The sequence below is a fragment of the Magnolia sinica genome, chromosome 2 (genome assembly GCF_029962835.1).
Source record: "Magnolia sinica isolate HGM2019 chromosome 2, MsV1, whole genome shotgun sequence".
Lineage (NCBI taxonomy): Eukaryota > Viridiplantae > Streptophyta > Magnoliopsida > Magnoliales > Magnoliaceae > Magnolia > Magnolia sinica.
This window is the reverse complement of record NC_080574.1, coordinates 57,564,601-57,636,689: the sequence shown is the minus strand read 5'-3', so window position 1 is coordinate 57,636,689 and position 72,089 is coordinate 57,564,601. Positions and strand designations below refer to the sequence as shown.

The window sequence follows — 72,089 nt, the reverse complement described above, 5'->3', positions numbered from 1 at the left end:
CAGCATCCGTAGTACCCCATTCTCAGCTTCTAGTGCCCATATGCCAGATTCCGATCCTGGGATCCTACAAGGAGGATTTTTAGTGTGAATTTTTTTTGTAAAGGAGGATAACCATAAGCATAACCAAGTCACAAAACCACAAACATCACTACATATCCACTATATCAAAAACTTTGAGTACAATGCATAAAGGAAAATACAATATCGATATCAAGGGCTCCAAAATCTCAGCTACGTGCTCCTGCCTCAATGCTGCTACGACCTAATGTTACTTGCATGCAACGGTCGTGCGTAATACATGTGTCAAGCACACAAATATCTGAGTAAGTGGAAATACTAGCAAGTTCATGAATACTATCAACCATAACAAGGCTATGTGATGCAAGACATAGTATGTTAAATATCATATGCTGAGGATGCAATGTAATGTGTAAATCCTAACAAGTCCACGAATACTATCAGCCTTATCTAGGCCATATAATACAGAAATATAGTAAACCAAATGTCATATACAAATAATGCAATGCAATATGTAATGCAAAAGAAATGATAAAGCTGGAGTGTGTAGTCGGGATGATAGTACGTGGTATCGCAAGCTGTAGGGTTCATCACAAGGGACTTTTATCTAAACCAGTCTTATACCTAAATTTAGATAGCTAGACTTAATGTGTTAAACTCCTGATCAAAAATTGGTCGTGTGCCCAACCGAAATCCTAGCCATTGCGAAGGTACACATAATGATTTTGTTGCACACCACCAGCCTGAGTGGATAGTGAATGAATGAGTCAAGTGTTGAGTACGTAACTCCTGCTCAGCAAGTCTGCATATGACCGCCACAACGCTTCTGACGTGAGACAAGGTTTCGCCTCACTATATGCATAGTAGCCTACCAACTACTGATAGCTCGCCCAGACCCTTAAGCCTCACCCACATCAGCGTCCACCCACGTGTACCCGCCCACGTGACAGGGCATCATAATATTAGTATCGTACATCTCTAGGATATCACCGGGGTCTAGTACACTCCACATTGGCTGCCATCTCCCTAACTACATAACCTAGCAAGAGGAAAATACCTCACTACCTGTAAGACTCGTATCCTAGTCCGTATTACTCCGTTGACCCTAACGATCCTTCCCATCGAAGTCCAGCAATCTGTGACCTATAATCAATTTTTATGCGCGACCCTAAGTCGTATCCTGTAGATTTAAGTTGGCTTAATCCGAGACTTGTATCTTTGTGACCGCACCGCCGCCGCGGTTCCAACACCGCATCTTGCATACCAATCTGATACCATGATAAGGAGATGTGGGCCCGCATTCAGTTCAAGGAAAAATACTGCGCATTTGCAATCCCAAGAGAATCTCTACATCATGTCACATCAATTAATCCCTCAAATCCATCAATCAATCACCTCATGTCAAGTACAAGAGCACCCATAGTTCCTTTCTCCACAAGTCAAGCAACCACTAAGTCAACCATCCTCTCACCTCACCTATCACTCACCTCACATCCATCACCCATCACTCTCTCTCCTTACAACCCTCTCTCTCTCTCTCATTTCTCTTCACTTTTTCCAAGCAACAAAGACCAAAGAGAGTGGTGGATGTCCATGCATTCTAAAGAGAGAAAGTGAGATGTGTGTGGCTCACTTTCCATCCCAAGATCTCTCATCCTACCTATACATTTCTCATCTTCCACCATCAAAGTGAGACACAAGGAGATCGGCTTTCCAACGGACCAAGAAGTTCGAACGGTGGGTGCTTCTATAGGCTAGATTTTCATGTTTTTGTGATGGACCAAGTGAGGCCTACCGATTGATGGTATGGATCTCACTTTGAACCCTTGAGGTGGCCGATGGCCCACCTTGATTTTCATTACCATTCCACGATGGGGCCATTCTCCATGGACCCCCATCATGATGTTTACTGTCCTAGATCTAAAGATGTCATCTAGACCTTCCATTTTGGTGGAAAAGTAATCTCCACCATTGATTTTGAATTGGTGGGCCCACATATATTAAGACCCACTTGTGTATGACTGATTGTAAAGGAGGGCCCATAGTGTCGAGGTCCCTACATCACACGCGTGTCTCTCTCTCTCTCCCTCTCTCTTTCATTTTTTTTGTTGTATGTGATGATGTGGCCGTGTGGCCCACCCAGATGGACCCCACCATAAGGCATGTATTTTATCCACGTCATCTATAGATGGGGCCCACTTTATGAATGTTGTATCCACACCACCCATCATTTGGTGGCCCACGTGGGTAGCCCACTTGAAATGCACAACCATCCAGCATCCCTAGATGCTGGATGTTGAATGGAAAACACAAATATTAGCTTGGTGTAAAGCATTTGGGGTGGGCCACTTGTGTAGGCCCCACCTTGATGCATGAATGTAATCCATGCCGTTCATCCTATTCTTCAGATTATTTGAGGCGTTGAGCTGAAAAATGAAGCTGATCCGATTTTTTAGTGGGTCATAGCATAGCAAACAATGTTTTTACTGTTGAAATACCCCATGTCATTTCTATACCCCAATACATATTGAATATTGAGCTTGTTTGTCTTGTCTTAAGCTATAGGGACCAGTGGGCGGGGTGGATTCTTCCGATGCCGGCCCCACACATGAAAAACTGCAAAAACACACTTTTTTTCAAAATAATAATAATAATAAATAAGGCAGTGCCTGCTCCGTTGACGTCTGTTGCTAGATAGGCAAGGACCCACGGTCCCAGCCGTGGACCCCACCATGATGTGTTTTTAATATCCACGCCATCCATTTTGTAGGCCCTTAGGGTAGTGAGCCACCCTCCAAATTTCATCCGTATACGTGGCTCAGGTGTCCCACATCATAGGAAAAAATGGTGATTGAATGGCTGTCATTGAAACCCATTTGGGTCTTCACAAAAGTTTTGGGTCAATACGAAATTTGTTTTTCCTTCCATCCAGGTCAGCGTGACCTTATCAACAGGTTGGATGGCATATAACATTATGGTGGGGCCCACGTGGGACCCCAAGATGTATGTGTTCTATCCATACCATCCATAGCAGTGGACGGTGGAACCTAGTATGATGTATGTGTTTTAGTCACACTGTCCACAGCAGTGGACGATGGAAACCACCATGATTTATGTGTTTTATCCACACCGTCCACACCTTAACAGTGGGACCCAACATGATGCATGTGTTGCATCCAAACCGTCCAACCATTTAGTCAGGTTATCTTACAAGCTTGAGACTAAAAATAAGACAGATCTAGGGTCAAGTGGGCCACATTATAGAAAACAATGGGTTTGAACATCCACCATTAAACCCTTGGGCTACCAAATTTGGGACAATATGATATTTATTTTTCCTCTTAATCTAGGTCTTTAAGACCTTATGATCAGATTGGATGGGGCATAAATGATATGGTGGGCCTTGAGAACTTTAATGGTGGAAATCATTATCACCACTTATCTTTGGGTATGGCCCATTTGATATACCTATGGCCCATACGAGGTGGCCCACTTGTCATATTTATAGCCCATTGGTTGCGGCCCACCTCGATGTGTATGAGGCTGTTGTTGAGGCCCACCTTGATATGAATGTAAGGCCCATGTTATGAGGCCCATCTTAATTTATTTTTGGCTGTCCATTGAAGCCCACCTTAGTATATATATGAGCCCATATAATTAGGCTCATCTTGATGTAGTTATGGCCTATCCGTTGAGACCCACCTTGATATACATGAGGCCCATGATATGAGGCCCATTTGATGTTTTGGAGGCCCATAGGTCGAGGCCCAATGGGATGTACACAAGTCCATTCTAATGTGTGATTCTACCATGGTTTGTGTGATGATATTTATGGCGGGCCATGCCTTGGGAGCAATGTTGGTTTGACGTCCACATTGGAAGAATAATGTTGGTTAAATGTCTGCATTATAACTCTCCCTAGGGCCCATTGATAGGCCCGTACTTGTTGTGTGTAGGCCGTCTAGGCCCATCTGCGTTGTAAGGATAGTTCATTACTTTATAACATGCTTAGTATAGCTCCATGATTCATGCTCATATGCATCATATCTATGCTTGATATGATGAATGTTTGATTATAGCATAAGTCGTTGGGCTGAGACATTTACGGGACTCCTTATGAGATGGAGTGCCCCCACATGAGTGTGTCATACGCACAGGATTGCTGCATGACTGGCGGTGTGACTCATGCATTTCGTATTGTGTGTCGTGATCACTGCACGCCCTAGCGACATTAAGGCCGTGGCCTCCACAGGCACATCATGTATGGTCGTATCGGATACCAGAAATATTGGCCTAGCATTGTGGGCACTTAGAATGTCCTTGAGTGAAAATCTCGGAACCTTTTTGGTACCAGGAGATGCTCCAACGTCCAGACTGAGTGGATACACGAGTGCCCGAGTGCCAAATACTAGTAGGTCGCGTCTCCCACTGTGTCGTGGTCGGTTGGAAGGGGGTGTGACCTTATCTGCCCGAGTGAGGGGGCTATAAGCTAGGCTGAGTTTAACCAACTCACAAATGAGTCTGCTATCAACGAGCCGGGTAGGTATTGGCAGACTACTGGTCAGGCGGATAGTGTGGTCTCTTCCACTTGCTTGGCTGTGCAGCTAGGGAGGAGGCAGTCAGTGTAAAGTGTATTAGACCCCGGTGATATTTAGAGAGGAACTGTACTGATATGTATACTTGATAAGGACCGGCATGCTTGCTTTGCATCTCGCATATGACATTTGGCTACATAGGCCTCGCATCGCATGGCCTTGGTATGGCCAATAGCATTCATGCCTTGCATCATATAGCTTTAGTACAGCTAATAACATTCATGGATTTACCCGCATATTTCCGCATTACTCTGATGTTGTACACTTGGCGCTTGCCTTGCGCACACACTTACACCACCCTCTAAGCTTTCTATAAGCTTATGCATGATAGATGCGTGAAAGTGATATTAGGTTGCAGCAACGTAGAGCTTGGAGCATGTAGTTGTCTTCCAGAGCTTTGATCTTATTTTAACTTATGTATTTCCCTTTCAGCATCGTATTCAAATGTTTATATTAGTGGATATGTGATGATGATGTTGCCTTTATGTTTTGGGTATACTTGTGGTTATGCTTCTTATGAGACAAATGTAAGTTGGAAAATCCTCCTTGTAGGATCCCAGGATCGGAATCAAGCATGTGAGTGCCGGGATCCGAGAATAGGGCACTACGGAGGCTGTCAACGCCAGATTCGGAGATTAGGAATTTTGTGAGCTCGTTGTCTGAGTTTGGGGCGTGACACTACCCACTTGGCCAGTAGTCTTCCAATACCTACCTGGCTCATCGATAACGGACCCATTTGTGAGATGTCAAACTCATCCTAGCTTACAGCCCCCTCACTCGGGCCGATAAAGCCACACCCCCTTCACAACCGACCATGACACAATGGGAGATGCCACCTACTGGTATTCGGCACTCGGGCGCTCATGTATCCACTCGGTATAGACATTGGAGCATCCTCGGTACCAAGAGGTTTAGGGAATTTCACCCAAGGACATCAAATGTGCCCAAGTGCTAAAACTAAACATTTTCGGTATCTCATCTGGCCATCCACGATATGCCTGTGGAGGCTACAACCCTGATGTCACTAGGGAGCAAAGTGATCATGTAACAAAAAATGCGAGATGTATGAGTGATACCATCCAGTCATGCGTCAACCTATGCGTACCGCGCAATCATGTGGGGAACTCCATCTCACAAGGAGTCCCCTAAATAACTCAGCCCAACGACAATGCTATGATCAAACATTTCTTATAATAGGCATACAAATGATGTGTAAGAACATGTATCATGATGTAATATTAAGCATGTTCTCAGGGTGTCCTACTAGACTAAGTATACTAACATGATTATCAGATATAGTAGGTGAGGATCGGCCCTAATTGGTATGTCACTCACAGGAATAGGGACTGAACGATATGGCCCACTAGACATAGAAGTCTATATGAAATGGTCCATGTCAGACTATCATAACCTACTCAAGGTATAGTATAACATATATCCTAGGGTGAGGTCCATAAAAAGTATGGTGAATCTAACCCATGTATCAAGGTAGTCTCAACACAGTGGATATACCAAATCTAATACCACATATTCTTCCCTCTACGACAAGGGGTGATGAAGTAATCTCCTCTAGATAGCGGATGGCCTAGATAACACACTATTGTCAAGGGTGGACCTCCCACTCGTCTTAATAAGGAGATGGATGGTGTAGATGATATATACATGTTACGAAGTCCTAACAAAATGGTACAAAGGTAGGATACATTTCTCATGGTGAGTCAAGTGGGTATACCATGAGGTGAGTTCACAAGGTGAGCTAAAAGGGTGAACAATTGGGAATCGCTTATCATGAATAAGTTGAGCTTCCTTATAGGGGCCTAATACATACACAAAGTGGGCTTGGTGGAGCCTATACATCTAGGACGATGTGTCCTTTTAAGCGGATTGGGTAGCTCGCTCAACACGTAAGTGGGCCTTAGGTATGGTCACTAAACTTGGGTAGAACATGTATCTAGGTGGGACACATTGCTATGGAAGGCCTGATACAAATCACAAGGAGGGCTCTAAATCTTGGGGTAATTCTACAAGGTATGGTGGAAAGCATCATTATTAATGGGGCCCAATGTTTTGGGGTAGCTCGACAATACATATGATGTGTATGGACATGAATCATGAGGTTATACTAAGCATGATCTACGGTATTGATGTACTCTCATATATATATATATATATATATATATAGTGGCGGCCTAAATGCTATACTACATCAAGGATGGACCTCATGGGGTGAATCATACAATAGTGGGAGTCAAGATGATGAACCTAAGTATATTAAGTGGGCTTCCTCACCCACTCTATCATATGGTAAGTTGGGCTTTCTTATGGGGCCCAATACAAACAAGGTGAGTCTACAAGTTATGGTGATTCCTACAAGGGTGGTGGAGAGCACTAGCATGAATGGGGGCCCAATAGTTTGGGTTAGCCCTCTAGGGTAAGATGGGTAACACTTATGGGGGCCCAATGATTTGGGATAGCCCAATAAGGTAAGATGGCCATGGGCTTAACAACGGGCCCTAGGGAGATGTACAACGGGGAAATTTAACCACCATTTACAATGTGGATAATTAACCACCATTGCTCCCAATGTGTGACCCAACTGGAACCTAGAATCTAACTACAATGGGGCCCATGACCCTTATACTAGTTAGAAAATGGATAGGCTACATAAATATTATCACATACATCATGGTGGAATCATACATCACAATTGGGCCTCACTCAAGGGCCTCATATACATCACGATGGGACTCACAGAAGGGCCTCACATACATCACAATGGGCCTCACACAAGGGCCTCATATATATCATATTGGGCCTCACACAAGGGCCTCACATAGATCACAATGGGCCTCAACAAGGGTCTCATATACATCATATTGGGCCTCATAACATGGGCATCAGATACATCACATTGGGCCTCACACAAGGGCCTCACATACTGATGGCCAGCGGGGATATACAACGCATACATTATGGTGGATCCCACCATCCCAGGTTGCTGGACAGTGTGGATTAAATACATCACAGTGGGGTCCACAGCCACTGGGTGGTTAAATCAAATACATCATGGTGAAACCCCCCACATGTACAGCAGGTGGTCCCATGTCACGCCCTAGACTCGGCAACCGGACTCACAAAGAACTCGATGGCCGGTTCTAACCGCAACAGCCTCCGTAGTACCCCATTCTCGGCTCCTGAGACAGGTTTCGATTCTAGGATCCTACAAGGAGGATTTTCATAACAGTATAATCATTCTAATACGAGCATATCCAAGATCACAGCAAGTACATCTGAGAATAACAAAGGGCACACATCACAAAATCCACTAAGAATTTGAACTTTTACAAGTTTACATAATGTCCAAAAGGACATACATGAGGTAATAAGGAAAGAGAAAGAAATCAACAACACTGGAGTCCTCACTACTCAACTCTACTCTATGCTCTGCTGCTAAGACGCATGCCTAGAGTCTCTTACACGCATCAATTGTGCATAAGCTTATAGAAGCTAAGAGGGTAGTGTAAGTGTGTGTCAATGGTGCACAGAAGAATAGTAGGAGATGCAAGAAGGGAAACATGCTTAATGAGGATATCACAAGCCTTGCCAAGGCTTATCATGAATATGATGCAATGAGTATTGGACGTCATACCAAGGCAATGCATAAAGGGGCTTACACAGCCAATGCTAATATGATGCAGGTAATATCAGTGCTCATATCCAAACCATATGTCAAGTACATTTCCAATCAAAAGGAAATCATCGGGGTCCATTACAGTGCCGAATGACTGCCGCTCTACAGACCCCACACAGCCAAACAAGCGTAAGAGACCTCACTACCCGCCTGTGGACAGTCAATCACCAACAACGCCTGAAGGTAGCGGACCCATTTATGAGCTGGTCAGACTCAGCCTAGCAATGCCTCCTCACACCATGTAGGTAAGGCCACACCCCTATCCAACCGACTATACGACAGTGGGAGTTGCGGCCTAACGGTATAAGGCCCTCGTGCGCTCATAGTTTCCACTTGGTCACGGCGTTGGAGCATATCCTTGGTACCATGGAAGTTTTAAAATTTTCACCCATGGGCATCCTATGCACCCGGTATTCTCAAGTAATATTTCTGGTGTCCACACATGCAACCATCCATAAATGTTCCTGTGGAGGCAAGGCCCTGATGAAGCAAGGGTGGTATCATCATGAAATGTGATGCCAATGCATGAGTCGCACACACAGATCATGCACAAGTTTCAGGCACTCAATGTGCATAAGGGGAGAAACTTTGTCCCCTCAATGACCACCATACAATGTAATCAATTCATACAGATGATGCATATGGGTCGCAACGATAAGTGTGCTACCTGTGGAATATGAAATCATCTGTCCCAAGGAGGGTTAAGATCTAAGCACATAGACAGGTATTCTAAGAAGAAGAGAAGTCCTCTAGTGGGAGCCCAGTACTTTGGGATGGCCCACAAACTAAGAGAGTCAAAATCCTATGCAGGAACGATCTTAGCCATGCCCAAGGTGGGCCTTCAACACCTATAAGGGCCTCTATGGGCCTACCTTAGGGTCACCAAGGAAGACATCCAACCTCAATTGAGTCCCAAAAGGTAGCCTGCTACGTATGCAAAGAAAGGTCCAGGGCACAATCAATCCATGGCCTAGTAGACCATACACTAAGCCCAAAACAAAGGCAGCCTGGTGGGCCCTTAAGCAAGGTTAGGGCCCAACCATAAGGGTCTTGGGTTCACTCATTATGGTGGGCATAATGGGCAGCCCATTATCCCAACATATGGGAAATCCTTATATTTTTAACACAAGTAAGTTGGGCCTCACATCTCGGCCCAAGTATGGATTTATTATAGTGGGCAAACAAGGGCCCAACTACTTGAGTATTTGGCCTATAAGACCCATCACAATGACATGATAAATATAGGACCCAAGGGTTCAATGGGACTATCAAAAGTTCCAGCCCAACCAAGGCTATAAGGCCCATACTTAACTAAGAGACTAGCCCAAGAAGAATCCCATTTGGGATGGGCCTTTAATCATACACTAATTAAGCCCAAAAAAATATATAATCAAGATGGTACGATACTGACTTAAATCCTCATCAAATCTAGTGGGCCATATTGCCCCAAAGAACATCTATAGGCAACAATTATTGGGCTCAATGCCAAATTCCATCCCACCCAAATTTCTAGGTTAGTTGGAGTTCAATAATAGAAGTATTTCTTAGTATAATTAATTCCTGATGGCCCACATACATCACTGTGGGCCCTACCAGATGAGAGAGGATATGCAACACATATATCAAATGGGCCAGACCGTTGGAATGCAGGCCCAGCAGTAACGTAAGACAGGGATGTCCCATGTGTAGGCAGCCCTATAAGCCCAGAGTGTCTAGCCAAAAAATCCACCCAATGGACCCCAATTGAATAAAAAAGGGGAGGATGATCAATCCCCTAAGGACCTCACATGGATGGGTTGTGGAACATACAACACATCAAGGTAGGCCCACGAAGCAGGCTGAATGCCCCAGCCTGGGCGTCCTAGCCTAGAAGGCCACTTTCAGCCGTACCATAGCCAGCTCAAATATCTGTTGGGTTTGAAATTTTTTATGGTGATACTCACATAGGTGGGCCACACCCATACAAAATTTTAAGATTTTTGGACATTGATAAATATTTTAATTTATTTAAATGAAACAGACTGTCCAGAAAATCGGACTGACCTAGACGTCCCAACGCGGTGGGCCAGTCCAGCCCTTGCCACGGTGTACACAGGGGTCCATTGGACCTAAAATTTTGTAAGTGGGTCCTAAAATAGGTGAAAAATACCTCTACAAAATTTTATAATTTTTGGATATCTAAAAGTATTTTAATTTACTTAAAGAAATCAATCTATCCTGAAAATCAGACTGATCTGGACACCATATTGTAATGGGCCAGTCCAGCCACCACCATGGTGTGTACAGGTGTCCATTAGTCCCAAAATTCTGTAGGTGGGTCCTATAATGAGTGTACCACCTCTATGAAAAATTTTATTATTTTTTAATACTCATAAATATTTTAATTAAATTAGGAATTTCAATCTGTCCATGAAGAGATGTTGCTGTCCATGCATTGTTTACCCAATTAAGTGGACCCAAACTTCATCCAGGAGGGGGAAAATGGAGGTTTAGTATTTTCGTCATAAAATAAAGTAATGTGGGGTCTACAAAATTGGCTAATCCATCAGAGAAGCCAAGCTGAAGTGTATGTTTTCCTTCCATACATGTGGGCTGGACAGCCCAACAAGGTGGACCGCCCGCCCCTATGGGCCTTCTTTTTGGGTACCATTTCATGGGCCATCTGAGGTATGACCTACCACACCTCAAGGAAAGGTCCACACCTTCTCATTACACCCCATACTTATAAAGAAAATAATAAAAGTCATGATCCAAAAATCCTTGCCAAAGATTGAACATGACAATCCATGCAACAGTCCAGATTTTTGGACAACAATACATGGCTGGACACATCAGCCTATATTTCAATAATCTCAGCCATAAAAAGGGTGTGTGGCCTTCCTCAGTGGGCTCCATATAAGTCCAGATCACAAATTAAGACTAGAATACTTGCATGCATTGATTAAGGTGTCCAAAGATCATGAAGTTGGGTGGTAAGGGCGTCCCACCTTGCTGGATTTTTATTTTTATTTATTTTGGAACATCCTAGGCCAACTAAATGGGCCACACACACATTATCATCCACACATTAGAAGAAAGAGAAGAAAGAAAAGAGAGTAATCCGGCCATGGGGGTAGGGCCCCTCCACTGATGGACCCTCCCAAGAGTCAATCTCAACTATACAACAATGTTACTTGAACATGCAACATTATACTAATGCATATATGATCTATGACTAGAATGGGTGGTTGGGATGCCATCCTAACATGACGTCTTGGGTCTAGATGCCCTTGAAATAAAGTGGATGATACAATACGTCATGATGGGGTCCATGGAAAATGGCCCCATCTTGTTTCATGATGTGCATGTAGGATGGGCCAAAAGGCCACATCCATGAGGTCAAATGGGGTCCCCACCATGTATTGGTGGGCCCCATATAATCCCCACAAAAGAAATAAGAAGATTTTAAGGGTAGAAAATTAGATCATCAAGATCATAGTTACCCACCTTAAGATCTCTATCAAAACTCCACTCCAAGCTTTTAAGGGTCCAAGGAAGCAAGATGAAGGGTTGAGATGGGTTTTCAATGGAGGGATTGAGGGAAAAAAGGAGTAGAAGGGGCTGTAAAAGAGGAGAAAAGAGGCTGGATTTTTTTTTTGCAAGAGAGAAAGAAGGAGAGAAATGAGGGAGGAGAGAGAGGAATGAGATGCATTTGCTAGCAAGGAGGGATTTTTATTCAAAGTGATGACTACATTTGCTAAAAAAGAGGATATGGTGGTCTCTCTCTCCCTAGAGAAGAGAAATTTTAGAAAATTTCATATTGGGGAAGAGAAATTGCATGGGGAAGAAAAAAAAATCTCATGATGACTTCTAAAAAAGAGAAAAAGAAAGAGTCATAATGAGTTTGGAGAAGGGAGTCCATCATTGCTAGACTAGGCCATATGACATCATGAAAATGGTGATGTCATCACCATTGGCAAGCGTGCACATGGGGAAACATGCAAATCATGTGGGTCCCATAAAAAATGCGATCAATGGTCCAAATGATGCGCGGCCTATAACTTTTGATGGACACGTCGAATTTTCACACGAGACGCGTCCTTGGAACCACGACGACGATGCGGTCGCAATGGCGTAAGTCTCAGGTCAATCCGAGTCGAGTCTACATGACTGAACTTAAGGATAACCGCAAACACTATTCGAATGTCGAGAATCGCCGAAATTTGACTGATAGGACCGTGGGACCAAAATGAATGAAATGCATACTTACACATGCACACATGCGAACTTGTGTCGGGTCTCACAATCCTCCCCACCAACAAAGTAATTTCGACCTCAAAATTGATAAAATTTGGAACAACTATATGCATAAACATCATTATATATATCAATCTTCAATCAAGAGAAGGCAATGCAAGTAATACAAGCAATCAATCATCAAACAAATGGGGATAACGCTCTCTAATATCGGCCTCACGTTCCCAAGATGCCTCAGCCTCCGAATGATGACCCCATTGCACTTTCACTAAGGGAATGACCTTGGTCCTGAGGACCTGCTCCTTCCGATCAAGAATGCGAATCGGCTGCTCAATGTAGGAAGTATCCTCACGGACCTCAAGCGGCTACCAATCAATCATGGGAATAATGTCTGACCCACATTTCCGCAACATAGACACATGAAATACATCGTGGATCGCGGACAACTCAAGAGGTAAGGCAAGCCTATAGGCCACAGCGCCTACGTGCTCGGTAATCTCAAAAGGTCCAATGAATCTTGGGGTGAGCTTGCCCTTCACACCAAAGCAAACCACACCTTTTCTGGGCGAGACCTTGAGATACACCATGTACCCGACTGTGAACATAAGGGGTTGATGTCGACGATCAGTAAAACTCTTCTGTCGGCTCTGAGCTATGCGCATCCTCTGCCTGATAACATTAATAACCTCTGACGTCTGCTGCACAAGCTCGGGACCTAAGAGACGACGTTCTCCAACCTCGGTCCAACAACTAGGAGATTTATACGGTCTGTTATAAAGTGCCTCAAAAGGAGTCGTGCCAATAGTCACCTGATAGCTGTTGTTGTACGCGAACTCAGCGAGGCATATATGCTCATCCCAACTCCCCACAAAGTCGAGCACATAAGCCCTGAGCATATCCTCAAGGATCTGGTTGACCCTTTCGGTCTGCCCATCCATCTGCGGATGATAAGCGGTACTGAGATGCAAAGTGACCCCTAGCGCCTGCTAGAAACTCCTCCAAAACTGAGACGTAAATCTGGAATCTCGGTCCGAAACGATTGAAACTGGGACGCCATGCAGTCTCACTATCTCCTCAATGAATATCCTCGCCAACTGGTCCATAGACCAGGAAGCACCCACTGGAATGAAATGAGCCGACTTCGTCAAACGATCGACGATAACCCAGACGGTATCGTGACCGTGCTGAGTCCTCGGCAATCCTACAATGAAGTCCATCGATACGTGCTCCCACTTCCACTCTGGAATGCTCAACGGCTGCAAGGGACCAGGGGGTCTCTGATGATTAGCCTTGACACACTGGCATGTGTCACACTCGGCCACAAAACTCGCAATCTGGTGCTTCATCCCCTGCCAGAAGTACTGCCTCCTCATATCATGATACATCTTCGTGGAGCTCGGGTGGATAGTAAGTCTCGATCGGTGTGCCTCGGTCATCAGATCACGATGCAACTTTGGTACGTCCGGGACACACAACCGGCCTCTAAAGAGTAATCCACCATCGAAACCAATCTGTCAGTCTGACTGCTCCACAGATGCGGCCTTTGCTCGGTACTCCTAAAGTGACTCGTCCGTCTGCTGAGCTTTGATCACCCTAGCCACTAAAGAGGGTTGGATCAATAAGCTCGAAAGCGGAACAATAGAAGACTGTAGGCCAAACTCTAAGTCATACTCTGAAACATCCTCGAGCATCTGCCATTCTCACACCATCATCTGTGCCACTAGGCCTCGTGGCTGACGGCTGAGCGTGTCCGCCACCAAGTTCGTCTTGCCTAGGTGGTACTGAAGATCAAAATCATAGTCTTTCGGCAACTCCATCCATCACCTCTGTCACATGTTCAACTCGGACTACGAAAATAGATACTTCAAGCTCTTATGATCCGAGAAGAGCTCAAACCTGACCCTATATAGATAATGCCTCCACACCTTTAGAACGAAGACAACTGCTGCAAGCTCCAAATCATAGGTGGGGTAGTTCAGCTCATGGACCTTGAGCTGGCATGATGCATACGCCACTGGCTTCCCATGCTGCATCAGTACAGCACCCAAGCCAACTCTGGAGGCATCGGTGAAAACAACAAAACCCTCACTCCCATCAGGAAGAATGAGAACAGGAGCGAACGTGAGGTGGTCCTTCAACTCCGTAAATGCCTTCTCGCAAGCATCACTCCAGATGAACTCAATGCCCTTCCGCGTCAACCGAGTCAACGGTGCTGTAATATGGGAGAAACCCTCGATAAACCGTCAATAATATCTCGCTAGACCAAGGAAGCTATGAATCTCGGACGCGTTCATAGGTTGGCCCCACTGACGTACTGCATCAACCTTCAAGGGGTCCACAGCGACACCATCCCTCGTACTGCGTGACCGAGGAACTTCATCTCCTCCTGCCAAAACTCGCACTTCTCCAGCTTTGCATACAACTGGTGGGCATGGAGGGTCTCAAGCACAATCCACAAGTGTTCAGCATGGTCCTCTCGGGTCCTCGAATATACAAGAATATCATTAATGAATACCACCACAAACTGATCGAGGAACGGCCGAAAAATCTCTTTCATCAGCTGCATGAATACGGCAGGCGCATTGGTTAGTCCGAATGACATGATCAGAAACTCAAAGTGGCCATAGCGTGTCCAGAAAGCCGTCTTCAGAATGTCCTCCTCTCGGACCCGAATCTGATGGTAACTGGAACGCAAGTCTATCTTGAAAAAATATTGCACCCTGCAACTGATTGAACGGATCATCAATACGAGGAAGTGGGTATCAGTTCTTGATGGTGACTCTGTTGAGCTCGTGATAGTCCATACTAGGGCTCCCCAAGGTGAAATGCTGAAACGAATAAAACCTAACTTGCGGAGCTCATCCAACTGCTCCTGCAGTTCCTTCAACTCCAATGGTGCCATCCGGTAGGGGGCCTTCAAGATCGGCACAGTATCGGGCACCAAATCAATCTGGAACTCCACCTCCCGACGCGGTGGTAAACCTGGGATCTCCTGGAACACATCCAGGTACTCACAAACAACTGGCAGCTGCTCAATACTCTCTGCCACAGAATCCTCAACGACTTAAGCTAAGAAACTAGATAATGGCACCCCTCTGGGCTCAGCGACGAACTGGAATACCAGCAAACCTGGAATATGAAAGGTAACTGTCCTCGCAGCATAGTCTAAGACGGCACCATACTTTACAAGCCAGTTCATACCCAGAATCACATCAAAACCTACCATCGGCATCACGAACAGATCGGCAGGAAGGAACATCTCGCCCACTAACACCGGGCAAGAAGGACAACAACGGGTCAATACCACAGACTTCCCAATGGGAGTCGAAATGGCCAAGGCCTCAAACACGGACTCTGATGGAATACCGGTCGGTCGATAAAACTGCTCGGCCACAAAAGAATGGGAAGCACCAGAATCAAACAAAACATGAGCAATGCAAGCAGAAACAAGAAGAATACCCTCAACGACTCCACTAGTCGATGACTGCGGGTCCTAACCTGGCGCCTGCTGCGCAGAATAAAAACGGCCCTGAGCTGGTAGGGGAAGCAAACCGAAAGACTGAGGGTCCTAAGTCTGAGCTTGTTGGGCTGCTATACATGCTGGACCTAAGGACCGAACAATATACGAATATCCCCTCTGCTGGTGCTGCGGCTACTGATGTCTCTGTTGTTGTTGTCTCTGCTGAGGAGGTCTGTCTAGCTGCCTCTGCTGCTAAGGAGGAACCTTAAGAAAAGTGGGTGGAAGTTGTGCTCTCTGCTGCTGTTGCTGAGGAGGAGCAAGAGGGGGCAACTACGATAGCCTTTGCTGCTGAATGGGGAGAGGGCACTCACGCCTCCGATGTCTGGCCTATCCACAGCCGAAGCATACACCAAAAAAGGGGCCGAAAGATGAAGCGGCTGGCGATGCTGATGATGATAAAGAAGCTACTGACTGAATCGCGGGCTACCGAAACCTTGATCTGCCCCTCCATCTCTGCTGACGGAGCTACCTGGAACTGCCGGCTGGCGCTCACCTCTTCCGGTCTCCACCGGAACTCTGCTCTCTCAATCTCTGTGTCAAAGCCCAGTCCTCCTCATAAACCAGTGCCCGATGAACGACCTGGCCGAATATCTCCAAATAATGCCCTACCACACGGCTACGAAGGGCAGGACGCAACCTAGTCACAAAACGACGGGCCCTCATCTTCTCATCGCTGGTGAGATGAGGAGAAATCTAGACAAAGCCAAGAAACGGGCCTCATACTGAGATACAGTTATATCACCTTGCACTAGGGTCTCAAACTCGATAGCCTGCTGGATCTGAACATGCTCAAGGAAAAATTTCTAGTCAAAACAGACCACGAATTCCTCCCATGTCCAAATGAACTAAGTCCCGACCATCCTAGATACGGATGACCACCAGTGACGGGCCTCACCCTGAAGAAGATAGGTTGTAAGGGATACTCTCTGACCTGCAGGACATTGTATAGTGTCAACAATCCTCGCAACCTCAATGTGCCAAGCCTCGGCAGCAGAAGGGTCAGGGTCACCACTAAACCTCAGAGGATCATGCTGCCGAAACTCTCGGGCTATTACACTAGCACGCGGTAAGTCAGACTCCCAGAAACCTCAGCAGTAGATGGCTGACGGGTCTGCAATGAGGTAGAAACAAGCTGCATCAGCTGCTGGAAGTACTCGACTCCTATAGGTACTATCGAAAATGCAGGGGCGGTACTTGCCTCAAGCGGAGGCACGGGTGCGGCCGGTGGAGCAGGAGCCTCCGAAACTGGAATAGCAGGCTGAGGAGGGGGGATAGGTGGGGGAACTGGAGCAACTGAAGGTACGGGGCTATGGGCTCAACTAGGGGAGCGGGCCGGATCGGGACGTGCCACATCCATGCAGCATTGTCTACAAAATAATGATGACACAAGGAATCAAGACAATTATAGGCTCAATACAGAGTGAAAGGAAGAATCTCGGGACACTACTTGTCCTATGTTCTCGGCAAACATGCAATGTTATCCTGAGTCATCCCAGAATTACTTGCTATACTCTGATACCAACTCCTGTCATGCCCCAGACTCGGCAACCGGACTCACAAAGAACCCGATGGCCGGTTCTGACTACAACAGCCTCCGTAGTACCCCATTCTCAACTCTTGAGACAAGTTCCGATCCTGAGATCCTATAAGGAGGATTTCAATAACAGTATAATCATTCCAATACGAGCATACCCAAGATCACAGCAACTACAACTGAGAATAACAAAGGGCACACATCACAAAATCAACTAAGAATTTAAACTTTTATGAGTTTACATAAGGTCCAAAAGGACATATATAAGGTAATAAGGAAAGAGAAAGAAATCAGCAACACTGGAGTCCTCACTGCTCAACTCTACTCCAAGCTCTATTGCTAAGACGCATGCCTAGATTCTCCTGCACGCATCAATCATGCATAAGCTTATAGAAGCTTAGAAGGTAGTGTAAGTGTGTGTCAATGGTGCACAGAAGAATAGTAGGAGATGCAAGAAGGGAAACATGCTCAATGAGGATATCACCAGCCTTACCAAGACTTATCATGAATATGATGCAATGAGTACTGGACGCCATACCAAGGCAATCCATGAAGGGGCTTATACAGCCAATGCTAATATGATCCAAGTAATGTCAGTGCTCATATCCAAACCATATGTCAAGTATATTTCTAATTATAAAGAAATCACCAGGGTCCATTACACTATCGAATGACTGCCGTTCTACAGACCCCGTACAGTCAAACGAGTGTAAGAGACCTCACTACCCGCTTGTGGACAGCCAATCGCCAACAAGGCCTGAAGGTAGCAGACCCATTTACAAGCTGGTCAGACTCAGCCCAGCAATGCCTCCTCACACTAGGCAGGTAAGGCCACACCCCTATTCAACCGACTACATGACAGTGGGAGTCCCGGCCTAACGGTATAAGGCCCTCATGCACTCATAGTTTTCACTCGGTCACGGCGTTAGAGCAGATCCTTGGTACCATAAAAATTTTAAGAATTTCACCCATGGGCATCCTATGCACCTGGTATGCTCAAGTAATATTTTCGGTGTCCACACATGCGTCCATCCACAAATGTCTCTGTGGAGGCAAGGCCCTGATGAAGCAAGGGCGGTATCATCATGAAATGTGATGTCAATGCATGAGTCGTACACACAGATCATGCACAAGTTTCAGGCACTTAATGTGCATAAGGGAGAAACTCTATCCCTCAATGACCACCATACAATGTGATCAATTCATATAGATGATGCATATGGGTCACAACGATGTAAGTGTGCAACCTGTGGAATATGGAATCCTCCATCCCAAGCAGGGTTAAGATCTAGGCACATAGACAGGTATTCTATGAAGAAGAGAAATCCTCTAGTGGGAGCTCAGTACCTTGGGCTGGCCCACAAACTAAGAGAGTCAAAGTCCTAAGGAGGAACGGTCCTAGTCATGCCCAAGGTGGGCATTCAACGCCTATAAGAGCCTCTATGGGCCTACCTTAAGGCCACCAAGAAGGACATCTAACCTCAACTGGGTCCCAAAAGGTAGTCTGCTACATATGCAAAGAAAGGTCCAAGGCATAATCAATTCATGGCCTAATGGGCCATACACTAAGCCCAAAACAAAGGCAGTCTGGTGGGCCCTTAAGCAAGGTTAGGGCCCAACCATAAGGGTCTTGGGTTCACTCATTGTGGTGGGCATAATGGGCAGCCCATTATCCCAACATATGGGAAATCCTTATATTTTTAACACAAGTAAGTTGGGCCTCACATCTCGGCCCAAGTATGGATTTATTATAGTGGGCAAACAAGGGCCCAACTACTTGAGTATTTGGCCTATAAGACCCATCACAATGACATGGTAAATATAGGACCCAAGGGTTCAATGGGCCTATCAAAAGTTCCAGCCCAACCAAGGCTATAAGGCCCATACTTAACTAAGAGACTAGCCCAAGAAGAATCCCATTTGGGATGGGCCTTTAATCATACACTAATTAAGCCTAAAAAAATATATAATTAAGATGGTAAGATACTGACTTAAATCCTCCTCAAATCTAGTTAGCCATATGGCCCCAAAGAACATCTATAGGCAACAATTATTGGCTCAATGCCAAATTCCAGCCCACCCAAATTTCTAGGTTAGTTGGAGTTCAATAACAGAAGTATTTCTTAGTATAATTAATTCCTAATGGCCCACACACATCACTGTGGGCCCCACCAGATGAGAGAGGATATGCAACACATATATCAAATGGGCCAGGCCGTTGGAATGCAGGCCCAGCAGTAGCCTAAGGCAGGGATGTCCCATGTGTAGGCAGCCCTATGGGCCCCGGGCGTCTGGCCCAAAAATTAACCCAATGGGCCCCAATTGAATAAAAAAGGGGAGGATGATCAATCCCTTAAGGACCTCACATGGATGGGTGGTGGGATATACAACACATCAAGGTGGGCCCACAAAGCAGGCTGAACGCCCCAGCCTGGGTGTCCCTGCCTAGCAGGCCACTTCTAGCCGTACCATGGCCAGCTCAAATGTCTGTTGGGTCTGAAATTTTTTAGAGTAATACTTCCATAGGTGGCCCACACCTCCAAAAAATTTTAGGATTTTTGGACACTTAAAAATATTTTAATTTATTTAAATGAAACAGACTATCTAGAAAATCGGACTGACCTAGACGTCCCAACGCGGTGGTCCAGTCCGGCCCTTGCCACGGTGTGGACAGGGGTCCATTGGACCTGAAATTTGGTAGGTAGGTCCTACCATGGGCATACCATACCTCCACATAATTTTATAATTTTTAGACATCTAAAACTAATTTAATTTATTTAAAGAAATCAATCTATCCTGAAAATCGGACTGATCTGGACACCATATTGTAATGGGCCGGTCTAGCCACCACCATGGCGTCTAGGGGTGTCCATTGGCCCCAAAATTTTGTAGGTGAGTCCTATCATGCGTGACTCATAAATATTTTAATTAAATTAGGAATTTCAATCTGTCCAGGAGGAGATGTAGTTGTCCATGCATTGTTTACCCAATAAGATGGGCCCAAACTTCATCCAGGAGGGGGAAAATGGAGGTTTAGTATTTTCTTCATAAAATACAGTAAGGTGGGGTCCACAAAAGTGGCCCATCTCTTGGAGAAGCCAAGCTGACGTGTATATTTTTCCTCCATACATGTGGGCTGGACAGCCCAATAAGGTGGACCGCCCACCCCTATGGGCCTCCTTTTTGGGTACCATTTCATGGGCCATCTGAGGTATGACCCACTACACCTCAAGGTGGGGTCCACACCTTCTCATTACACCCCAAACTTATAAAGAAAATAATGAAAATCATGATCCAAAAATCCATGCCAAAGATTGAACATGACAGTCCATGCAACAGTCTAGATTTTTGAACAGCAATACATGGCTGGACACATCAGCCTATATCTCAATAATATCAGCCAAAAAAAGGGTGTGTGGCTTTCCTCAGTGGGCCCCACATAAGTATAGATCACAGACTAAGGCTAGAACACTTGCATGCATTGATTAAGGTGTCCAAAAATCATGAAGTTGGGTGGTAAGGGCATCCCACCTTGCCGGATTTTTATTTTTATTTATTTTGGGACATCCTAGACCAACTAAATGGGCCACACACACATTATCATCCACACATCAGAGAAAATAGAAGAAGAAAAGAGAGTAATCCGGCCATGGGGGTAGGGCCCCGCCACTAATGGGCCCTCCCAAGAGTCAATCTCAACCATACAACAATGTTACTTGAACATGCAACATTATACTAATGCATGTATGATCTATGACTAGAATGGGTGGTTGGGATGCCATCCTAACATGACTTCTTGGGTCTAGATGCCCTTGAAATAAAGTAGATGATACAATACGTCATGATGGGATCCATGGAGAATGACCCCATCATATTTCATGATATGCATGTAGGATGGGCCAAAAGGCCACATCCATGAGGTCAAATGGGGTCCCCACCATGGATTGGTGGGCCCCATATGATCCCCACAAAAGAAATAAGAAGATTTTAAGGGTAGAAACTCAGATCAGCAAGATCATAGTTACCCACCTTAAGATCTCTATCAAAACTCCACTCCAAGCTTCTAAGGGTCCATGGAAGCAAGATAGAGGGTTGAGATGGGTTTTCAATGGAGGGATTGAGGGGGAAAAGGAGGAGAAGGGGCTGAAAAAGAAGGAAAAAGGGGCTGAATTTTTTTTGCAAGAGAAAGAAGGAGAGAAATGAGGGAGGAGAGAGAAGAATGAGATGCATTTGCTAGCAAGAAGGGAGTTTTATTCAAAGTGATGATTACATTTGCTAGAAAAGAGGATGTGGTGGTCTCTCTCTCTCCCTAGAGAAGAGAAATTTCAGAAAATTTCAAATTGGGGAAGAGAAATTGCATGGGGAAGAAAAAAAATCTCATGATGACTTCTAAAAAAGAGAAAAAGAAAGAGTCATAATGTGTTTGGAGAAGGGAGTCCATAATTGCTAGACTAGGCCATATGACATCATGGAAATGGTGATGTCATCACCATTGGCAAGCGTGCCATGGGAAAACATACAAATCATGTGAGTCCCACTAAAAATACAATCAATGGTCTAAATGATGCGCGGCCCATAACTTTTAATGGACACGTCGGATTTTCGCACGAGACGCGTTGTTGGAACCGCGACAACAATGCGGTCGCAATGGCATAAGTCTCAGGTTAATCCGAGTCGGGTCTACATGACCAAACTCAAGAATAACCGCAAACACTATCCGAAGGTCGCGGGTCATCGAAATTTTACTAGTAGGACCGCAGGACCAAAATGAATGAAATACATACTTACACACACATACATGCAAACTTGGGTCAAGTCTCACATCCCACGTCCAAGGAGTGGACTGTGTGGATGAACCACTCATCATCAAGGTAGGCCCCACGTCCAGGGACTGGATGGTGGGGATACAACACATTCATCAAGGTGGTCCCACATCCAGACTATCTGGACAGTGGGGATGAAATACTTACATCATGGCAGGCCCAACCACCTACACGTGCAACATGTACAAGGTGGGTCCCACCATTTAGGGATTGGATGGTGTGGATAAAAACGCTTACACCCTGGTGAGCTCCCACATGTGGACGGTGTGCTCCACCTGAGATTTGAATCTGCTTCATTTCCAAGGCCACGGGAGGCCTAGATGGACGGTGTGAATCCACATGTGCCAACCTAAAGGGTTGCAAAAATGGATGGCAACATGGACAGCATGAGGTTTTAAAGGTAGGCGTTAATCCACTGCTATCCAACAGCGTCTCAGTCTGCTGCTGGACGTGCGGATACAATACATACATCAAGCATGCCCCACCATCCCGTGGATGGACGGTAAGGATGAAATACTTTCATCAGGGTGAGTCCATGTGCACGTGGCCCACTAGCAGTTGTGCCTAATATCAGTGTTTTCCCTTCATACAGTCCGGCAGCCTCTGCTGGTGGACGTCCCATGGCCGGATGGTCAGGATGAAACACACCATGGTGCGTCCCATGCTGATGAATGGTGGGTACAACACATATAACAAGGTGGGGTCCACGTGAGTGGGCCACCCCAATATAATTCAAGCTGGCATTAGTGTTTTCCCTCCATCCGAGCCTGCTTGACAGCGGGCAGCAAGGTGGATCACTGGACGGTCCCACTGTTTGGACAGCTTGGATAAATTACATACATTCATCAGGTGGGCCATCAGCAAAGGAGCAAGAGAAGAGAAGAGAAGAGAAGAGAGAGAGAGAGAGAGAGAGAGAGAGAGAGAGAGAACGTGTGTGTGAGGGAGGAGTTCCGTTACTATGAGCTCCTCTCCAAGCGTTGCAACACATACATCAAATGGGTCCCACAACATGTGGGCTTACAAATCATAAAATCAACAGTGAAATCCCTTTCCCACCTACAAGATCAAGGTCTAGATGACCTTCTTACAATAGGGAAAAGAAACATCATGATGAGGTCCATGGAGAATGGCCCCATCATGGGATGAACATATGAATCATGGTAGGCCATCGGCCACACCTAGGGTCCAAAGTGAGATCCATACCATAATCGGTAGGCCCCACTTTGCTCATCATCAAAAACACAAACCTAGTCCTATAAACACCCACCTATTTCACTTCTTCTTAGTCCCTTGGCTTCCTTAGCTCCTAGGCTTCCACTTTAATGGTGGGAAATGAAGATTGAAGGGTTAGATTGAGAGATATGGGGTATGAAGGTGGGTCTTGATCTTGGGCTCTTTCTCTTTCTCTCTTTAGTTGCTTGGGATGGGTAGAGAATGAGAGAGAGAGAATGGGTTGTAAGGGAGATGGGTTGGAGTGATGGGTGTGTAAGAGAGTGATGGGTTAAGTTGACTTTTGGATGAGAGAGGAATGGGTGTCATGCCTTGTTGGTAAGAGAGTGATGGGCTAGGTATGGGTTGTGATGGCTTGTACTTGATTGATTGATGTGATAGGTTAGGTAGAGATTCTTCTCTCGGGATTGCAAATGCGCGGCGTTTCCTCGAGATATACGTGGGCCCACAACTCTTAACCTGGGTATCGCATTGGTGTGCAAGACGCGGCATAGTGATAGCTCCCTAGAAGGAATTGGCTTAAATCAATTAATTAAATCCAGAAAGCGCTTGGAATAAGCTATAACTAGTTTGAGATGATTTAGAAAAGATAATGTAACAAAAATACATAGGAGCACAAGCCTTGCATGAACATGTAAAAACTGAAGTACTACCTGGCATAGAAGAATAATTAGAAGGTACCTCCTGTTGATAAATGGACGAGCTTGTAAGAATACTTCCTTGAGGAGGGGAAATGTTTCTATCTGTCATTTCAAAATCAAGGAAACTTCAAACCAAAATGTTCATTCTCTTTTTGCAAGGAGAAATAGGTGCTCCAAAGAGAATACAAAGCACAAATGAGAAATAAACTTGAATAGAAAATTTTTATAAGAAAAGATGAACCACTAAAAAAATAATTATAAATCATCAGTAAATAGCAGCCCTGCGACTTTAAGACTACATGCAGAAATAGCTATGAGAGTAACATTTTAGCAGGCATCTAAAGTGATATGTGCATAAATGCTAGAAGTAAGACTAGATTATTGTCTCTAGTCTCTACTCTATAACCAAGGCCATGTGGCTTTGAGTTTCTTTTAGAACTAGGTTGTATCGTATAATCGTAATTGGATGAGATAGAATAGAATCATAAAACACATGCAATATGAGGGCTGCAAATGTAATTTCCCTAGCATTCATACGAAGGGTTTGGGATCCAAAGTCCACTTTCATTTCTTGATCAACTTCATTGAATATTTCCAGTTCAATTTACTTTGGCATGCAAACAAGCCTAAAATACAAACCAACTTTAAAATTGTTATTAGACATGAAACCCTGTGTCACTCCATTTCTCTGGGAAACATAAGATACATGTACAATTTTTTGTTCATGTAGGATTCAAGTTGAAATGTGGACCATGAGTCACTCCATTTTTCCACTTATTTTTACCCCTTCCCCTTCTTCTAGTAACTTGGGGGCTATTTGGATGGTGGGACTGCCTAGTCCCGGTTATGAATTCTTGAGAGTGGTCAATCCCAGAATGAGGATTTTTCTAAAATCCTTAGATGAAAGTGTGTGGCAAGCCACTATGACTAAATGGAAACCTCCTATGACTGAAGTATTAGGTAGTGATGGAATTAAATCTATGAGAGAAACTACCAAAAAATTTATAGGCTGAGGCTGTCAATATTGTGCAATGGAATTGTTGAAAGGAAAAATAGAGTTTTACAAGATATGGCTAGTGTAACATTGAATAGCATGAAACTACCAAAAAATTTATGGGCTGAGGCTGTCAATATTGCTTGTTACATTATAAATCATGAATACATTAGAAAAGAAAAAAATAAAACAGCTTATGAACTTTGGTTTAATAAAAAGCCCGCTGTTAAATATTTTCAAACTTTTGGGAGTAAATGTTTTATTTTACACAACCAAGAAATTTGGAAAAGTTTGAAGCAAAGCGTGATGAAGGAATATTTCTAAGCTATGCACTAAATAGTTATGCTTACCAAGTTCTTAACAAAAGAACTGGGGTGATTCAGGAATCAATAAATGTAGTAATTGATGATCAACAAATCACACCCACTCAAAGTCTAGATGATGATGAAGTCAATATAATTGATATACTTGACTTATCATCCAAATTAGTTGTTACCAAAATAAGATCAGTCAAAGACCATCCAACTGATCAAATACTTGGTAACCCTAGTAATGGTGTTCAAATAAGAAGACAATTAGAAAATATCTATAGTTATGTCTCCTTCACTTTTCAAATTAAACCAGCCAATGTAAATGAAGCACTTACTGATGAAAGTTGGATAATTTCCATGCAAGAAGAATTAAATCAATTTGTCGGAAATGTTGTGTGGTACTTGGTTTCTAGACCTACTAATAAACATGTAATTGGAACCAAATGAATTTTAAAAAAATAAAACTGATGAATTAGGTAATATTATCAGAAATAAAGCTTGACTAGTTGTATAAGGATACACTCAAATAGAATGTATTGATTACGATGAAACCTTCACAACAATTGCATGCATTGAATCCATAAGATTATTTATTTTAATTGCATGTCATAAGAAATTCAAAACATATCAAATGGATGTTAAAAGTGCATTTGTAAATGGTGAGTTATATATGTTAAACAACCTAAAGGTTTTGAGGATCTCAAACTTCCAAATCATGTGTACCGTCTTAGAAAAGCACTTTTTGGTTTGAAACAAGCTCCTAGAGCACAGTATGAAAAATTGACTAAATTTTTACTTAGTCATAACTTTATTATAGGAAATGTTAATAAAACTTTATTCGTCAAAAAAATATAATGATCATATACTAATAGTTCATATCTATGTTGACGATAACATTTATGTATCTACATACACTAACTTATCAATTGAGTTTGCAGATTTGATGAAATCCAAGTTTGAAATGAGTATGGTTAGTGAACTAAACTACTTTCTTGGATTACAAGTTAAACAACTTTTGGATTACAAGTTAAGCAACTTGAAAATGGTATATTCATCTCACAAACCAAGGACGCCTTAAACCTTGTAAAAAGGTTTGGGATTGAGAATGGTAAGAATTTTGAAACTCCAATAAGTACAACTCTTAAACTCTCAAAGGATGAATCAGGTAAAAGTGTAGACTCCCGTCTATATCGAAGCATGATTGGTAGTCCCTTATACTTAATTGCTAATAGACCTGATATTGCTTTTTGTGTTGGAATATGTGCTAAATATCAATATAATCCTAAGGAATCACATCTAATTGTTGTTAAACGGATAATTAGATATGTCGCAAGTTCTACTAACTTAGGACTTTGGTATCCGCATAATACATCTATACAAATTGTCAGATATACTGATTCAGACTGGGAAGAAAATATTGACGATAGAAAATCTACCAGTGGTAAATGTTTCTATGTTGGGAACTGTTTAGTATCCTGCCTCAACAAGAAATAAAACTCTGTATCTCTCTCAACAGCTGAGGCTAAATATATAGCAACCAGTAATGCTTGTACTTAGCTTATTTGGCTGAAAAGAATGTTAGCTGATTATGGTATTGCACAAGATACAATGACATTATACTGCGATAATTCGAGCGCAATTAATATTTCAAAAAATTCAATCCAACATTCTCATACTAAACATATCGATATTCGATACTATTATATTCAAGAATTAGTTGAAGAAAGAGTATTGTGCTAAAATATATTTAAACTGAGAAGCAGCTTGCAGACATACTGACCAAACAGCTCGACAGGAATAGATTTTTCAATTTAAAGCATGATATTGTTTTGTGTATTATTAATTAATCATATTGTTTATGAATTTATTTATTTTATGTTTATATTAATTAAATGCATAAAATGGTAAAATAAAATAAAATGATGATAAAATTAATTTTTTAAAAAAAATTAATGTCAAAAACTCATATTTTTTATGTTACTTGATGATCGAGTACATGCTCGACAAGTCAAACCCACCCTCGACGAGTCGAATACATGCCCGATCGGTCGAGGACCACGTGATTTCACCTAAAAAGGGAAAAATCACTTTTTTTTCATTTCATTTCCACCTTCTTCCTCAACTAGGCAATGCTCCTCTCGACGAATCCAACATCCAATCTTGCTTGTAAGTGGTTATTTTTTTATTTCTTTCAAGTTTTGGGTACATTCTTGCTAGTCAATTTCATATTTGGGGTTTATTTTTAATTCCAAATCCTTTTGGTAGTAAGTTTTATGGAAAATCTGATCTACCCACAATCCTTCTACTCTCTTTAATTATTTCTTGTGCAAACATTAAATGGAGCATCGTACTAAAAGAACGACAACACGTAAGATTCATGGTAGCTTGTCATCTAGGCCGACTCCATTTAATATGACAACCCTAAGAGGCTCCAACAAAGATTCGGAGCAAGTTAGGGATTTCACATCAAGAGATATAATTATAGAGCGTACTGTTAATCTTGCTCACATTGCACCATTTGAACTTGTTCCTCTACTTTCCAATGTTGGTTGGGAAGGCATATTTGGTTGGGGCAGAATGGCTTACCGTTCCATAGTGTAAGCGATGTATGCTTCTATCTGTGATGTGTCTCTCGAAGACCTTACATTTACGATTAAATTCGTAGAAGATACATTCACTGTAAATCGTTATACTATCTCAGCATTGACTGAGATTGTCATTGCAGATGATGCAATTCCAATTGATAATTTAACTGATAAAATGACTCATACTAAACGACAATCGATTACTCATAAGTTATGTCGTTTCAATGCTCAATGGAAATCCGGTAATGCCCTGCGTGCTAATTAGATGCTCCCTAAATACCAAGTTCTTCATAGGATCTTTACATCTAACGTCTATCCTATATCAGGGAATAAGTTGGAACTTACTCCCTTCATAACTCGTGTCCTCCATTCGGCTGCATCTGGTATACAAGTATATCTTCCTTCTCTCATATGCTACCTCATTATTCAGTTTCGTCTTCATCTTGGTCATGGTTCTATTCCATTTTCCTACCTTATGACATGCATTGCTTTACATTGTAATATCACCATTCCTCCGTCTGAGGCACTAGAGCTGGAATTACCATTTAACAACACCAATTTGAATAAGATGAATCTGGAATTTCTTCTTAGTCAACATGACAAAGAAGAAGAGGAGGAAACACCTGCACCTGAAGACACTTTGATGGACGACATTTGTTGTGCTTGATGAGTCAGATGATCCAGAAAATCTAGACTATCAACCTTCTCAGGTTGATGATCAACTTAAATCGTTAGAGGAGAAGGTCACTACATTACAGGTTTCTCAGGATAACCTGGATCAAACTTAGAAATCATCTATGAAGTACATGAAAAAGTACTTTCATCGTATCAAAAGGAGTTTGCATCAGCTTGATCCCTGTATGCCTGCTCCTTTGTCATCTGGATCCGACTGAATTCATTTCATTTTACTTCTTATATTTTTGAGTTATATAACTTTAACTTGGTTTGCTTGATAACTTCTTTACACTCTCCTAGACTCCTTGGATGATTATTTTCCTATCTTGCCTATTGCATATGCTACTCTCCTTGGTATATTCATGTGTTTTATTTCTTTTCTTATGTTTCTATGGTTCTTCATTAAATATATTAGTTATCATATTCCTTCCCTTGTCAACTTGTGACAAAAAGGGGAAGAGGGTTATTTCTATATTTATGACATCCATGTATTGAATATATGATAATATATATGTGATGCATACATGAATATGAATGATTTCAATGATGAATGATACATAAATGTTTGGAGAATGCTTTGGAATGAATGTTGTATGTCATAATACAAGGAAAGTACAAATTGAGGGGGGTAGTCAATATTTTACAATCTTTAACAAATATTCTACAACATGAGTACAAGAATACAGGGTTTCATTCTAATTATTGTAATACTAAGTGTTTTGTCACAAAATGGACAAAGGGGGAGATTGTAAGTGCTATAATGTTCAAAGCACAGTTCACACCTTGTTTGTCAAATTTCGTTTAGTCAAAATATCTTAGCAAGTGATCTTCAAGTTGGTTCAAGATCAAGGTTCAAGCCTAGCTGAAGTTGAAAACCAAGCTCAAGCTCAAGTTGAAGATCAAGCTCAAACTCAAGTTGAAAACCAAGCTCAAGCTCAAGTTGAAGATTAAGCTCGATCTACTAAAGTGCTAGTAGAAGATCAAGCTCCTTAAAGAAGTTCAAGTCTCTAATATACTCCAAGTCTATGAAGTTCGGTTCATACAAGTATGATAAACCCTAGAAAGACCTCGGGTTTAGTTGATTTCAAAATATATTTAAAATTGAGTTTTTATAGTTGTAATTGGTTGAGTTTCGACCAACCTAAGTTTTGGCTCGACCAGCCTAAGAATTTCTCAACCAGTTCTAGTTCTAGCCGAAGTAAAACAGAAATTTTGTTTCTCCTTCGACTAGTCGAGTGGACTCCACGACCAGTCGAAAGACACTCTTTGACCAGTTGAGCATTTCTCGACTCAAAGTCTGGTAACAAATTCAGTTCAAATTTTGGCTCAATCGACCAGTCGAAGATTCATTAGATCTTATCCCGCTCAAATCTGAAAATTTGTTAGAACCGAATCCGGTGCTTAGGCCAGTCAAAGATTGTCTTAGACGAGTCAAAGCAACAATTTTTTTTGCATATAAATTAAGGTTCTTTCTCAATCTGAAAAGGCATTCAAGTCTATCAAAATCCTTCTACAAGAGAGAAAGAAGCCTCAGTTATTATCAAACTATCAAGCGGTATTTATAAATCATTTTATATCTTCTTTTGTTTAATTCCTTAATCTCTAATTATATCATTCTGATTCTAAAAGGAGAGAAAATACTCTTCTTTTTGAGATTTAAAGGAATTAATACAAGTAGCATTGGTTTAAATCTAATTAAAATCAATAGAACCCTGGACCTTTTCTATCAAACTAAACATTAAACATTCGATATTCAAGAAAAGCGGTTCTTTAGCTACAACTTCTTCTACGGTGAAGATAAGTATACATTTTCATTTTGTATTTGGTTTTTCTTTGATAGCCAGAAAATCTCAGTGTTGGTTTTTCTGAGATAAGCTAGAAAATCTCAGTAAGGGATTTTTTTATTTGTGATAGTCTGATAAAATCACAACTGTATCATGTTTTAATGTGACCCTATGAAAACTTTATTCACAGTAAAAGCTAAGATTATGTGGTTAGTAATCTTGGGAGTAGAGTAGGTGAGGCTGTTTGAGAACAGTTGTTGACACACCGAACTACTATAATTCTTTGTATTGTGGTGAATACTTTTATTATTTTTGTAGTGAATAGTTGTACTTCCTTTTGTGCTAAAGTGGTGAATGTTTGTAATAGTTAGTTATTATTTACTCTTGCTCATTTTGGAATTTTGATCCTAATCACATTCGTGAAATAAGTTTGTCTTGCCTAAACTTGTCTGGGTGAAGGTTGTCCTACGAATCAGTTTGAATCAAGGTTTCAATATTAGTGCGATTGAGATCTCTGATTTATTTATTATTCAGTACTTTATTCAATTATTTGGCATAGTCCTATTCACCCCTCCTCTAGGACTTCTTATGCTCGCCATTTCAAAATTAACCGTCTGTCGATGACAGGTTTGATGACAGCGAGCAGGCTTTGATGCCATCGAAGTCAGCTCGATGCTATCGAGTATTTCTCAGATTTTCTCTATTAGTTGTTAGACATGTTGGTGTCATTTTTTGATGACATCGAGGAGTGTTCGATGACATCGAAGATGTGTTCAATGCCATCAAAGCTGAGTGGAGTAATCGAGGATTTTTGGATAATCCATGTTTTGTCTCTGAATAGTTTTGGCATTTTTTCGATGTCATCAAAGTGGCTTCAATGTCATTAAAGTTTAAGGTCGATGACATCGAAGGGTGTTCGATAACATTAAACGTTTTGCACAGAATTTTGTGAATCTGCCAGATCTACGAAATTTATTTTCGATTTAGCTTGGGATTCTATCCAAGGCTATATATATGGGTGTAAATGGGACTGGGAGGTATTCTAAGAGTTTCTAAATCGTCCTAGGGTTTCAAATGGTATAGCAAGGGGTGAGATACGAGGTTGTTCGAATTGAATAAGTTCTTTCTCTTTGTAATTTCTGCTTTCATAGTGATCATTTATCGCTTTGTGCCGTGGTTTTTTCCCGAAAGGGTTTTTCCATGTTAAAATCTTTGTGTTCTTCTTCCTTTTGCTTGGTGTTATTGGATAGATATCCTCAATTCATCTCTATATGCTTTCACAGTTCCCCCAACAAGTGGTATCAAAGCTAACTTTGGGTCATATGTTTGAATCTGAAGGATTACTATTAATGGGAAACACTAAGTATGATATTGAGTAGTACTCAGGTAAAAATAATTTTGAGTTATAGAAGGTTAAGATGATTAGCCTATTAACTAAGCAAGGAGAAGATGGGACTCTTGAGGAGCGACGACCATCTATGAGTGACAAAGACTGGAATACTCTTGATAAGAATGCTTTATCCTCTATCCGATTGTGTCTCACTAATGAGGTTCTCTACAACGTTCTGAGAGAGAAAACCGCAACGAGTTTGTGGGCAAAGTTAAATGATGTTTATGCAAAAAAAAAGTCCCTTGAGAATCACCTACACTTAAAGCTACAATTGTTCAACTTCAGGATGACAGAGGGTGAAGATGTGAAGGCCCACATCAGTAATTTTAATAAGTTGATTTGAAAGTTGCTGGACATTAAGGAAGTGGTCAAAGATGAAGATCAGGTATGTATTTTTGCTAAATTCCATACCTGCATCATTTGAGTCATTTAGGGACTCATTCGCATTGTCAACAAAATGTCGATAATATCACCAATAATATTGATGTCGCTAGACTAACGACACCGAAACCCCAGTTTTTCACTTCTCTCTGGATTATCGGCAAAAATCGGCGATATCATCGATAATATTGGATTCTTTGCGACAAAATAGGTAAAAAGTGAAAAAAAAAAAAATCTTTGATTTCGGTAATACCTGGTGGATGGTTGATCGGAATTCGGAAGAAAAGAATCTCGTGGGCAGCAATCGACAACTCTCATCTTCAACAGAGATAAAGAAATCTGAAATTTTCCCTTTTCTTTGTTCGATTGGATGATTGATGTCACAAATATATGATTTTGATGAAAAATCAGGGATTTTGGGAGATTACCTTCTTATTTTTATTGGAGATAGGATTTTGAAACCCTCAGTCAAAAATCCCCCCTCTTCACCAAAAACCCCTCTTCGCAGACGAAATCCCCTCTTTTATTTTTTTTTCTTTTATGCTTCAAAACTATAGAAGCAGACTACGCGCATCGTGCGCTTCAGCGTATTGAGTAAACTCTATAGGCCCACCGTGAATGTATGTGATTTATCCACACCATCCATTCATTTTTCTAGTTCATTTTAGCTCCAATGGACCATACCAAATGAAACAATGAGAATAATGATTTTCACCGTTCAAACCTTCTTAGGGCCCATGGTGATGTTTATTTGTCATCAAACCTTTTTGTAAATATAAAAAGGCATGGATGAAGGGTTAAAATAAATATCAGCTTGATTGAAAATTTCTGTGGCCAACAAGAAGTTTTGAATGATATGTGTTCAATTCACACAGTTTCCTGTGGTGTGGTCCACTAAAGATTTGAATTTAGTTCATTTTTCGGATCACACAGTAAAATAAGCCATCATATATAATGGACGGTGTAGATGTAAGGTACATACTTCATAATGGGTCCCACAGTTCGGGATCCACCGGAAGCGGATTGGCTAGTGTACCGCACACCAGCTATATAGCTGCTACAGGTACGTGTCGTGCGAAGACGAGCACTAATGCTCCTCGAGCTCTAAGTTGTGTGAACAGTTCAAAGGAGATCAAAGTTACATTGGCCTCCACAATGATGTATTTATTATATCTACACCGTTCATCTGTTTTTAGAGTTCATTTTAGAGCATTATCCAAAAAATGAATCATATCCAAAGATTATATGGACCACACTATAGATAGCAGTGGATATAATGATTTTCACTATTAAACAATTTGTAGGGCCCACCATAACGTTTATTTTGCATCCAATCTGTTCATAAAAACAAAATTATCTGAATGAAGAGGAAAAACAATTTTCATATTGATCCAAAACTTCTGTGACCCCAAAAAGAGTTTCACTGGTAGACGTTCAATCCCCCACTGGTTTTTACAGTGTCATCCACTTGATAGTTATATCTGTCTTATTTTTCGTCTCAAGCCTTAAGATGAGCTCGTTAAATGGATGGACGGTTTGGATATAACACATACCTCATGATCAGACCCACAGAAGTTGCTAACATCAATACAGCAACTATATAGCTAGTGTGAGGTACACCAGCCAATCCGCTTCCGGATCCACTGACGTCGGTAGATTTTGGGATCCACACAAACCGCGCAAGAATGGAAGCGGATTGCGTACTGAGTAAACTCCGTGGGCCCATCATAATTTACATATTTGATCCACTGTCCATACATTTTATTAGATGATTTTAAGGCACAAGCCAAAAAATGAAGCATATTCAAAGCTTAGGTGGACCACACCATATGAAACTGTGTGAATTGAATGTTAACCATTGAAAAATTATTGGGGGCCACAAAAGTTTTGTATCAACCAGATATTTCTATTTTTTATTCATCCATGTCCATGTGATCTTATGAACAGTTTAGATGACAAATAAACATCACTGGGCCATAAGAAGATTTCAATGGTGGAAATCATTATTCCCATTGTTTCATATGGTGTGGTCAACTTGAGACTTAGATATACTTTAATTTTAAGCTCAGGTTATAAAATAAGATGGAAAAACATTTGCACAACATGGACAAACTAATCACATTCGGGATGGGCCCAACAGAGTTTACTCGGAATGATATACTACTTGCATTTGCCTGTACATGGATGGGAGCGGATTAGTTGTTACCCGGTAACAGCTCCGTGGGAGTTACTCTAACCGTGTCTGGCCCACCTTGATGTATTTTCTGTGTATCCATGTCGTTCATCTATTTTTACATCTCATTTTAGGAGGCGATCCCAAATCATAAGAAGATCCAAATCTCACGTGGACCATACCAATGGAAAAAGTGATGAATAATTATTAAAACCTATCCTTAGTCCACAAAATTTTTGGATCAATCTAATCTTTCTACTTTCTCATCATCCATATCTTCTTTACTTTATCAAGAAGTTGGACTACAAATAAACATTATGAAAACTTTACGGTGGGCCCTTTCGAATTTTTGATGGTGAGGCACTCAATCACTATTATTTCCTATGGTGTGGGCCACTTGAGATTTAGATATGCATAATTTTTTGGCACCCGGTCCTAAAATGGACTATAGAAATAGTTGAATGGCATGGATATCCAACAAATTATCAAGGTGGGCCCCACGGTAGGGGTAACACCCACTAAGCTGTTAACTGCATAACACCTAATCCATTCCCAACTTAGATGGTTACTAACAGTGCGTAGCCAATGGCTATTGGACGGTGCTCTTTGAGCCCCACTATCATGTTTGTATTTTATCTATGTCGTTCATTCATTTTTCTAGATTGTTTTAGGATAATTTAGAGTGGGCTACAAGCTTACACCACTCAATACTCATGTGGGCTACAACACTTGAATTTCGAGTTTTAAGATAATTTTACACCATTATTTGGCCTATTAAGTGTTTTATTTGATATAATTCAATGATATATATAGTAAAAATGTGACAGCCCACTTGATGGATGGGGTGGATTTAATGTTTGTCCCAACTCCCAAGTAGGATCAACATTCTACATTAACGTTAAGAAAAAATGCATTTAATTTTTTAATTCATTTATTTTTACATGTATTACTTATTATATGCTAGCTGCATTATATAAACTTATTTTGGTTATTATTAGAGTAATTTCTTATGGCAACGTATGCTTTTTTGGGCCCCATTAAATGAAAACTTATTATTTAATGCATTTTTTACAAATTTCTAATTCCTAAATATGTAAATATGTGTATTTAGATGTGTCTTGAAGTTTCATTAAAAAAATTTCACCGTTATCCCCATGTTTTCGCATTTTTCTCTGCATTTCCAATTATCGGCAATATTATCGGCTATAATGATATTATATCTTTATCCCTGGCCAGCGAAACTTGTAGCAATACTAACAACTCGAACACTATGTGGCCACCATTATCTCATCCCTTCAGGGTAAGGCCATGAGAAAGATAAACGGTACCATAAGGACCCCTTCTGATGCACTGTTTATGAGAGGTAGGAATACTTAGAGAGATATAGGATCTTCAAGGTCTAGATCTAAATCCATTAGCAAGGGCAAGGACAAATTAAAGTGCTAGAATTCTGGGATGACAGGACACATGAAGAAGGATTACAAATCCTAAGTCGAAGAAAGAAAACTCAGAGGCTTCTCCCAGGGAGGGCAATATTGTCACATCTGATGAAGAGACAAGTGGATATGGTGTGTTGTAAGTATCTATTATTGAACACTTATATGATGATTGTAGGGACGAGTGGATCCTTGACACAGGAGCATCATATCACATGACTCATCATCGAAGTTAGCTTACCAATTACAAAGAGTGTGATGGTTGACATGTCTTTATGGGCAATGACAATGCTTGTAATGTTGTGGTTGTTGATAAGGTGCACATCAAGATGTTTGATGGGGTAGAGCATGCCTTGACTGATGTTAGGCACGTTCCTGATATGAAGAAGAGTTTGATTTCTCTCGGTGCACTCGAGGCTATAGGGTGCAAGTTCACCGGTCTTAATGGTGTCCTTAAAGTTTCAAAGGGGCACTCATAGTTATGAGAGCGCAGAGGCACGAAAACCTTTACAGGTTGATCGAGAGTACTTCAGTAAGTGGAGCGGCAATGGCTGTTATGGATTCCATGTCTACACATACATGACATGCTCGTCCAGGCCACATGAGCGAGCGGGGCATGAAAGTTTTTTTTTTATTGTTATTTGATTCCATTTTTTATAAGATTTCTTATTTAGATATATGCGAGCATTGTATATATGGTAAACAATCTAGATTATCTTTTTAATCTGGAAAACATGTATGTAAGGAAGTGCTTGATTATGTGCACTCTGACGTATGGGGGTCATCGACAGAGGTTTTCGTTGGAGGATCATCACAGTTTGTCTCATTCATTAACGACTACTCCCGGAAAGTTTGAGTTTACTTTACAAAATGTAAATCTAAAATTTTCACCATATTCAAACAATGGAAGGCAATGGTGGAAAAATAGTCAGGGTGAAAAATACAAATTTTAAGGACTAACAATGGTAGTGAGTTTACTTCCACTGAATTCATTGAATATTGCAAAGATGAAGGGATCATCATGCATAACACAGTACACCATAAGCTCTAACAAAACAATGTGGCTGAACGGATGAATCAGACTCTCTTAGAGCAAGCCCGATGCATGTTATGTAATACTGCATTAGTTAAGGGCCCATGGACTGAGGTCATTAATACGACTTACAATTTGGTGAACCAGTTCCCTTCTATGACAATTGATTGTAAGATCCTATAGGAAGTATGGAATGGTCACAAAATGGACTACTCAGATTTGCGCACATTTGGTTGTGAGGCTTACACTCATGTACCATCAGTTGAGAAAGATAAGATAGACCATAGGGCCAGAAAGCACATCTTTGTTGCCTATGGTGTTGGTGTGAAAGGTTATAGGTAATATGACAAAGATACACGCAAGGTCATTACTAGCTGTGACATTAGATTCGATAAAAGCTCTTTATTCCACAAAAATGACTAAGAGGTGCAAGAAGAACCAAAAAGGTTGATCATAAACGTTTAGATTGACATAGATGATATTCACGCAAAGATAGATGTGCAGACAGAGGTACAGGAGTAGGTGGAGCAACCACCTGTGAGAAGAAACTCACCGCATGATCACAGGTTACCAACAAGACACAGGGATGACTTTAATATCACATATGCCTTCTTTACAGATGAAGGAGACTCGTCTATTATTCAGGAGGTTCTTGATGAGCCTGATGCAGAAAAGTGGAAAGCATTTATGGACGATAAGATGGACTCATTGCACAAAAACAACACATGGGAGCTGGTGGAGCATCCAGTAGACCGAAAAGTGATCGGATGTAAGTAGTTGTTCAAAAGGAAACATGATAGATACAAAGTGAGGCTGGTAACGAAAGGTTACACTCACAGAGAATGAATCGACTTCACAAAGATATTCGTGCCAGTAGTTAAGCAGGTGTATATCAGATTCGTGTTGGTACTAATTGCTTAATACATTTTCAAGCTGGAACAGATGGTGTCAAGACTGCATTCCTGTACGGGAGTTGGAAGACCAGATTTACATGAAGCAATCAGAGGGCTACGAAGTTAAAGGGACAAAGGAAAAAGTTTACAGGTTAATGAGGTCGTTGTATGGCCTGAAACAGTCATCTAGGCAGTGATATAAAACATTTCATTCTTTCATGTTGAGTCAAAAATTTACCACGAGTGAATATGATCACTGTGTCTATTACAAGACACTGAGTGATGGCAAATTCATCATCCTAGTATTGTATGTTGATGATATATTGATCAACAGTTATGATATGTCTAAAATTGACGTATTGAATACTCAATTATCAGGGACATTCGAGATAAAATATCTGGGGGCTGCAAAGAGGGTTCTTGGCATAAATATTCATAGAGACAGGAAGAGGAGTAAGCTTTGGTTATTTCAAGCAGAATATCTTGAAAAGGTGTTGATCAAGTATGGGATGGACGAGGCAAAGCCAATGAGCGTTCCCCACGTGGATCACTTTAAACTTTCCTCGGAACAATGTTCAAAATCAAATGAGAAAAAGTAGGTTATTTCTCATGTGCCTTATTCGAATCTGGTTGGCAGTTTAATGTATGTCATAGTCTGTATGAGACCGGATATTTCACAGGCAGTTGGTATTGTGAGCAAATATATGTTAAACCCCAGCAAGCAACATTGGGAAGCGGTGAAATGGTTACTTCGATATATTCGAGGTACAAAAGACTATGTCTTAACTTTTGAGAAGACAGGGGTAAAGTTGGTAGGATATGTGGATTCAAACTACATAGGCAGTGTGGATTCCAGAAAGTCGACTTCAGGTTACTCGTTTGTACTAGCAGGTGGAGCAATCAGTTAATGTCGAAGCTTCAGTCCGTGGTAGTTCTTTCCACAACAGAAGCTGAATATATGGCAGTGATGGAAGCGTTTAAAGAAGGTGTTTGATTAAGAGGCATGAGAAATCAGTTGGGGTTTCAGCAAGAGGCTATGCCAGTTAATTGTGACAGTGAGAGAGCTATCAATTTGGCTAAAAAAATTATTTATCACTCACATACTGAACACATTGATGTTCATCGCTACTTTCTCCGATAGGTGCTTGAAGAAGGAGGCATGACTATGAAGAAGATTCACACCAGCGTGAATTCGACAGACATGCTTACTAAGGTGGTTCCTATAGAGAAGTTCAAGTTTTGTACGACTTCTCTGGGCTTGGCGATGGTATTAAAAAAAAAAGACGAAGTGTGCACGAAAAGTGTTGATGAAGCTATGATGCAAGACAGAGAAAAGATAAGAGGACAAGAAGCTAAATGTTTAATGATTGAAAACATGGTGGAGATTGTTGTTAATAGATGTCTTAAATCTGTAAAACCAACAGTTTGTCGATGACATCAAGTAGGCTTCAATGCCAGCGAAGTCGACTCGATGTCATCGAGTATTTTCTGAATTTTCTCTGTTGGTTGTTGGACATAGTGGTGCCATTTTTCGATGACATTGAGGAGTGTTCAATAACATCTAAGAAGTATTTGATGCCATCAATGTTGGGTTGAGTAATCGAAGATTTCCAGATAATCTGTGTTTTGTCTAGAGAATTTTGGCATTTTTTTCGATGCCATCAAAGTAGCTTTAATGTCATCAAAGTTTAAGGTCGATGACATCGAAGGGTGTTCAAATACATTGAATGTTTTGCGCAGAATTTTGTGGATCCACCAGATCTGTAAAATTTGTTTCCGATTTCGTTTGGGATTCTTTCTAAGGCTATATATATGGGTGTAAACGGGATTGGAAGGTATTCTAAGAGTTTCTAAATCGTCCCAGGGTTTCAAAGGGTGTAGCAAGGGGGGAGATTTCGAGGTTACTCAAATCGAGTAAGCTCTTTCTCTTTGTAATTTCTACTTTCATAGTGATCATCTGTCGCTTTATGCCGTGGTTTTTTCCTGAAAGGATTTTTCCACGTTAAAATTTGTGTTCTTCTTTCTTTTGCTTGGTGTTATTGGATATTATCCTTGATTCATCTCTGTGTGCTTCCGCAGTTCCCCCAATAAAGCATTGGTCCACTTAGAGATGGCCATGAGTAGCTGATCACTTGATGTGACAAGCCCTGTAGGGCTAGGCTGGGCGGACAAGGAACAAGCTCTTTAAGGAAAAGAATTAAATGATTGATAGGATTTTTTATTTTTTATTATTTTTTTTCATCATGTCTCATCATATAATGACTTGGATCCAACCTAGTGTCCTTAAATTACACATTTAACTTCAATGGGGACCAAAAACAAGTGGTCATCCGTTCACTTCCTTCTTTCAATGTACCAGCCAACATGAATCCCCACCCACTGGAGGAAATTCTAGGGTTCATTTGGGAGGCATTCCTAGTGCAATTATCATACTAACAAAAAAAAAAAAAAAAAGCTCATGGTGTTTGGAAAATCATGGAAAGCACAGATTCCACACTGAATAGACTTATCTTTGCTTCTTCTCGCCTAGCCCCACATCAGGATTCAGATTCCACCCATTTCTGCTAGGTGTAGAAATGACACAGTAGTCTGTTTTTTCTTTTCTTTTCTTTTCTTTTCTTTTCAAGACAAGAATCCTGTCGAACCACTATTCCTAGATGCCCAAACACGCCTTTTAAAAGTAGTACCACATCTGATGACCAAACACACCCTTGAAAAGTAGTACCCCATCTGTTAATTTATCGATTTTGACAATGCTAGTCCTTGATATTCCTTATTAGTGTATGTACATAAGCATCAGAAGAATGTAACAAGAAGCCTAGAGCTAGACAACTCCATGATCAGGCATTTGTTACAACAAATGGAGATCTAACTTTATGCTTTCCATCAGTCCAAGTAATAGATCCGAATACATCTCCTGTTGCTGGAGAAGATGATGCAGATGATGAAAAGATCACTTGGTAGCTCATCTTCTTGCTAGTCTTTGTGAATTCAAGTGTATCAGGTACCACCTTCACAACCAACCCAGATGGGGATTTTACACTTGCGACATACACTGACTCATCAGCACCCACATTCGTTACTGTTCTATTCACTTTCTTGCTCCCTTTTCCATCAAATTTGGAGATTGCGATTGATGGGTAGTTGAGATTGGAGATCAAATCCTTACTAGAATCGTTTGGGCAGCTGAACCCGTCAGGAATTGATGCAATCTTCTTTATCATTGATGCCTGATATCCATAATTGCAGAGAAAGAGGAGGTAGTCATTTGTTTCTATTTCGTATACTAGCCCTGGCTGCAATGCTCCAGATGGGCTGACTTCCCCTGCACCGTAATCGTATGGTGTGGCGATGGAGCCCGAATCTTGTGTGAGTGGAGCCCTGTCGTTGTTTGTTTGAGTTGCTGTAAATCATGTGATGGAAAAATATTTAGAAAGAAGCCTTAGATGATGCTTGATCTAAAGAAACAACACTTTTGTTCAACCCTGCAAATGTACAGCAGGGCCCAACTTTCAGTAGCCATCTTATGAAAATGGACAACTACAATGGGGACCAATCAGATGGTTGGGGATTGTCCAATGATGGATACTTTTGTGGCTTTTCCTACCTGCCCATGAGGCTCATCACATAAACACAGAATGGCAACAAATACTAGTGTGAGTCCAGAGATCTATGGTACAGTGGAGCTTTTTCAACAAACTTGGTTACTATTGTGAATTGCAATTTCCTTCTTATTGACAATACTTTGTTAATTGTGGGTAACTTCCGGATTGACTATGTTTATCTAATCCATCATCATCATCATCTAAGCCTTATCCCAATTAATTGGGGTCAGCTACTCGAATCCTGTTCTGCCATTCCACTCTATCAAGAGCAGATGAGCCAAACCTTGCGCATTTCTCATTGACCTGACTTCTGATGCAGCTCATCACTCACAAGAAAATTCCATCTCTATCAATACATGATTAGTGTAATAGGTAGTTGTTTTTAGTATGAAAATGATAATTTCGGAATGGTCACTGCTAATAACCTTTTGTTTTCACTAATCTATTCCTAAGCTTCAAAAACACCTGCTTTCTCAATACCAATTATCCTTTGAAATGTCACTATAAGAGGAGGTAGAGTTCATAATGGATGCTGACCTGTTGTCATAATGGCTGAACGGATGGCAGCAGGACTCCACGTCGGGTTCTTAGATTTGATTGTGGCAGCAATGCCGGAAACATGTGGACATGCCATTGACGTCCCCGACAGTAAATTGAATTGGGATGGCTTTTGGCCTGGAGGGACTTCTGATGAATCGTTTGTTGGTATCCATGCTGCAAGAATATTCACACCTGGTGCAGCAACATCCGGCTGCAAAATTTGAATCCAACCAATGCTTTTGTCATCATATGAATCACATGCATTTGAAATATCAACAAGGAAGAATTTAGAGAATTAATATGCACACCCTTTCTGATTACTCTTCTTTATGCCCATTTTGGACTGTGGGGGAATTGGAGTAGTACCCAAGTGTACTATTTCAAGTCCTACAATGGAAAATGGGTGCAAGCAAGAATTAATCAGGATGGTTTTAGATAGTTATGATAAGTAAAATGAAAATGTAAAGAAACTTGCCTTGAGAATGTTTCCCGTCTGAATGGAAGGCCCTCGAGATGAGAAGTAGGCCACAGCAGGGGCGGGTTTATATTCTGTCACCGAAACAGTTGGTAGAATTGTTGCAACCGGGTTTCTTAAGACAAAAAAAAAAAAAAAAAATCAACATCTTTCAGTTGGTGTAGCTAAGACCATGTAGGTCTGCGTTTAGATGCACTATTGAATTGAATTGCAATAATCAGTTCAATAAAGAGGAAATGATATTATCATCACCTCAGTACCCAATAATGAGGAAAACACCCTAATATAATTAGAATCTGAAAAGCTGAGTACCACAATATGAACACTAAGGAAATACAATTTGTTCATGTCCGCTTTCTTGAACTGAATAATGCAATTCACTCCAATAGATGAACAAAATGGAGCCTAAACTTTCGGACATAGAGAAGGACACTGGTTCCTTTACCTTGTAGAATTAATGTAGGAATGAATCTCAGCAGCAGCATCAGAAGAGATTACCGTCATTGGATAAACACCATAAGTAAAAGCGACAAGCTTCTCTGTGTCGTCAACCAAAACCAGCCCAACTCCTCCCAACTTCTTCACCATATCCCTCTTCTGTCTCTTCGAATATATGGTGTCCGAATGCTCACAAAGAACAATCGTCCCATTGATTTTGTTTCTGTCTAATGCATTCAGATTGCAGTTTCTGAACAATTCAAAGTCACAAATGATGAAATCAATAAGAGAGAGAGAGAGGGGGGGGGGGGGGAATATAAAGTTCCTGAAATGCTATATTGTAAGTGCCCATCTGCATCAAGGCTCACTCTGCAAGTAGGCTACAAGTGTATGAAAAATGGACAACAAAAACAGGATAACCTACAGTTCACATTCAAAGTATATGCAGCCCAGCTGATGAGTTTGACTGTTTCAAAGTATATGTGAGACGACTAGCACATGAGGAGCACCTTAGTTGGGCATTCCATGGACGCTTGCAAGTAGAATTCCTCACCAAAGTAGAAGCCAATTGAGAAAATGTAGTGTGATTGTACCATACCTTGCGTCATCCTCAGAGCTTGAATTGGTTTTAGCAGATCCGCCATATATCAACGGATAAACAGGGGATTTTCCAAGATTGGAGAAATTTATAGCTTCACCCTGTAATTCAAAAGAAAGCCCATACATGTTTGACGGTTGTAGTAGCATAGAAAGTTTAGCTAACCAAGATTTTAGTTGACTGAGTTCTACAGAATCATAGTTCCAAAACCCAAACTGACTCAACTTATTGTTGGCTGGATTGGGTGTTGAAGATTCGGTATGTGTTCGACCCCATGTTGTATATAGAACCATGAATGTAGCAAAGTCAAGAAAGAGATGTGATCCCTGTTTAACAATTGTGTACAAAACTAAATAAACACAGAGCAAATGCTTCCATCTTTTTTTAAAATGCTTCCAAAGCCAAGGGTCACTTCGGTGCTTGTATAATTCTTTAGTTGTAAAGGATTTATAGGTAAAGACATTATTATAATTACTTGTAAATCCTTTACAAGTACTTTACAGGTTATAGGAGCTTTTAGAATTATGGCATTTTATTGTATTTTAGATTATAAGTACTTCGATTACAAACCCAGTGGTCTTTTGTTTGTTTGTTTGTTTATTTTTTCCCTTCACGAGAGACTTGAAGCTACCAGGCTCTTCCACTCTCTCCGATACCTTTCTCTCTCTCTCTCCTTATGTTTACCAGCTACTTATCAATACTTTACAACTTAAAGTCAAATAAGACAAACTATAAACACCTTATAATTGACAAAAAAAAAAAAAAAAAAGGTGTAAAGTGTTTCCTACTTAAAATTTTACATCTAAATAATCCCTAACTATTTTCTTCTCATTTAAATGGGTTTAAACACAATTTGAAAGGTGAAGTTGGCTCGAAATTCAAATGAGTCAAGATGACTCTGTGAGATGTTAACTATGATATGGACTAAGATGATAGTTTAAAAGCTTGAAAAAACTCGACTCAATTTGACTTGAAAGAGTCAACTCAACTCAACCAGATTTTGGCAGACTTAGGAATAACTCAAGAAAATAAAGCTCAATAAAACTAGACTCCACTCGACTCGATAGGACTCGAAATTATTTACACACGCACGCATATATATATATATATATATATATATATATATATATATATATATAGAGAGAGAGAGAGAGAGAGAGAGAGAGAGAGAGAGAGAGAGAGAGGAATGCTCACCAGCACATCTTACGTGAGCACCTTTGTACACGCGTCTTGGGCATAGAATCTAAATAGTCCATGTGATGTGGCACTCCTTGAAACTTTATGGGACCAATTTACAGCCTAATCCAAAACTCTAGCAGGCCATAGCAAAGAGGAATGCAAATCAAATGAGAAAACTATTTCCTCTTTCCATGGCTTATCAGAGTATTGTGTCAAGCTAAAAGTTAGGCTTGCGAGGTTTCAAGGGATGCCACATCGCGTTGACCATTCATATTTTATGCCTAAGACACATGTGCAAAGGTGTGGACGGGTGCTCACTTAAGAAGGTGCGCAGGTGAGCATTCCTCTGCACACCTTCGCGCACGTGTCTTAGGCACATAATCTTAATGGTCCACGTGATGTAGCACTCCTTGAAACTCTATGGTGCCCAATTTTCAGCTTAATCCAAAACTCTAGTGGGCCATAGCAAAGAGAAATGGAAGAAACTATTTCCTTTTGCCATGGCCGACTAAAGTTTTGTATTGGGCTGAAAGTTAGATTAACAAGGTTTCAAGGGGTGCCGCATCATGTAGACCGTTCAGATTCTGTGCATAAGACATGTGAGCAAAGGTGCGCACCGGTGCTCACATAAGAAGTTGCCCAGGTGAGCATATATATATATATATATATATATATATAGAGAGAGAGAGAGAGAGAGAGAGAGAGAGTCATGCTCCCCTGCGCACCTACGCACATGCGCACCTTTGCACACGTGTCATGGGTGTCTAATTTGAACGGTCCATGTGATGCAGAATCCCATGAAACCCCCTGTGACAAATTTTCACCCTGATATAGAATTCTGGTGGGCCATAGCAAAGAGAAATGCAAATCAAGCAAGGAAACTGTTTTCACTTTTCATAGCCCATCAAAGTTTTAGATCAAAGTAAAACTTGGTCCCGGGGGGTTTCACGAGGTGCTACTTTACATGAACGGTTCAGATTTTGGATCCACATCACGTATGATGGGTTCTCAAAAAAGTTCGTATGTAGTACGTACGAACTGGTTCGCAGGTGAGCGTTTCCGTGTGTGTGTGTATGGGAAAAGGTACTATGCGCTCGACCTCACGATAAGCTCCCGTGAGGTCGAGCTATGTGGGCCCCACCATGATGCGTGTCGACCATCAACACCGTGCATTTGATGGGTCCCCTTTAAATTATGGGATATCCCAAAAATCAGCCGTATACGGAACTCAGGTGGGCCATACCATCTAAAATCATGTGAAGACCATGTTAAAACATATAAAAGCACTTGGTGGGGCCCACCTGAGTTTTGAATGCTCCTGAAACTTGGTCTGAACTCTCATCCAAGTGGGACACACATAATGGATGGGCTGGATTTGCAAACCACATCTCGGTGGGCCCAAAAAATGATTATGAATGTTTTAATAGTGCACGGACCCTCCCCGCTTCTATAAGTGGTGTGGCCCACACAAGTCACGGATTGACTTGATTTTTGAGACCTAGGCCCACGATGGATGGTGCATCTGACTGATGGGGTAGATGTTCGAAACGCATCACGGTGGGGCCCACACAGCTCGACCTCATGGGACGGACTCGTGAGGCCGAGCACATAGTACCTTTTCCCTATATATATATATATATATATATATATATATATATATTGACTTTTTGGGGTGTGAATCATTGAGAACAAGAGCCCAATTTGAAACGAATGAGAACCTGCAAATTCAATTACCTTGACCAGAGTACTGTTCCCTCCCAAAATAACATCCGATTCCATATCCCGATCGATGGTTGTTGCACCGACCGTCAAAATCCAAGGAGCTGCATTCACGACAGATTTTGCAATCGGCCCATTATTCCCCGCTGAGCAGACCACAATGATCCCCTTCTCCACTGCATGAAATGCTCCAATCGCGATTGGATCGCTATCGAAGTCTGGCATCAAGTATACTGACGCCCCGAGGGATAGTGAAAGTACATCAACGCCATCAGCAATAGCATCATCGAATGCTGCAAGGATCGCCGAACCCAGGCATCCACCCAAACCGCATACCTTGTAGACTGCGATCCTGGATGTGGGTGAACCACCCTTGGCAGTTCCCACAGCAAGTCCATAGTAAGACGCTTCAGGTACAGAGCCACCAGCCGCTGTTGAGGCTGTGTGTGTTCCATGGCCCTGTGAGTCCCGGGCAGTCTCATCATGTGTCTTTGCTCTTGATGCAGAATCCGGGTCATTGTAGTATCTTGCGCCTATCAGCTTCCTGTAAAGATGAGATGGCGAAGAATCCATTTGGTAAACTGCATTCCGCTTACATGGTTTTCTTCCAGTTAAAATTCAGTGACTTCTAATTATTTCCTTCTTGAAACATTACACGGTAAGAGTTGTTCATGAAGTAATTTCTTTTACAACTGTGTTTTGAATGATCAGTTCGACCATTCGAGCCTAAATGACCGAAACTCAGTGACTCAGTAAAGCTGACTCGACCGAATCAAGATTTCTAAAATTTTGAACCAACGCATGGAATCATCCAGTAGAAACACCCATAGCGGAGGCTGACTATGGGTGGAATGAAAGTGGGTCCCAGAGGCGGTGGGATCAAGTAGGCCTATTTGGCAGATTGGACAATGATACTATTATTTTACCCATATTTAAATGTATGATAAACCTAGGGAACATTTATAATGGTTGTTTTACAGATCATCTACAGCGTCCGATCAATGTGTGTGCCGGCTCATCAATCACGACCGACCAATAAAAAAAGGAAATATATATATATATATATCCACTGATTTAATGTTCTTGATGTCGAGTCAATAAGCTGATATTGGTGTCATGGATTATCCATTGAAGGACGTGCACGGATTGGACGGTAGAGATGGTTTGTACAGCGAGGGTGCAGTTCATCTACGTGGTAAAACATGGAAGGTGTTTCCGGTTTTAGGGACAGCTGATGTAGTGGGCCTTATGCGGATGGACGATCGCCCAAAAAGTCCAGGCAACCAGATTATCTTATCCGCACCTGCAAACGGACGGTTGAGAAAGATACAGTAGAAAGTCAACAAGGGAAGAAGGCATGTATCAGTGGATTCAGATCGACTTTTTCCATGGCAGTGACCCATCCCTTGGTGGCCCACCAACTCAACGGTCGTACAAAACAAAGTAAAATTATAATGATGCATGTTGTGCCCAAATCCTTACAAGTGGGGCCCACGGATTGAATCTCACGGGTCCCACCCACTATATATTGTACTATATCCAAAATATCTCTAGTTATCCCATCTCTGGCCTTTTTCAGTGGAACATGGACAATGGCTGTTACTCTTTCTTTTTTATTTCTTTCCTATCTTAACCATCAATTTTCTGGCCTAAAATACCATAATAATAATAATAATAATAATAATAAGGGCCATACTATTTGATCACCTGTTACAGCTGGAAGCATTGAAGTCGTATCCTCCCTTGCACACTCCCTTCCACCGAGCCGGAATTTCTCCCATCCCTCCATCGCTAAAGCTCTCCGACTCTGGCCACACGCCTAGTAGTATACTCGGATGATTTTTATTTATTATTTTTTTAACAAAGAAAAAACCAACTGTTATGATCCATTCATCCATCAAAGCAAATGATATAAATAATAATAATAATAAATAAGACCATTTCCATGTATATATGGTTGGGCTCACCAGTGTCCAAAAGTCCAATGATAGTGTCTGTCCCACCAGACGCTGAGTCAGCATCGGAACCGTTGTTGGAGTCTGTCTCTAAGTCTGTTTGGTACTGTAGGAAATCCCAAGATCGGGTTGTGTGGAGCTGTAAGATGGGGTCCACAAAAACTGATACAACGGCGGGTTTTTTTGCCATGGCACGTGCCTCTTCCACAGATAAGCGTGCGGTGAATCCAGAAAACCCGTGTTTGTAGCTGTGCAGTATTGACTTCTCTGCGTGGCCCACTTCCCTGGCCAGTGAAACAAAGAAACATATATAACTATAAAGTTTCATGATGGATCCAGTTGGTGCATTTGGCACCAATGTGATCCAACCGTTGACCTCGTGGGTCCAACGCACATCCAACAGTTTCATGTGGACCGTTCAGATTCGTGAGACTCATCAAATATGATGAGTTCTCAAAAAAGTTCATACGTGGTAGCTACGAACTGGTTCGCAGGTGAGCATTTTCCTCTCTCTATATATATATACACGCACGCGCCGGGAGAGAGGAAATAGTACTATGATAACTTCCCACGAGGATGAACTGTGTGGGCCCCACCGTGATGTGTGTTGAACATCAACACCATTAGTCAGATGCACCACTCCATATTGGACGACGGGCTAAAAAATCAAGTCAATCCATTACTTGGATGGGTCACAAAACATACAACAATTGAGAGGGGTTACCCTCCCATTAAAAAATTCATAATCATTTATTGTGCTCACCGACATGTGGTTCACAAATCCAGACCATCCATTGTGTGTGTCTCACTTGGATGAGGGGTCAGACCAAGTTTCAGCCGCATCCAAAACTCAGGTGAGCCCTACCAAGTGTTTTGATATACTTCAAGCATGTCTTCACATGATTTTAGATGGTGTGGCCCACCTGAGTTCATTATACGGATGATTTTTAGCATATCCCATTACCTAAATGGGACTCATCAAATGCATGGTGTTGATGTTCAAAAAGCATCACGGTGGGGCCCATAAAGCCTGACCTCATGGGAAGTTCCCATAAGCTCGACCAGGTATTACCATTTCCCATATATATACCAGCGTGATGTATGTCAAACATCAACACTGTGCATTTGATGGGTCCCCATTAAATTATGGGATATCCAAAAAAATCAGCCATATGACGAACTCAGGTGGGCCATACCATTTGAAATCATGTGAAGACATTCCTAAAACATATAAAAGCACTTGGTGGGGTTGACCTAAAATTTGGATGCATCTAATAATTAGTCTGACCCCTCATCCAAGTGAGACACATATAATGGATGGAATAGATTTATGAACCACCCTTGGGTGGGCCCAAAAAATGATTACGAATGTTTTAATAGGAGGGTAACCCCTCTCAACTTTTGTACATAGTGTGGCCCACAAAATTCATCAATTGACTTGATTTTTGAGCCCGAGGCCCACCATGAAATGAAGCATCTGACTGATGGGGTAGATGTTCAACACGCATCACGGTGGGGCCCACATAGCTCGACCTCACGGGTAGTTCCCATGAGCTCGACGGGGTGTGTGTGTATGTATAACACTTGCGGTGAAAATAGGGTGGGACCCACCATGGAGATGATAAGGAACAAAATACTCATCATTTGGTGACACCGTTTGAATCAAGTGAGTAGGAAGGCATGATTTTGCATGTGCCATCATATCCGCGGGAAAGTAAGTTGGCACGTGGATCTTTGCTCTTGCTCGGGTGGTAGACTCTAAGGAGTTTCAACACCCGGTCAAGGGTCATGCGTAGGGTGTGAGTGCGTAAGTTGGCATGCTATGGCAGTAGCCAGTAGGTCATAATTCTCATGCAAGTACAAATTGGGAATTGAACGAGCTGGAGAAGTAATATGAGACAAAAAATAAGTTATATACAGGACTTGAGTGGACCACAAATTGGGGATTGAACGAGCTGGAGAAGTTTCGGATCAGGCTGATATTTGTGTTTTCACTTCATCCACGTCTATATGACCTTATGAATAGGTTGGATGGTTAAAAATACATCACGGTTGCCCTTAGAAAGGTTTCAACGGTTGGTGTCATTATCACTGCAGCTTCTTATGATGTGGTCCATTGGAGCTGTGGATCTGCCACATTTTTATGATCATATCTTAAAATGATCTGATAAAATCAATGAACAGTGTGGATAAAACACTTACATCACGGTGAGCCCCACAGAGCCCTGCCCAGACGGATTACCATCGGGGCGGGGGTAGTTCGCAATCCGCGTCCGATTTTACAGGACGCCCCGGTTCAAGTGGGGTCCACTGCCTAGTAGTATACATGGGAAGGGAACCCAGACCTTTTGACACACGTCCTAATTCAACGATTATAGACCCATTAATGCCAACTTCCATACACAAGGAAATCAAATTCTAGTGTGCAATACACATAATGAGAACTGATCATCAGAGTTGAACCAAGATGAGATTGTGATGTGATGTGGGCCCCACATCGTTCAGTTCTCAGGAAGTGCTGAGATGAAGTGGGTCACACCCAATTGCATCCCATCCCGATCTAATGGCTAAAAAGGAATTTTATTTTATTTTTTTGTAAAGGAAAAAAAAATTAAGGAAAAGAAAAGGACTGTGTTTGTAGACCAGCTAGCGACCTTTCCAAAACCGAAGCAAGGAGCTGGACATGATCATCTCTCAAGGATGGCCCAGTAGAAGTAGTTGCACCCATGTATACCACGTAAACATTCTTCTCCTTCTCTTTCTCCCCCCTAACTTGAACAACAAAAACAACAAAGAGGAGAAGAAAGATTGGAAGGAAGAGATGGTAAGAGATTTGAAGGCCTTTCATGTTGATCAACGGATAAAAATATCCGGGGATAAGAGTAGAGAGAAGCTTCTCTAGTCTTTATAAAGAGGGAAGGTGGTGGAGTGGTGCGTAAGCGCACTGCCCGCCCCACCCAAAGCTTCTCCAACTCCTCAACAGCACCACTTGAAATGCGCCATACATCGATAAAACCAATGAACACTGGTGGTGGAGAGATATAGTCAGCTCTCTCTCTCTCTCTCTCTCTCTCTCTCCACATAGTAGTGGGCTGGGCTATAGTGCTGCCCCAATTCTGCCGCTTTTTTTTTTTACCTAACTAAATGGTGGTGACTCATCCACCACGCATGTGGCGTGCATGTAATGCAATTTTGACAATTGAAATTGTTTGTGCACCACAATGGGTGGTGCATAGACTACAACTGATATTAACCTGGTTGTCCGTTGAATTTGGAGCGTAGTGATGGTTATGGGCATCTGATTAGTCCGATTTTTGCCATTTATGTTCAGTCCAAAATGGCCCTTCGGCAGCCTGCAACTGTAATCCTAAGTTCTGTGGCCCTCCTTAGTGTCTTTGTTCTACTCACATAAGCTGTGGGACCCACGGTGATGCTCTTTTATCGCACCCACTCCGTCCATCAATTGGCCCAGCACATTTCACGGGGTGATCTCAAAAATCAAGCAGACCCACTTACCACGACCACAGGAAACAGCGAGAATTGAATGCCACCATTGAAACTTTTTTGGGAGCCACAGAAGCTAATGGGCGCCGATTGGATACTGACAAGGTCAGTAGCCAAATCGCTACTGAAGTGACGTCACCAAGCTCAGTGGACCCCACTATGATGCATGTGTTGTATCCATACCGTCCAACCACTTTTAGAGATCGTTTTATGGCATTAAAAAGAGAATGAAATAGATCTAAAGTTCGATTGGACCCACCATAGAAAATAGTGGGGACAGTGACATCCACTGTTCAAAACTTCTTAGGGGCCACCGTAGTTTCCGATGAAGCTGATATTTTTGTTTTCACTTCATCTCTCTCTCTATGTTAACTTATGAATAGGATGGATCTCAAAAATACATCACCGTGGGCCCTATAAATGTTTCAACGGTGGGTGTGATGGCTACCATGGTTTTCTGTGGTGGGTCCACTTGAAATTTAGATCTATCTCATTCTCTTTGTAATGCCATAAAACCATCTCTACAAATGGTTGGACGGTATGGATACGACAGATGCATCATGGTGGGGTCCACAGTGGTGACATCACTTCAGTAGCAATTTGGCTTTATCCAATCGGCCCCCAAAGCTAATGTATTTGTGTCTTCCCTTCATCCTATGGGAACGGGTTGCATAGAATATATGAAATTTCATGGGGCGGTGAATGATGGAATACGTGCGAAAGCTTGGCTACTTAAATATATAATTAGGTACTTAAACTAATATATCAATTAAACTAAATAAAGCAATTAACTTTAAAGCTTCCAAGTTAATAGAGAGTTCAATTACATAAGGTACAAATGATACGCTAATGAAACAAATAATCTATATATGATAGTGTACGTGTGTGTATTGGATATGCCACATATCAACTCCTAACATTCATCTAATCATACATACATATAATTTATCAATCAACCACATAAGCATAATTAAACATGTATTCAAAGATAATCTCAAACACAAGCATGTATAATGGTTCCATTTTCCTAATCTACTCCCGGCGAACGCACTCAACACATAAGTATACTAGATTTTACTATCAGAGGTTTTAAATCAGGTTCACCTCTAACCTTTATAGCCCCACATACGGACTCCTAATGTAAACTCTCGCCAGAGGCTCCAGCAAGAGGCTTTATTTGCTTTTGAATCGGCTAACCAACAATATCGGTCTTAATCCAAGGACTTACGTTTACTCCTGTCGGAGGCTCCCACGGAGACTAACACGTACACACCCGTGTCCAATGACATACATAAGGAAATACACACGTACTCACCCGTGTCGGTGGCAATATGGTCCTATATAAGAACCTAAATGAGTTTGGATTACAAACTCTACTACACAAGAAAGGAGTGTGTGAACTCTTACAATGTGATAACTTACTTGTCGAATTAAGCCCCTTTTGTAGTGCCTTCTTGGGTTGCTTCATCGATGCTTTCGCATACTTCGATTACCTCCCATTTTACTCCATGAATCATTGATACGAATGTATTGCTAATGCCTCAGCTCCTACGGTCACTTACCTTGAATATGAAGTGTCAATGAGGTGACCAAGGCAAGGAAGCATGGATGAATCTCCTACAACTCACAAAAATGTTGTAATCCTAGGGATTCACATATAGGTTTAAGATGTGTGGTATGTGGAAAAATATCTAGCCTCATTCACACTGAAAACCCCTCTTAATGCCCAAATGTTGAATGCCCAATATGTAGGAACCAAGTTCTAACAGTTTTTTTTATAATAAAAAAAATAAAAATAAAAATTAAAAAAGGAAAAAAATCAGTCAGTTAGATCGATCAAGCGATGCCTTCAATCAATCAAAATTCCCTTCAATGAGATCGAAGGCTGGTTTAATGGCATCGAAAAATTCCACAAAATATGCAGTTTGTTCCTGGACATTTCTAGGCACCTTCGATTGATCGAGCCCTATAGATCGAGACCAATCGAGGATCACTCGATGGGATCGAAAACCACACTAAAACTGTTGTTTTGAGCGTATGATTTCACAGCAGCTTCGCACCTCTGAAAAGGATGAGCTCTCAGTCCTAGAGGGGGGTGAATAGGACTATGACAAAATAAAAAATTACAGAACAGAAATAATAAATAACTGAATTAAACGCAGATGTCAATCGTAATAGTATTGAGAAATTAATTCAAACATTTGTTCAAAGGACAACCTTACACCAAAAACAAATGTTTATAGTAGGACAACCTATTTTCTTGAACTCCGTAAGGATCAAGATAACAAACTAAAACAAGAGACAAATAATGAAAGTTATCTACTACAATCATTCATCACATGTACATGAAAGAAAGAATTACAAACATTCAGCACACATCCATCACATACATCATCATCCACCTTAAACACTAAGATATATAGTGGTTCGGTGTGTACATGTTGAGGGTCAAATATTGCATATCATACCCAGTTGTTGCCTAGATTTATGAACATGGTACCATTTAATAGCCCATTTTAATCATGTTTCTGTTGCAAGGTGGAATTGCGAGCTGGGACTGGACCGGGATGCTAAAAGCATGGAATTAATGTTCTGAAGACACCAGAGCAAGGGACACACTCCAGAGAACCAAGTCTGAAGAATTTACATGCCAAGGATCCGATAAAATCAAGTCATTCACGTTAAAGAGGCCTAAAATTGGTAAAGAATGCAAGATCACATAGTTCTCGCCATCTGATTGGTTCAAAACTGCATGCATGGCCTGAGGGATATAAATGAACCGTACATATCAAATTTCAGCCCTCAGATCACTATGGAAGTGGCCCAACAGTTAGATCAGCCCATAGAACAGCGATTTGGGGCCCACCTGATCTCTGTATATGCCTTGATTTTGGTCTCATCTCCTTAAATTAGATGAGAAGTCAGATGGACGGAGCGAATTTCTGTAAAACATCAAGGTGGGGCCCACTTTACATGGCCGGTGCACACAGCAGGCGTACGCCCGCTGTGCACTGGACCAGGGTCTCCCGATCAACAAAGGAGACCCGTCTCCCTCTCCTTCTCGAGCACGGACAACCAGCGAATGCACCAGCGTCCGCTGATCTCACGTAGTGGGGTCCACCTTTCATCCAGATCGTCCATCTAAACCGACCATTAAGTCCAGAGGGAGGGCGTGACCCTCACCTAGGTGGAGTTTTTCCTGGAAAAAGCGTGGATCGGATTTTAACAGTCCAAACGCAGGACGGACGGTAGGGAGAAAATTCTGTGGGCCACACCGAAATCAGTCCAAAACTGACCATTCCCAACTAGTTTTTCGAGGGGAAATCAATGGACGGTGTAGATTTCTTTGTAAAATCTGATAATGACCTCCACCGATCTTCGCAGAGGCCTTTATTTCCGCAGGCCTTTTCGTCCGTGAAAAAATGGCCGCTGTAGGCCGGTTCCGTGATCCCAATCACGGTCGGATTGATAATCCAGACCGTCCATTAGAATCCCACGGTCCCTGTTATCATAGCCTAGGTGACAAAATTCCAAGAAATAGCGATGATGAGTTCTCAAACCATGCGAACGCAGGTAGGATGGTCGTAAGATCAATCAGGTGGGCCACATCAAAAGCACTCCAAAACCATCTAATCACGACCATTTTTTGGCTACGAATTCAATGAATGGAGCAGATTTTTCCTCCGACACCGATCATGGGCCCACTGCGCTTCACAGCGCAAGAAATTTCACAGGCCTGTGTCTGAGAAAACTAGCCGTTGTGGGCCGTTGTGCGATCTTGCTCATGGTTGGATATGTGATCCGGACCATCCAGAAGAGATAGAGGGTGGCCACGACCTAGCCATGACGTCTAATCAGGTTTTTCGGTGCTCCTTTTGCCAGAAAAACTCCATCCAAACGCAAGGTGTTTGCGTTTTTCGCTGCGCACACACGATTGCTGCGTAAGCTACACTCCAACGACCTCAGCTAGCCGACCGACTCTCTTTGGCTATGAAAGGAAAAGAGAGGAAGAGACGAAAGGGGAAGAGGTTTGGGACCGGTGGAAAAGAAGGGAAAAAAAAGAAGATCTTGGCTGCTGGAACGTGAGAGAGAGAAGGAGACAATAGTGGGTTTTCTTCTTTTCCTTCATATTTCTGTTACTTTTTATTTGTTTTGTTAAAAGGTTCAGCCCATTCATGTGTGGATAAACCTCTTAGCTAAGGCTAAGAGGTGAAGCCTGTAGCAAGATGGGAGATACTATTTCATGCTTTTAATTTAAATTTATGAACTGAATTTGATTTTAGTTGATTATTAAAGGAATGTTTTCTTAGTCTTTAATGGTCTGTTGTGACTGAAATTACAATAAGTTTGCAATGACTTTGAATATTTCTTTTTCCCTTTTGATGTTTATGACGTCAGGAAGCCCTGTTGTTCACCATCGTCTCCTGGGCATGGTTGGATGATGGTACCCTTCCTAACTTTCATGCACTGTTGATTGGTTGGTAATTAGTTTAATCTTGTTGTTTGCTTTGTCTCCTGGGCATGGTTAGATGATGGAATCCATTCTAATTCATATACCTATCATCTTGTGAAGACTAGATCAAGTAAGTTCAGTTTAATTTCCATGATTTTTGAAGCAGGCATAAGATTTCCCTGATCTCTACAAGTGGATCCTCTGAATCCTTAGTTTCTTATCTCTGATATCTCTTAAGTTTTTCGATAATTATTCCACAATTATTCCTTAAATTCTATTTGATTTAGATTACATCTTAGGCTATTTCTATTTCTACCTAGTTTCAGATAACGTACAGGTTTCAGTCCCTTGGGATTCGACCTCGGTCTCACCGAGTTTATTACTACATCACAACCCTATACTTGGGGAGTGAACAAGTTTTTGGCGCCGTTGCCGGGGATTGACGGTTACGTTTTCTGAAATTAATTAGTTTTAGAATTAGGTTAGGATTAGGATTTTACTAACTTTAGGTTAAAGGTTTTTATTTTATTTTGTTTTTAGAAACTAACCTGTTTTCCTGATTTTGTAGGACCCTAACATGAGTTTCTAAATTGGTAATTCCTTCCTAATTTCTCTACTTTTTCTATTCTTAAAATTAGGGTTTAAATTTTAGAAATTTTCTAATTCTAGTATCCTCCTATCTATAGGAAATAGTTTATTTTTAGAAACTTTCCTCTTTTGTTTTTAGAAACTAGGTTAGTTATTTCCCTTTTTAGAAATTAACTTTCTATTTTATTTTTAGTAACTTTCTAATTTTAACTCTTTTAGAATCTAATTTTGTTTCCTAATTTTCTACTTATAGAATTTTTGTTTAGAAACTAACTTTCCTATTCTGTAGGCCTTTAAGATAGAAATTTCTAATTCGGTGAGTTCCTTCTCTCTACGTTCTATTTTTCAATTCTCTTTTAGTAATTTACTTTCTAGTTTAGGATTTTTCTTCTCTTTTTTAGAATCTAACTTATTTTATCTTGTTTTCTAGGTTTTTAACTTAGGGACTCCAAGTTGGTAACTTCTTTCCAAACCCCTCTTTCTTTTTTTTAGATTTTATTTTCCTTTCTTAGGGTTAGGTTTTAAATTTGATTGAGGGCTATGAGTGTTTCATGCCCAAGTGGGCCCGTGACAACACTCGACGTCTCTTGACTGAAGGAGGATTGGTTGAGGGGTTGACTATCCATCGCAGGACTAGACACCACTCGAAATCCCCTGAGTTAATTGAAGTTATGGCTGAAGACCAACCTCCTCTACTTCCACCCAGGGTAGAGGATACCCAAGATGAGAATGAGGTGCATCAGTGTAACGCCCTGAAATTCTGGGGTCGAGCATAACTCAGCTCCCGAGTTCCAAAACATCACTTATGCAACATATTTAATGATGGATGTATGTTGACTATATTAGTGCATAAAACATGGAATAGATTAAGCCAAAACACAGATATGATTCAGGGATAAGTGAATAAAGCAAGTGAAAGACTTATAGAAAAATATGTGTACAAGTGTAAATCCCTGAAGTATATATACAAACCAGGTCGCATGAAAGTGTTACTTAACAAAATTATGAGTATCAAGTTACATCATTTAAATTCCCAAAAATAATCCCAGCATCCCTTGCATTAGACCAAGGCTCGTCAGAACCCGTCTGAAAACTGCATATAAGAGAAAGCAGCCTCATCATCATCCATCTCCCGCTCTGCCTCAGAAGTCGCATCAACATCTGCAACATCAAAACCTAAGACAGAGTCTGGTGGGTGTTTAACACCGCCCCAGAAACGTGGGAGTGAGTGATCAACTCAGTGGAACAATAAGGCACTGGTTAACATGTTATCAGTTCAATCAAATAGTAATGATAAAGCAGAACAATTAAATAAATCCTAAGTACTCTTGTTAATGCAAGGATGTATGCAATATAATGCGTGCCCTCACGCGTACACCCTCAGAGTCTTCATCTTACGTTATGCATGACACCACCTCAAAGTGTGCCACATCTACAAAGCACATGCAAATGCGGTGCATGGATATGATTACCAAGCTGTTATTAGTCCTTTTCATACAGCAGGATTGGGAAGCTAAGATACCTTCCTCATGTCACCATCCAAACAGTGATCCATACTAGGGTCGTCAATCCTAGACATCTCATACGATCATATATTTGAGGTCGTAGCAAAGGGCTCGTCACCAATCAATGCACGCCTTTCACACCTTTACTACCATAGTTTGGCTCGTCACCTCATTGCGATATCCAGGTATGCTCGAGGTCACTACAAAGGGCTCGTCACCAATCAATGTAGGCCGACAGCACGAATATAGTGTCCCATACCACCATAATCGGCTCACGAGTTTAAGTGCTCACTGATCACTACGGGGAGTCTCGTCACTCCAGCGTAGGCCGACAGCTCGACCACGGTGTCCCATACCACCATGTACAGCTCATGAGTCTTAGCGGATCAAGGTACCATGGTTATTAGGATTTCACTGGTAAGTTCGGTACCCTAGATTCAAGCAATAGCGTCCATACATGGTGATCATACATCGGACAATCGGGTTACTTGACGAACTCGACTAGCACGAGCGCATGTCGAGTTGAGCGACATAGAGTGCGCAAACACTCCGCGTGGCCAAACCACTGCCGACAACTCTAATACGACTCGGGTTCATCTAATATGTCCTACATGGCGAAAGCAACCTCAACCACGATCATAAAGCAGATTACCGATTTCCTAGACTAATGCATAGTCCCACACACATTACACTACAACAGATATTCATATTGAATGTAAAATAGTAATGGAACAACAACTTAATTCAAGTGGTACTCAAGCATCTGAAGAATATCAACTTAAAATAAATGTAAGCATAGCAATGCTTGAAATTAAATAACATGGAATGTAACTTGCATAAAGGAAATCATGCACATCAATAGGAGTGTTGAGAATCACTTCTCAACGCCCGCAATTAGTGTAGTAAGTTACACTTTAGATCATTCAGGCATTTCTACAAACACTTAGAATACATGGCACAACATACATGACGTATGTTGAAATACATGCATTTGGACAATTCCTTTTACCAAGGAGTTGTCAAACATACATCTAGCATACATACACGACAAATAATCATGGCAAACACAAGTGCATAATTTATACGTATACGGTACTTTATACATACACATAGAATATAAAAATCTCAATATAACACATGCATATCAGGAAAGCAACGTAAACACAACATTTGGCATGTGAAATCTCATCCATAACGAGAATAAATCATTAACTGGCATTGAAAGCCTTGAAAACCATAACCTATACACTTAAAGTCCGCACCTTAAGCAAGGAAAGAAACACCGAACTGATTTAGACGAGTTATCTTCGTCAACGGCGATAGAATACCCTAAAGCAAGAATAGAAATGAGATACAATAACACCAAAACTATTCTAAGCTCTAACACAGATTAGGGTTAAGTTAACTTACCCCAAGATGAACTCAGAATCGTCAGAATAACGATTCAAAGTGAAGGTTCAAGGATGAAGAAGAATAAGAAAGAATCCAAGATGATTCACCAACTTCTCTCTCACTATCTCTCTTTTCCACTCTCTTTCCAAGCTAGGGTTAGAGAAAATTCGTATGGAAAAGCGGGCTAGGGTTTAAGGACTATAAATAGGCCTATTATTGATGAAAATAACCCATATAACCAAAACCTGCATCTTACGATCCAACGAAGCACTTCTGGTGGGCCTATAACCACGAAAGGTCGGACTTAACCTTACTGACCATGGATCTAGGTCAAGTTGAGTTTTCATACCGACCGGCTCTTCAGATCAACCGTGGCGGACCACACTCAATTCAACGGTCACAGAATCTCGATCAGGTCCACAAGTACTAGGATATGCCTGGGCCACCTTCCCTGATCAGAGGGTGAAATGGGGTCAGAATCCAACGGTCAAATAGCTTAAAATCATCGCGCAAGCGACACGACTCAGATTTCATAAACACTTATTAAATATCCAACCGTTCTCACACTCTTCACTCCGAACTCAATCAAATCGACCCAGAACATCACATGGACTTGATTTTCGAGGTGATGGTCAAGCCCAACATAGTGACCGCAACAGCCTAAGATCATCGCTATTGGACTTTCGACGCGCGGTCCAGGTCCGATCCAGAACTTCCAAAAATTCCCCAGAACAACTGGATTTAGCGATGGATCTCAGATTTCAGAGTAACGTAGCGCTAACTAATCTACAAGTTTTGAGCCATGCAGATACAATTTAAAGTGATTGATGCAAATTTCACAAGCAATCGAGTATAGTGCTAATTACCCCAAAAACAACTACTTAAGGAAAGATTAACACAAAATTTCCAAGGTCGTTACAATCAGGCACCCCCGCCTCGTACTTTACGAGATTATCTACAACCGACGGGAGTAAGTACGCCCTCATGTATGTTTTTTCCTAAAAACACAGGACAAATGGACATCAAGCCAGGAGTTATCCAACTCCTTCCCAAATTCCATGGACTTGAATCAGAAAGTCCATATTTACATTTGAAAGAGTTCGATGAGATTATAGCTACATTATATTTTCCTAATGTATCTGAGGATACAATCAAGCTGAAACTCTTTCCTTTTTCCTTAAAAGAGAAGGCTAAGACGTGGTTACATTCACTGCGTCCTAGATCCATTGGCACATGGAACGACTTGCAGAGGGAATTCATAAAAAAATTCTTCCCACATCATAAAATGATTACCCTCAGAAAAGCAATCATGAACTTTGCCCAAAAGGAAGAAGAAACATTCTTCCAATGTTGGGAGTGGTTCAAAGATTTGGTCAGTTCATGCCCACAACACGGATTTGAAACGTGGCGTATTACAAATTTCTTCTACGATGGACTGACATCTTCCATGCGCCAAATGGTCGAGACAATGTGTAATGGAGAGTTCATTAATAAAGAGGTCGACGAGGTATGGTACTACCTCAACAGTCTGGCTGAAAAAACACAATCTTGGGACTATTATCCAAAATCAAACACCACGTCTAGGCCAACTCAATTAAAGGAGAAAGGTGGATTATATCTCTTGAAAGAAGAGGATGATCTCAAGTGTAAAGTGACTGCGCTCATAAGAAAAGTTGAGGCCATGGAAGGAAAGAAGGATAATGTTAATGAAATTGTTTGCGGCATCTGTGATTGCAACATTCATACAACTAAAAATTGTCCTACAATACCCGCCTTTCGAGGAGTGTTGAATGAACAACCTAATGCCGTAAACAACTATCAAAGACCTTTTACTGGACCTAACTCCAATACGTACAATCCTGGTTGGAAAAATCATCCAAATTTTAGTTGGAGGAATGGACAAACGGCTACCCCTCAAGGTTTCTTCAATCAAAGTCCAAATCAAGTGAAACCTTAAGAGGAACCGGTTCAAAATTCCATGCAAGAGCTGGCTCAGGCAATGCGGGGAATTATAGATTTTATGCAAAAGATAGATTCTCGTATAATGGTTATAGAAAAGGGGATGCTTCCTGCACAACCTCTCCCTAATCCTAAACCGCAGTACGAGATTAGTGATCCCAGCTCTTCAAATCAGATGGGGCACGCTAAATTCATCACCACTCTTAGGAGTGGAAAAATCATTGATAAAACTCTTCCGGTTAGGCCCGAAAAGCCTCAAGAACCAGAAGAGGACAACAATGATGAATCTAGTGATGCCCCACAAAAATTAGAACCGGAACTTCTAGAGAAGCCAGTTGCTCCGTTCCCCCAACGGTTGGTTGCACCAAAACGTCTTTCTAACTCTCAGGATATTCTGGAGGTGTTGAAACAAGTGAAAGTTAACATTCCTCTACTTGATGTCGTGAAACAGATTCCTTCATATGCCAAATTTCTGAAAGACTTATGCACGACCAAAAGACGGCAAAGTATTCAAAAGAAAATCTTCTTGACTGAGAAAGTGAGTGCCATCCTGAAGCAAGACGTGCCGCAGAAATTCAAGGATCCCGGTAGCCCAACTATATCATGTGTAATCGGGAACCATCGAATTGATCACGCACTTCTTGACTTAGGAGCGAGCGTAAATCTGATTCCCTACTCGGTATACAAACAGTTAGGTTTGGGTGAATTAAAACCCACCCTGACCACACTACAACTTGCTGATCGCTCTGTTCGTGTACCAAGAGGGATAATTGAGGATGTGTTAGTCCAGGTCAATAGATTTTACTACCCTGTAGATTTTATCATCCTAGACACCGAACCCATCAATAACATGAGCACTCAGATTCCCGTCATTCTTGGTCGCCCATTCCTTGCCACGTCAAATGCAATTATCAATTGCAGGAATGGTGTCATGACTATGTCTTTTGAAAATTTGACATTGGAGTCAAATATCTTTTTCAATAACAACAGTAACTCAGAGGATGATGACGATTTCCACGACATTAACATGATCGACTCTTTCGTGGAAGATACGACACCTCTAACCTTATCCTCCGACCATCTAGAGACATGCCTGGCCCACTCCCACGATTTTGATGATGACATGATTAGGGAGACTTGCGCCTTGCTTAATACTGCACCGGTACTTGAAGTTAACCGATGGAGGCCACAATTTGAAGAATTGCCACAAATCGATGTGGTGCCTCTACCATCTAACCTCAAGCCACCGAAGCTTGACCTAAAACCTTTGCCCTCTGATTTGAAATATGCCTATTTAGGTCAAGATGAGACATATCCGGTGGTGATCTCTGCCCACCTGGAGAAAGAACAGGAGAGTATGCTCATATCTACTCTCATTGAGCATAAAGGAGCCCTACTCTCATTGAGCATAAAGGAGCCCTAGGATGGACGATAGCGGACCTCAAGGGAATCGATCCCTCAATTTGTACTCACCGCATATATCTTGAGGATAATGTAAAAACCGCTCGACAACCACAACGTAGACTAAATCCAAACATGAAGGAAGTGGTTAAGGCCGAGGTTCTTAAACTATTGGACGTGGTTATCATATACCCTATATCTGATAGTCAATGGGTGAGTCCAACTCAAGTGGTCCCTAAGAAGTCCGGAATCACCATTGTAGCCAATGCTAATAATGAACTCGTGCCAACTAGAGTCACTACTGGTTGGAGAATGTGCATTGACTACAGGAAGTTGAATACCGTCACGAGGAAAGACCACTTTCCTTTACCATTCATTGATCAGATCCTAGAAAGGTTAGTTGGTCATTCCTATTATAGTTTCTTTGACGGGTATTCGGGCTACAACCAGATAGAGATAGCCCCTGAAGACCAGGAAAAGACCACATTTACATGTCCCTACGACACCTTTGCCTACCGAAGGATGCCATTCGGACTATGTAATGCCCCTGCCACCTTTCAGCGATGTATGCTTAGTATCTTTTCTGATATGGTGGGGCAATATCTAGAGGTCTTCATGGACGATTTCTCTGTTTACGGTCCATCTTTCAACAAGTGCTTGGAAAGTCTTAAATGTGTGCTGAAAAGATGTGAAGAAAAGAACTTGGTACTTAATTGGGAGAAGTGTCATTTCATGGTTCAGAAGGGAATTGTCCTTGGGCATATCATCTCATCCAAGAGAATAGAGGTAGATAAGGCAAAATTTGATCTTATCTCTAACCTACCTCCACCCAAGAACATCAGAGACGTGCGATCCTTCTTAGGACACGCAGGATTTTACAGGCGATTCATAAAGGACTTTAGTCTCCTCTCTCATCCTTTATGTAATCTTCTTCAAAAGGATGCTCCGTACGAGTGGACTGAGCAATGCCAAGAAGCTTTCACCAAGCTTTAGGGCACGTTAACTACTGCACCTATCATGCAGCCACCCGACTGGAGCCTTCCTTTTGAGCTTATGTGCGACGCTTCTGATTATGCTCTTAGAGCAGTTCTAGGCCAGAGAAAGGATAAGAGACCCTACGTCATCCATTACGCGAGTAGGACTTTAAATCCGGCCCAAGTGAACTACTCAACTACGGAAAAAGAACTCTTAGCCATAGTGTTCGCCTTGGACAAATTTAGGTCCTACCTGATCGGATTCAAGATCATTATCTATACAGATCATGCGGCACTGAAGTATCTTCTTTTTAAGAATGATTCTAAGCCCCGCCTGATACGATGGATCCTTCTACTCCAAGAATTTGATTTGAAAATTAAAGATAAAAAATGAGTAGAAAACGTTGTGGCCGATCACCTTTCTCGCCTTAATACCTCTGATTCTCTTGAGACAACCCATATCAACGACATGTTCCCTAATGAACAACTGTTCAGAGTCTCCCATTCACCTTGGTTCGCTGATATTGCTAATTATCTTGCTACAGGTGCCATTCCGACACAGTGGACTACGCAAGATAAGAAGAAATTCTTCACCGAGGTGCGCAACTTTTTCTGGGATGATCCTTATTTGTTTAAATATTGCCCAGACAAAATCCTAAGGAGATGTGTACCAGACGATGAGCATCAGAGTGTTATCTCATTCTGTCACTCACAGGCCTGTGGTGGTCACTTTTCTGCTAAAAAGACCATAGCCAAGATTCTGCAGTGTGGCTTTTACTAGCCCACTATGTTTAGGGACACTCATGAGTTTTGCAAAGCTTGTGAGCGTTGTCAGAAATTGGGAGCATTGTCCCGTCGAAATATGATGCCTTTGAATCCCATCCTTATCATTGAAGCATTTGATTGCTGGGGCATCGATTTCATGGGACCATTCCCCCAATCGTTTGGAAATCTGTATATTTTGCTCGCTGTGGATTATGTCACTAAATGGGTCGAAGCAATTCCATGTCGAACTAATGACCATCGCACGGTCATTAAATTCCTAAAAGAAAACATCCTTTCTCGATTCGGAACACCTCGAGCCATTATTAGTGATGGGGGCCCACACTTTTGTAATAAACTATTTGAGAGCTTAATGAAGAAATACGGTATCTCTCATAAGGTAAGCACCCCATACCACCCATAGACAAGTAGGCAAGCTGAGATTTCTAATAAGGAAATTAAAAATATTCTGGAGAAAACGGTTAACCCTGATCGTAAGGATTGGTCAATCCAATTGACCGATGCCTTATGGGCATACGTACTGCTTTTAAAACCCCTATTGGAATGTCTCCCTTTAGACTTGTCTATGGGAAAGCTTGTCACTTGCTTGTGGAGCTGGAACATAAAGCATACTGGGCGATCAAAAATCTTAATTTCAATCTGGACAACGCTGGCTCACTACGCAAACTTCAATTGAATGAACTTGAGAAAATCCGGAATGATGCGTACGATAATTCAAGAATTTACAAGGACAAGATGAAAGCATTTCATGACCAACACATTTTACAAAAATCATTCACGCCTGGTCAGAAGGTCCTTTTGTACAATTCTCGATTACATCTCTTTCCGGGTAAGCTTCGATCTCGTTGGACCAGCCCTGACATTGTTGTTACCATTTTTCCTCATGGGGCCGTTGAGATAAGAGATCCCGACAATGGCAAGGATTTTAAAGTCAATGGACATCGATTGAAACCATTTGTCGAGAAATTTGATTCAGAGGACATGTCCATGCCCTGACTGCTCCTGTTTACCAGGATTGATCTCCTAGTCTGATGGAGGTAAAGGTAGGTTTATCGCTTTCATAGGACTAGAGTTGTTGCTTTATTTGTCCGGCTGAAGACGGTAAACTTAGCGCTCCTAGGAGGCAACCCAGCTCGTCATTTCATTTCATTTTTATCATTAGTTAGTTCAATGTTTGTGGGTAACATTACTACAAACCCTCACGAGACTACAACTCGTCCACTAGGGGCAACCTAGGGGTTTAAAGGCTTGTTGCATATGCTAAATGCAATCGAGAGCACCTATGAAAGTGGTATAGGTAGGATTTTATTTTTGTTATTTTTTTTTTGTTGCCTTCTCTCTCGTGCTGACCGACGCTCATGCTGCGATCTCTTGGAAAGTGTCTCTCGACTCATCATCTAGGTACTATCTTCCCATCACTTCATATTTACTTTTCGTTGTCCCAAGTGCATTGCATGCTCATATCTTTTACATTGAGAACAATGTAGATTTTAGGTTGGGGGTGGGAGATTAGGTGACCTACTCAGCATTTTCTTGGTCTTGAACAAAAATTGTAAAAATTTTAAAATTTTTCTGGAACTTCTTGTGAATGCGAAGTGATTTTGATGGTCGTCTTAAATGTAGACTTACAAGATACATGATGTTGGTAATTTATGTCTCTTGGATTTAGTTGTCTAATAAATTTCACAGTTGAGAGTGACTTATCAATCCATGATTAGAAGTTTTAAACATTGACTGAATCATAATTTTACATGTCACATCTCGCTTAGACTTTGAGGTTTCAGTTCAATATTGAAAGACTAACTTGGTAATCTCTAAACATGAAAGGAACGAACTTGGAAAATGGAATGGATTGGGCGAACAGTCTTTACCATAGGTTTGCTCCCTATAGGTGAGGATTTGACCCCCCATGGATGATAGTTGAAACAAGAGTGGGTGTGAAGTTTTTACCATAGGTTTGCTCCCTATAAGTGAGGATTTAATTCCCCTTCTTGGCATTACTTAAAAAATAAAAAATTTTAAAAAAAAATGATGAAAAATTAAAAGAATGAAAAGATGATGTGGGAGGCAAGTTTTGGTTATCATGAATTCTCTTATTGGTTACCAATGATATCCTTAATTAGAGAAGTGAATTTTAATGTTGATAAGTCGAGATTAGACTATGCATCAATGGAATTCAATGTTTAAAATTGTTCTAATTGATGAACTTAATTATGAAGTTTACCATGTGCTTGAGTCTAGGAGAGAATTATACCTAACAATTCATGGATCTTAGATTTGTCGTATCTGACTCGTTTCTCAAAATATCACTTGGTTTCACAAGAATTGTCTCGTAATTCTCAACTTACTTTTCGCATATTTTGCTCGGGACTAGCAAAATGCTGGCTGGGGATTGTGTTGAGGGTCAAATATTGCATATCAGACCCAGTTGTTGCCTAGATTTATGAACATGGTACCATTTAATAGCCCATTTTAATCATGTTTCTGTTGCAAGGTGGAATTGCGAGCTGGGACTGGACCGGGATGCTAAAAGCATGGAATTAACGTTCTGAAGACACCAGAGCAAGGGACACACTCCAGAGAACCAAGTCTGAAGAATTTACATGTCAGGGATCCGAGAAAATCAAGTCATTCACGTTAAAGAGGCCCGAAATTGGTGAAGAATGCAAGATCACATAGTTCCCGCCATCTGATTGGCTCAAAACTGCATGCATGGCCTGAGGGCCATAAATTAACCGTACATATCAAATTTCAGCCCTCAGATCACTATAGAAGTGGCCCAACAGTTAGATCAGCCCATAGAACAGCGATTTGGGGCCCACCTGATCTCTGGATATGCCATGATTTTGGTCTCATCTCCTTAAATTAGATGAGAATTCAGATGAACGGAGCAGATTTCTGTAAAACATCAAGGTGGGGCCCACTTTACATGGCTGGTGCACACAGCAAGCGTACGCCCGCTGTGCAGTGGACCAGGGTCTCCCAGTCAACAAAGGAGACCCATCTCCCTCTCCTTCTCGAGCACGGACAACCAGCGGACGCACCAGCATCCGCTGATCTCACTTAGTGGGGTCCACCTTTCATCCAGATCATCCATCTGAACCGACCATTGAGTCCAGAGGGACGGCGTGACCCTCACCTAGGTGGAGTTTTTCCTGGAAAAAGCGTGGATCGGATTTTAACACTCCAAACGCAGGACGGACGGTAGGGAGAAAATTCTGTGGGCCACATCGAAATTAGTCCAAAACTGACCATTCCCAACTGGTTTTTCGAGGGGAAATCAATGGACGGTGTAGATTTCTTTGTAAAATCTGATAATGACCTCCACCGATCTTCGCAGAGGCCTCTGTTTCCGCAAGCCTTTTCGTCCGTGAAAAAATGGCCGCTGTAGGCTGGTTCCATGATCCCGATCACAGTCGGATTGATAATCCAGACCGTCCATTAGAATCCCACGGTCCCTGTTATCATAGCCTAGGTGACAAATTTCCAAGAAACAGCGATGATGTGTTCTCAAACCATGCGAACGCAAGTAGGATGGCCGTAAAATCAATCAGGTGGGCCACATCAAAAGCACTCCAAAACCATCTAATCACGACCATTTTTTGGCTACGAATTCAATGAATGGGGTAGATTTTTCCTCCGACACCGATCATGGGCCCACTGCACTTCACAGCGCAAGAAATTTCACAGGCCTGCGTCTGAGAAAACTGGGCGTTGTGGGCCATTGTGCGATCTTGCTCATGGTCGGATATGTGATCCGGACCGTCCAGAAGAGATAGAGGGTGGCCACGACCTAGCCATGACGTCTAATCAGGTTTTTCGGTGCTCCTTTTGCCAAAAAAAAACTCCATCCAAATGCAAGGTGTTTGCGTTTTTCGCTGCGCACGCACAGTTGCTGTGTAAGATACACTCCAACGACCTCAGCTAGCCGACCGACTCTCTTTGGCTATGAAAGGAAAAGAGAGGAAGAGACGAAAGGGGAAGAGGTTTGGGACCGGTGGAAAAGAAGGGAAAAAAAAGAAGATCTTGGCTGTGAAACGTGAGAGAGAGAAGGAGATAATAGTGGGTTTTCTTCTTTTCCTTAATATTTCTGTTACTTTTTATTTGTTTTGTTAAAAGGTTCAGCCCATTCATGTGTGGCTAAACCTCTTAGCTAGGGCTAAGAGGTGAAGCCTGTAGCAAGATGGGAGATACTATTTCATGCTTTTAATTTAAATTTATGAACTGAATTTGATTTTAGTTGATTATTAAAGGAATGTTTTCTTAGTCTTTAATGGTCTATTGTGACTGAAATTACAATAGGTTTGCAATGGCTTTGAATATTTCTTTTTCCCTTTTGATGTTTATGACGTCAGGAAGCCCTGTTGTTCACCATCGTCTCCTGGGCATGGTTGGATGATGGTACCCTTCCTAACTTTCATGCACTGTTGATTGGTTGGTAATTAGTTTAATCCTGTTGTTTGCTTTGTCTCCTAGGCATGGTTAGATGATGGAATCCATTCTAATTCATATACCTTTCATCTTGTGAAGACTAGATCAAGTAAGTTCAGTTTAATTTTCATGATTTTTGAAGCAGGCATAAGATTTCCCTGATCTCTACAAGTGGATCCTCTGAATCCCTAGTTTCTTATCTCTGATATCTCTTAAGTTTTTCGATAATTATTTCACAATTATTCCTTAAATTCTATTTGATTTAGATTACATCTTAGGCTATTTCTATTTCTACTTAGTTTCAGATAACGTAGAGGTTTCAGTCCCTTGGGATTCGACCTCGGTCTCACCGAGTTTATTACTACATCACAACCCTATACATGGGGAGTGAACAGTACACCAACTGTTCTTAAACAGCCACACCTACTCTAATCACAACCCACGTGAAATTGGCATTCACTATAAAACAAGGTTTTCTCAGGTTCACCTTAAAACCTATACAATTGTGTTTTCAAATGGGTTATCACAATCACAAACCCCATACACTGAGATTTTCTGGCTATCTCAGTCAAAACTACAATAGAGATTTTCCTAGATATCTCAAATAAACCAAATAGCAAATAATTAAAATGTACTTATTTTCTTCTTTGAAGATGTTGCTTAATCTAGCCCGTAAAACCACTTCGCTTGATGTAGATGTTCAATGTCTAACAAATATAATCAAGGGTTCTAAGTTCTAAGCAGATTTTAAATTATCTCAAACCTTGGGCTACGTGTTTGAATTCCTTGGATCTCAAAAGATAGATTAACAGCTTCCTTTAAAATAAATCAGATTCACAGTAATGAGATCAAGGAATTACAAAAACAAATAAGCTAATAAAGAATATTAAATTACCGGACTAAACCTTGATAATAACAGGGACTTTTCTCTCAAAGTGGAAGCTTTCTGTGGATTTTCTGAATTGATTTAGAATGAGAAAAGACCTCTATTTATAGGCTGAAAATCGGTTCCTTCGATTGGTCTAAGGTTCAACCAAATTTCAAATTTCCTGGTGCGATCGGATAAAATCGACCTGTAACTGGTCGAGTGGCCAGCTCGATTGGTCGAGCATGCTCCACGACTGGTGTGAGACCCTCTAAAATATTGTTAGACTTTGAGTCGAGTGGTCCACGACTGGTCGAGCTAGTATCCACGACTGGTCGAGCAGGGTGCTCGACTGGTCATGGCTCTACCAGAAAAACTCGAAATTTGAATTTAAACTAGGACTAGTCAAAGCAAATCCTGGACTGGTCAAACCAGAGCCTGGACTAGTCGAACATAGGTTAGGACTGGTCGAATTTAAGCATATTTAAAGTATAATAACCCTTAGATATATGCATAAGAAATGACTTAAACCTAAGGTCTTTCTAGGGTCATATATACCTGAAATATTGGACATTGAACTTAAACCTTCACTTACTTCAGATCTTCTATTTGAAGTAGATTTAGTAGTTTGATCATGAAGTAGAGTTTGTTCTTGAAGTAGACTTAATCTTCATGTCTTGCACTTTCCAACTTCATGTGATATTGAAGGTGAACTTTCTATCATACTAGAGCTTGAAAGTGAACTTTCCATCATATGAACAAGTCACACTCTGAATTGTTTTGTCTCATCAAAATTTGACAACAAATGATGCTTTATACATCATAGCACTTACAACCTCTCCTAACCTTACTTATCATGTTCTAATTAAGCTACTAAGGCTAAGGGATGATCAAAAATGTATACCTATTAAGGTTAGGATTATCTATAGGTTATAGTGTTATTTTGGGTCAAGGCTTAAGGTCACCAAGGCACCTTATTTACCTGTTTTTTATGAAAGTGCCCTTGTTTGTCAACTGACGTGATAATTGAGTCATAAAGTCTAGTGAGGACCACACGAAAGACTACAAGCTAAAGACTCAACAAAGTGAAAGTGTTCAAAGATCTTCAAAGTAAACTAAACCTCACATCCCATGACCAAAACACTTCAGGTAATAATCCCCTTAAAAATGTTCTAATCTATCCTAAAATCAACTAGAAAAACATCTAAGGTAGATTAGAAAATATAAAATCATGTCGCAAGAACAAATGAAAAAATCACTAGTCTTAGGCAACTTTTGATTCATTGAACAAACTTCAATGACATCGAGAATGGACTCATTTTTGTCCAACAACCAAACCAAAAATCTGAAACAAATCTTGATTACATTGAACCTATCTCGATGACATCGAAAATGAGCACTCATATATCCAGCAAGTTCAAGTTGAAATTCACTTAAAATGATCGATGATTCAAATCATGTTCGATGACATTGAAATTCAAACTTTGATGACATTAAATCAAGTCTTGACTTGTCCAGAGAATTCTATCGAAAAATCATGAACTCATCCAATGACATCGAAGGTATGTTCAATTAAATCAAAAATGGACCAAACTTATTTGGAGTGTTTTATAGAAAATGAACTGAACTCTTCGATTTCATCGAATCACCTTCGATGACATTGAAACTCAAATTTCGATGACATCGAAGCATGTTCGATAAATCGAACAATTAAATGAGATTGACCAGAAAGCTCTAAGCAATTTTAGTGAAAATCCCAATGCCATCGAACTGTTACTCGAT

General features: G+C 41.3%; 1 protein-coding gene and 1 non-coding gene across 2 annotated transcripts; both read right to left on the bottom strand.

The window, feature by feature from the left end:
• Nucleotides 1–40,654: 40,654 nt before the first annotated feature.
• On the bottom strand, nucleotides 40,655–51,461 carry LOC131237136 (CO(2)-response secreted protease). The gene is made up of 9 exons (XM_058234800.1): nucleotides 51,107–51,461; nucleotides 48,465–48,736; nucleotides 48,205–48,316; nucleotides 46,513–47,041; nucleotides 43,600–43,700; nucleotides 43,009–43,251; nucleotides 42,564–42,678; nucleotides 42,086–42,299; nucleotides 40,655–41,346 (listed from the first exon to the last, which is right to left on the bottom strand). The coding sequence occupies exons 1-9, from the start codon at nucleotides 51,298–51,300 to the stop codon at nucleotides 40,784–40,786; spliced, it is 2,343 nt and encodes a 780-aa protein (XP_058090783.1). The 5' UTR covers nucleotides 51,301–51,461; the 3' UTR covers nucleotides 40,655–40,783.
• A 9,724-nt stretch (nucleotides 51,462–61,185) lies between these two features.
• On the bottom strand, nucleotides 61,186–61,292 carry LOC131238075 (small nucleolar RNA R71). The gene has a single exon (XR_009167495.1). It is a non-coding gene; the product is annotated as a small nucleolar RNA R71 (small nucleolar RNA).
• Between the last annotated feature and the right edge of the window lie 10,797 nt (nucleotides 61,293–72,089).

Bases quoted from the DNA above. Each gene is read 5' to 3' on its own strand.
- LOC131237136 (XM_058234800.1), bottom strand. From the start codon at position 51,300: ATGAAAGGCCTTCAAATCTCTTACCATCTCTTCCTTCCAATCTTTCTT. The intron at 43,252-43,599 runs GTATGGTACAAT...TGAATTGTTCAG, and splicing joins AGCTCTGAGGATGACGCAAG to AAACTGCAATCTGAATGCAT. The intron at 41,347-42,085 runs GTCAGCATCCAT...CATGATTTACAG, and splicing joins TTCAGCCATTATGACAACAG to CAACTCAAACAAACAACGAC.